Source organism: Bufo bufo, chromosome 4 (assembly GCF_905171765.1).
Source record: "Bufo bufo chromosome 4, aBufBuf1.1, whole genome shotgun sequence".
Taxonomy (NCBI): Eukaryota; Metazoa; Chordata; class Amphibia; order Anura; family Bufonidae; genus Bufo; species Bufo bufo.
The window spans coordinates 131833927-131894874 of NC_053392.1; the positions used below are offsets into that span (position 1 = coordinate 131833927).

Consider the following 60948-nt stretch of genomic DNA (forward strand, 5'->3'; position numbering starts at 1 on the left):
CCACAGTTGGCGCCCCAACGTGGGGCTCGGTAAAAGTAACGTCGCTAGCCGAAGTTTAGGGTTCCCAGAGCACGGTGGCCCACGCTTGAGGAGGAGGACTGCAGCCTCAGAGACAAGGTGAGAAAATTTTGGTTATCTCACCTGCCTCTTGCTGCTCCACTGTGCTGTGATAATCTGTTCTGCTATTGAGGTTACGAACATAGTAGCAACTTCGGTTGATGTAAAATCCTGAGTTCCTAGAATCCTTTTGAGTTTGCTCTTCTGTGGTTGTATTTTGTGTTTTGCTTCTGTGTGGTTTGTGTCAGGCACCTTCACAGTTAACGGTTAAGCAGAGCAAGATATTTCCCATGGTGTGTGTGGGCGGGACGGGACTACAGTTTATTTCTGCAGGACCTGGACTGGGGCATCTTTACAGATCTCCCCTTAGGAGGTGGCAGATGGAGTAGCCCAAGAGGACTATGGTAAATATCTGCTGGACCTGGACTGGGGCATCTTAAGTGATCTCCCCTTAGGAGGCGGCAGACCTGCAGGACCTGGACTGGGGCAACTTAAGTGATCTCCCCTTAGGAGGCAGCAGGTGGATTAGTCCCGGCTGACGGACAGACGTGGGAGCCAGAGTGTATATACTGCAGGGGTCAGCTCTGCTTGGGAGTGTGAAGTAGAAGGTGGCTGCTTCTTTCTTGGTTATGTGTGTGAAGTGAGTGAGTAAATCCATGGGAATCTTAACCCTAGGAGAACTAGTACGGTGGCACCCTGATTTAGGGAGGAAGCTCAGAGGAAGCTAGTCTGGGAAAGATTCAGAAAGACACATTGTGTGTATTTTATAAAGGATCATGGATGTGAAGAAGTTGAAGATTACAGGATGTGATTTTAAATGGAGAATTGAGTGCATGGAAGTAAGCATGTGAAGCATTGTGGAAAGTTGAGTGATGATGCAGTACAGCTGCAGCGCTGAGGAAGTATTGTGTCTTGTCTGTCTGTGTATCTGTGTGCCTCGCACCGTGCGTGTCTCTGTTGCCCGGTGAATATAGAGGGAGAGAGAGGGGGCCGTAGCTGCACGGGGGGGAGTGACGTCATGACATTGGAATGTGTGATAGCGAGTAGCGAGAACACTGTCTGTAATGCAAAGAGATAATCAAAAGGCAATGTATATGAGGTATGGAGCATGTCTGTATGTTATTTGTATGTTATCCGTTAATAAGTTCAAAGACTTGTGTGTGTAAAAGTATGAGAAAGTGTTCTATATGTCTGTTTGACATTGAATGTTATGTCTGTGTGGACCGGGAATCTGACCTTGTGTGTTGCTGTCATGGTCTTACCTTCTTGCTGTTCTCCTTCGTTTGACATGTGCTGGCGGCCATCTTGGTTTCTGGGTTTCTTGTAGCCTTCCACCCTGCGGCTCCTCCTTCCCACTGGGAGGAGCTGGATGCCTAGCTCATATATATAGGAGGTCTGTGGCTTCAGTTCCTTGCTTGGTCCTCTTGTGTTCACATGCTTCTAAGACTGCTGCTGCTTCTGGTTCCTGATCCTGGCTTCGTCTGACTACCCTGCTGGTTCCTGATCCTGGCTTCGTCTGACTACCCTGCTGGTTCCTGATCCTGGCTTCGTCTGACTACCCTTCTGGTTCCTGACCTCTGGCTTCGCAAAGACTCTGCTCGGTTTCACCATCCGTTTGGACTTTTGCTTTACAGCTTTATTTTCAATAAAGCCTTCTTATTTTCTCTTATCTCTTGTTGTACGTCTGGTTCATGGTTCCGTGACATTAGGACCAAGCCATGAATTCTGACGGTACAGGGCCATCCTCGCTACCCACACTGGTTGCCAGACTTGATCAGCAGGATCACCTGTTGGGTCGGTTCGCTGTGGCGTTGCAAACCCTGCTTGAACGCACGGCTCATTTCGCTCCCGTTGCCGATGGGTCGGTTGTCGCTCCTGGGCTCGCTCCTACTGCCGCTCCGGTTGTTGCGCCAGAGTCTACCCCGACACCTGTTGTTGCGCCTGCGGTGTTTCGGGGTATGACCGGTTCTGCCCCTCTTCCACAGCGCTTTGGGGGAGAGCCAACTCAGTGCCGAGGTTTCCTTAACCAGGTGGGCATTTATTTCGAGTTGCTGCCACATGCCTTTCCCACTGAGAGATCAAAGGTGGGCTTCTTGATCTCGCTGCTCTCGGACAAGGCCTTGGCCTGGGCCAGCCCTTTATGGGAGAACAACAATCCGGTGGTTGCCGAGTTTTCCGGTTTTGTTGCTTCTCTTCGGAAGGTATTCGATGTGCCGGCTCGTGCTGCCTCTGCTGCGAAGCTCCTTATGTCCATCAGACAGGGTTCACGATCCGTAGCTGAATACGCCATTGAGTTTCGTACCCTGGCAGCAGAGGTGGGCTGGAATAATGAGGCTCTGGTCGCTGCTTTCTCTCATGGTCTCTCGGATGCCTTGAAGGATGAGGTTGCAGCTAAGGACCTACCAGTTGAGCTCGAGTCTCTTATTTCTTTCCTGATTTTGATTGACACCAGACTCAGGGAGAGACCTTCCTTTAAGGAGAACCTGCGGAGGTCTTCTAACAGATTGGTGCCTACGTTTGCTGTCCCACCCGTGCCTCCCTCTCCTCCCACGCCTCCTGGGGATGACTTGTCTGGGGGTGAACCCATGCAGCTGGGGTTTGCTCGCCTGTCCGAGGGGGAGAGGGCACTCCGGAGACGCGAGGGCCGATGCATGTACTGTGGTCTCGGTGGGCATTTTCGGTTGGCATGTCCGAACCGTCCGGGAAAACGCTCGTACCCGAGATCCTGTCGGGGGCAGATCTTGGGTGGAGTCTCCTCGTCCCCGGTTTCCCGTGTTGACAAACCACTGATCACTGTTGTCCTCTCCTGGGTCGGGGGCTCGGTGACGACCCAGGCGTTGGTGGACTCTGGTGCTGGTGGTTTGTTCATTGATAGTGTGTTCGCTGCCGCCAATTCCATTCCTCTGCAGGCTCGAGGTTCCCCACTGGCTCTTGAGGCGATAGACGGCAGACCCCTTCTGCCGCCACACGTGACTCATGAGACCCTTCCAGTGGGGATAGCCATTGGTGCCGTTCACAGAGAGTCGGTCTGCCTCCAGGTTATTTCGTCTCCACACTACTCGGTGGTCTTGGGGTACCCCTGGCTCCAGAAGCATAATCCGACTTTCGATTGGAGATCGGTCGAGATCCTCTCGTGGTCACCGCAGTGTGGGGCTAGTTGCATCCATGGGTCTGTCAAGTTGCTGTGTACTTCCTCGGACTCTCTGTTGCCTCCTGAATACGAGGAGTACCGGGATGTATTCGATAAGGTGCGCGCGGTTGCCCTACCTCCGCACCGCCCATACGATTGTGCCATAGAGTTACAATCTGGTGCCGTTCCTCCTCGTGGCAAAGTCTATCCACTGTCGGTAGCGGAGAATGAGGCCATGGAGGAGTACGTGAGGGAGGCGCTTTCACGCGGACACATTCGCAAATCTTCGTCCCCGGCAGGGGCTGGATTTTTCTTTGTGAAAAAGAAGGGCGGTGAGTTGAGGCCTTGCATCGATTACAGGGGTCTCAATCGCATCACGATCAAGAACGCTTACCCGATACCCTTGATTTCCGAGCTGTTCGATCACCTTAAAGGGGCCACGGTCTTTACCAAACTCGACCTGAGGGCGGCATATAACCTGGTAAGGATCAAGGCGGGCGATGAGTGGAAGACCGCGTTTAACACCAGGACCGGTCATTATGAATCCTTGGTTATGCCCTTTGGGTTGTGCAATGCGCCCGCAGTCTTTCAGGAATTCATCAACGATGTTTTCCGTGACCTGTTGCAGCAGTGTGTGGTGGTCTATTTGGATGACATCTTGGTATATTCTGAATCCATGGAGGCCCACATTCTGGATGTCAGACCAGTGTTGCAACGGTTACGAGAGAACAAGCTGTTCGGTAAGCTTGAGAAATGCGAATTTCACCGATCCCAGGTAACCTTCTTAGGTTACATCATTTCCGCTGAGGGGTTCTCCATGGATCCTGAGAAGGTTTCGGCTGTCTTACAGTGGCCCCAGCCCAGTGGTCTTCGTTCCCTGCAGCGCTTTTTGGGCTTCGCCAATTATTATCGGAAGTTCATCAGGGACTTTTCCATGCTGGCCAAGCCTCTCACGGATCTGACCAGGAAGGGCAGTAATTCCCAGGTCTGGCCGCTCGAGGCCATCCGAGCTTTTGAGGCCCTAAAGTCCGCCTTTGTGTCGGCTCCGATTCTGTCGCATCCCAACCCTGGGTTGCCCTTTGTCCTCGAGGTGGACGCGTCTGAGACGGGAGTAGGCGCCCTTCTGTCTCAGCGTAGAACACCAGAGGGTCCTCTGCTTCCTTGTGGGTTTTACTCCCGGAAACTGTCTTCCGCGGAGTGCAACTATCAGATTGGTGACAGGGAGTTATTGGCCATCGTGCAGGCCCTTAAAGAATGGAGGCACTTGCTCGAGGGTTCGGTGGTTCCGGTTCTCATCCTGACGGACCACAAGAATCTGACCTACCTTTCTGAGGCCAAGAGATTGACACCACGTCAGGCCAGATGGGCTCTGTTCTTGTCACGTTTTAATTACGTGGTCTCCTACCTACCCGGTTCCAAGAACATCAGGGCGGATGCCTTATCACGGCAGTACTCCGAGCTGTCCAGGGAGGAGTCGATTCCGACTTCGGTCATACCTCCGAATCAGATCCTGGCCGCCATTCGCACCAGCCTGACCTCTCCCCTGGGTGAGCAGATTTTGGCGGCTCAATCTGGTGCTCCCTCTGGGAGACCCAACGGCAGATGTTTTGTGCCTGAGGAGTTGCGCACTCGGTTGTTGCGAACCTACCATAACTCCAAGACAGCGGGGCATCCTGGAAAGAATCAGCTGTCCTGGGCTGTTTCACGTCTGTTCTGGTGGCCTTCCCTACGTTCCGACATCGCCGCATATGTAGCGGCATGCTCCGTTTGTGCCCAGAGTAAGTCCCCTCGGCACCTTCCGTTGGGCCTTCTGCAACCCATAGCCACCGGGGAGCGCCCATGGTCACACCTGGGGATGGATTTCATTGTGGACCTCCCTGCATCCCGAGGCCATACGGTCATTCTCATGATTGTGGATCGGTTTTCCAAGATGTGCCACTGTGTTCCTCTCAAGAAGTTACCCTCTGCACAAGAGTTGGCCACGATTTTTGCCAGGGAGGTCTTCCGGTTGCACGGTTTGCCCAAGGAGATTGTGTCGGATCGGGGGAGTCAGTTTGTGTCCAGGTTCTGGCGCGCCTTTTGCTCCCAGTTGGGGATTCATCTCTCCTTCTCCTCGGCCTACCACCCTCAGTCCAATGGGGCCGCAGAACGATCCAATCAGGCCTTGGAGCAATTCCTTTGTTGCTATGTCTCCGATCACCAAGACAATTGGGTTGACCTCCTGCCTTGGGCTGAGTTTGCCAGGAACACGGCGGTGAACTCTTCCTCTGGGACGTCTCCCTTCATGGCCAATTATGGGTTCCAACCTGCCGTGTTACCGGAGGTATTCTCTCCCCAGGATATTCCGGCTGTGGAGGATCACCTTTCCGTCCTACGTGCTTCTTGGGTACAGATCCAGAAGTCCCTTGAGGTCTCTGCGCAGCGCCAGAGACTCCAGGCTGATCGCAGACGAGCGCCTGCTCCTTCCTACCAGGTCGGAGACCGTGTATGGTTGTCCACCCGCAACCTCAACCTTCGAGTGCCCACTCCCAAGCTGGCGCCTCGCTTTGTTGGTCCCTTCCGAGTGCTTCGCAGGGTAAACCCGGTAGCCTATGCCCTTGCGCTTCCTCCTGGCATGCGGATCTCCAACGTGTTTCATGTCTCCCTGTTGAAGCCACTGGTGTGTAATCGTCCGGTCCAAGTGGGCAATCGTGAGGAATATGAGGTGAGCAATATCCTGGACTCACGCCTGGTCCGCGGTCGGTTGCAGTTTTTGGTCCATTGGCGTGGTTATGGTCCAGAGGAGCGTTCCTGGGTTCCCTCCCCAGATGTCCATGCTCCTGCCTTGCTCCGAGCCTTCCACGCACGCTTCCCTCAGAAACCGTTTTGTGCTCCGCGGAGGAGGGGCCCTTGAGGGGGAGGTACTGTCATGGTCTTACCTTCTTGCTGTTCTCCTTCGTTTGACATGTGCTGGCGGCCATCTTGGTTTCTGGGTTTCTTGTAGCCTTCCACCCTGCGGCTCCTCCTTCCCACTGGGAGGAGCTGGATGCCTAGCTCATATATATAGGAGGTCTGTGGCTTCAGTTCCTTGCTTGGTCCTCTTGTGTTCACATGCTTCTAAGACTGCTGCTGCTTCTGGTTCCTGATCCTGGCTTCGTCTGACTACCCTGCTGGTTCCTGATCCTGGCTTCGTCTGACTACCCTGCTGGTTCCTGATCCTGGCTTCGTCTGACTACCCTTCTGGTTCCTGACCTCTGGCTTCGCAAAGACTCTGCTCGGTTTCACCATCCGTTTGGACTTTTGCTTTACAGCTTTATTTTCAATAAAGCCTTCTTATTTTCTCTTATCTCTTGTTGTACGTCTGGTTCATGGTTCCGTGACAGTTGCCAACTAGAAAACTGACTAGTAGAGGAAGGTCACACAGCCAAGTTTACTGTGGGCAAAATCAGCTCTACCGATGTGATGATGAGGCCAAATTAAGAGTTAAGTCGAGAATGAAAGAGATCATTACACAGGGAGGGGTGTGTGTTCTGGCTTTAGGCCAAAAAGGAGCGAAATTATTACAAAGTTTCTCACAGGAGTAAACACAGGACTTTCGGCCTTGAATTAAGAACATTCTATTCTTGATATTATAAAAAACCAATGCAAGCGTCAACATGAAAATAATTAAGTATAAGAAATTGGGCTGGGCAGAAATGTATGACGCCACTGACACTACCCTCCAAGATGGAGCTGTGAGACCCTATCACACCCCCCAGCAGCCATCTTAACTGAGGTAACTTCCTCACCAGCGGACATCTTAACTAATCCAATTTCCGGCCTGGCTGCCATCTTAACTCCTGTAACTTCTGGCCAGCCTGGCGGCCATCTTAACTGAAGGAACTTCCTGCCCGGAAGCCATCTTAGTTACTGGTATTTTTCTGGATACGGCTACAATCGTGAAACAATACACATAGATCCAAGTAGCACCACAAGGGGTACTCATTCGAGTCAGTAAGTGAAGGATACACATATACCTATAATAAGTCATGACCGGTAGTATTGTTTCATTGTTTTTTCAGATGAAATGTTTTAACTTCTATGTTTTTGTTTTTTAAGTAAAGTCAAGTGAAGCTCCCCCCTCCTGCACATTTGCTAGAACCGCAAAAGGAGGGGATTGTGATGGAGATGGTCTCAACCGTGGTAAACTGTAGCTTTAGGCCTGGACAGATTCTGTTTTTTCTGTATTTCATATGATGTTGCTGAAAAATGCTAACCTTGAGATAAGATACTGCAGAAGTAGTAAAAAATGTAGACAGGCAGTGAAAAACATCAGCAAGCTAATGAAAGGTGTAGACATGCTCCCCCTGATGGTAAACTGAGAGTAGTAGTGAGAAAAAGCATGTAGGGAGATAAAGGGTGGCTGAAAGATAACAAGCTTGCAGAACAGACATAAGTCTTCCTGCGAGAGGCAAGTGTATAGAGGAGGAGGAGGTGTAGAGAGACAGAGAAAGTCAGGTTGTGAATGTTATCATGATAATGTTAAACCACCTCCCCAACAGAGAAAGGAACCAGAAGGTCTGCCACCCTATAATGGTCCTGGGAGATAGACCTGCAGAGTCTGTGGGACCCAGAACCCAGAGGGAGAGAGTGTTGTGCTGTGTGTGGTACTCCTCGTCCACACCACACGAGAGGATTGTATTCTGTGTTGCCTGGATCACTGTCCGTCTCCACAGACACCCATGTTTTTGTCATTAGGATGAGACAGGTGAGGGGGGAAAGTTAGACCAAGATTAGGAAAAATTAGCAATCCAGTACCTCCAGTATCGGCTATGCTTTTAAACATTTAGCAGATTCAAGTCCGGCCCCAATGATATCCCTCACTCTGGGTGATGAAGAAGTTGTCCCGTTTTTGATTGCTACTGGAGCAGCCAAGACAATTGTGCTCAGCAAATATGGCCTCCCCTGACTTAATCTCCAAGAACACCAGTCCTTGGGTAGAAGTGGATGGGAAAGTAGTACACTCCTCTTTTAACAGAACCCATCTATGTTAGATTTGCCCTTACCCAAGAAGTACTTGCTCGGTTGCTGGTCAGTGATAACGCCTCCCGTTGCCTCCTGGGTGCAGACTTGTTTGCAAAAGTATGTGCCAGCATCTCATACCAGGAGGATGACACTGTGAAGCTCACAGATGCCCTCAATGTCCAGGAACTTTGTTTATTAGCCGTTAGTGATAAAACTCCCTGGTCCATCTTTTTGTCACTACTCCTGGAAGATGAGAAGGAAGCCCTGCTTGCGGGAATGTCGGGCCATCTGTGGGCTATTGGACCCACGGATGTTGGCAAGCTCCCAGTTCCTCCTGTGGAAGTGGTGATGAAATCTGGCGTCCCACTTCCCAGGAAGATGCAGTATCTCTTGCAGGGCCGTTTGAAGGAATTTGGGGGCCCCAAGCAAAATAGACATGGAGGCCCCCCCTCCACGCCATCCCCACCTTACGCACGCAAAGCCTACAGGAACCACAGTATAGCCATACAGTTTAAGTTCACCCACACTTTATATAAATAAAAAAGGAGGTTTACAGTGCAAATACTGCTGTTGCATTTAATGTGCATGAAATTTGAACAGTGCCATCCACAGATCCCCCTCCCCTAAACAGTGCCATCCACAGATCTCCCCCCTAAACAGTGCCATCCACAGATCCCCCTCTAAACAGTGCCATCCACAGATCCCCCCTTAAACAGTGCCATCCACAGATCCCCCCTAAACAGTGCCATCCACAGATCCCCCCCTAAACAGTGCCATCCACAGATCCCCCCTAAACAGTGCCATCCACAGATCCCCCCCTCCCCTAAACAGTGCCATCCACAGATCTCCCCCTTAAACAGTGCCATCCACAGATCCCCCCTAAACAGTGCCATCCACAGATCTCCCCCCTAAACAGTGCCATCCACAGATCCCCCCTAAACAGTGCCATCCACAGATCCCCCCTAAACAGTGCCATCCACAGATCCCCCCTCCAAACAGTGCCACCCACAGATCCCCCTAAACAGTGCCATCCACAGATCCCCCTAAACAGTGCCATCCACAGATCCCCCTAAACAGTGCCATCCACAGATTCCCCCTCCCCTAAACAGTGCCATGATGGCACTGTTTAGGGGAGGGGGGATCTGTGGATGGCACTGTTTAGGGGGGATCTGTGGATGGCACTGTTTAGGGGGGGATCTGTGGATGGCACTGTTTAGGGGGGATCTGTGGATGGCACTGTTTAGGGGGGAGATCTGTGGGAGGGGGGATCTGTGGATGGCACTGTAGGGGGATCTGTGGATGGCACTGTTTAGGGGAGGGGGGATCTGTGGATGGCACTGTAGGGGGATCTGTGGATGGCACTGCCATCCACAGATCCCCCTACAGTGCCATCCACAGATCTCCCTTTCCGACGCTCACAGCAGTATATTTATAAACTAATCAGTAACTACTTTAACTTTAATCATTGCTCATTGCTGAGCTCTTTACTTGGATTATAATTTATTTGGATATGGGATATCTTACTTTGTCTTAGCTCCGGTAATAGCAGGCAGTGCGGGTGGCGGCGCTCACTCACTGACGTCACGCGCCTGTGCCGCCTAGTGGGAGGAGCAGGCGCGTGACGTCAGTAAGTGAGCGCCGCCCCCCGCACTGCCTGCTATTACCGGAGCTAAGACAAAGTAAGATATCCAAATAAATTATAATCCAAGTAAAGAGCTCAGCAATGAGCAATGATTAAACTTAAAGTAGTTACTGATTAGTTTATAAATATACTGCTGTGAGCGGCGTGGCCCTGCATATTCTAACCCCCAGGCAAGCGTCCCTGTCACCATGGGAACGCCTGGGGGTTAGAATATACCATCGGATTTGAGTTTTTACGATCTCACTGAGCTCGTAAAACTCAGATCCGATGGTATATTCTAACCCCCAGGCAAGCGTCCCCGTCACCATGGGAACGCCTGGGGGTTAGAACACATCGGATCTTCTGAGTTACTCAGCCGCAAAACAAGCACCGGCTCTACTTGGCCCCGGGCCAGCTCGGGGCCGCAACCAGCTCGGGGCCCCAAGCAATTGCTTGTTTTGCCTGTCTGTTAGCGACGGGCCTGATCTCTTGAGCAGTGATGGTCAGTTTGCAGTGTTCGCCAGCGAACACATGCGGGCTGCCATCTTTAGTAAGGTAGACTCACCCGTCTGGCGATACACAGGTAAACCCTTACCTGTGCCTGTGCGGGGAACCGGTCTGAAATCAAATGCTGTCACCGGGAGCAGGCAGTTCCGAGAACAGCCGCCGGGGGCCTTCATCGGGCTGTTCTCGGAACTGCCTGCCAGACTTGACCCCGTGGCCAGAGGTGCCCCTTTCGGCATCAGAGCTGTAGCAGTTGTACAAGCCATGTGTCACAGCCAGACAGCTGAGAAGCGCTCACAGGAGCTTTTCAGATCCTCCTCCTTGAATTTCTTTGTTTTGGTTTAGTTTCTCATCTCGTTAGTCTATCTCAGCTGTCATGCAGTTGGACTGATTGCTGCCCTTTAAGTTCCTCCCCATAATGCAGTAGTGTGCGGCTGATACGGCTTCCTGGAGTGTGTGTGCATGCTGTTCCCGGTTCCCAGTTCCCAGTCCTCAGTCCTCAGTCGTCAGTCGTCTGCAAGATAAGTGCTGTTTATGTATTTATGATTTTCTCTTTTCTGGATCCAGGTGACCCTGACTCCCTCCGTGTCAGTGTAGGGAGCCGGTGGTCGTGTCCCCTCACTATTGTAGGGTCGCCAGGTAATAGATAGCCGAGGAACGTGGATATGCGCCCATCCACCTTTGGGGTGTTCGCATAGGCTGAGCAGTGAGGGAGAGTGGCAGGTCTATTGCAGGGGTCTCCCTTTGTTCCTTAGTTGTGGATCCAGAGAGACATTGTTTATATGGTATTGTCTTGTTTCCTGTACACCATCCGTGACATTATCAGCCGCCAAAACCGTCTCAAGCATGGATCAGGTTTCACTTTTGGCTGAACGCTTTCAGGGTCTTTCTTTGGAGGTAGCTGATCTCCGTAAGACTTTTTCTCAGTTTCAAGTGACCGGTTCAGCTTGCGTTCATGGAGTTTGTGCTGAGCCTAAGATCTCGCTCCCGGATACGTTCTCCGGCGGTAGTGAGAATTTTGTGCGTTTTAGAGAGGCTTGCAAACTCCATTTTCGCCTTCTTCCCCATTCTTCTGGTGATGAAGAACGGAGGGTGGGGATCATTATATCGCTGCTCAGGGGTAACGCTCAGTCCTGGGCCTTTTCGCTGCCGGAGGGGGCACGGCCCCTCCGTTCAGTGGATGAATTCTTTTTAGCCCTGGGTCAGATATATGATGATCCGGATCGTATTGCTCTGGCTGAGTCTAGACTACGTCTGTTATGCCAGGGTAAACAATCCGCAGAGATATACTGCTCAGAATTTCGGAGATGGGCAGCAGATACGGGTTGGAATGATGCGGCACTCCGAAGTCAATTTTGCTATGGTCTTTCAGAGGGATTGAAAGATGCATTTGCCTTTCATGAGAGACCTACCTCCTTGGATTCTGCTATGTCTCAGGCCGTTCGTATTGACAGGCGTCTTAGAGAGAGATGAGAGATCTCTCCTTCCTGTCATACTCAGTCCCGGGACAGTGCAGCGGTCTCATTCTGTGCACAGGGGTCTCAGTCGCTGTCAGCCCCTTCTGAGCAGGAGTCTATGCAGCTGGGGTTGATTGCCTCTGACAATAGAAGATTCAGCCCGCAGGGGAGGGTTTGTTTTTGTTGTGGAGGTATAAATCATCTGGCAAATGTTTGTCCCTCTAGGAGATTCAGGCAGTTTTCTGGGAGTAATAAAGAGACTAAAAGGAAAAAATCTTTTAAAAATGTTCCCTCTGTTACTATTGGCAGGGTTGAGGCGGTAATTGAAGGTTTTCCGTTTGCTTGTAGTTCCCGTTTTGTCCTGCCTGCTAGGGTGGCGCTAGAGAGCAAGAGCATTTTTTGTGAGATTTTTGTGGATAGTGGAGCAGCTGTCAACCTCATTGATAATCAATTTGCAATAACTCATGGTTTCCAGGTATGCACTTTGGGAAAGGATACTCCTGTTTTTGCTATTGATTCAGCTCCACTTTCTCAGAAATCATTAAAGGGCATAGTTCACAATATCCGTTTAATTGTGAGTGATGCTCATGTTGAGGATGTGTCATGTTTCGTCCTTAGCGGTTTGCCTACTCCTCTAGTGTTGGGGCTACCCTGGCTCACTAAACATAACCCCACCATTGATTGGCAAGCGAGGCAAATAAATGGTTGGAGTAACTTTTGCAGAGAGAATTGCCTCATAACATCTGTTTCTGAGGTTTCTACTAAGACTGTACCACCTTTCCTCTCTGAATTTTTGGATGTCTTCTCTGAGAGTGGAGTTCAGGGTTTACCTCCGCACAGGGAGTATGATTGCCCTATTAATCTCATCCCAGGCGCCAAGCTGCCTAAATCTCGTTTATACAATCTCTCCCAACCTGAGAGGGTCGCTATGCGTGCTTATATCTCTGAGAGTCTGAGAAAAGGACACATACGACCCTCGAAGTCACCTGTTGCCGCTGGTTTTTTCTTTGTTAAGAAAAAAGATGGTTCTTTAAGACCTTGTCTGGATTTCAGGGAGCTGAACAGTATCACTATTCGTGATCCTTATCCGCTTCCTCTGATCCCGGACCTGTTTAACCAGGTTGTTGGGGCTAATGTCTTTTCCAAATTAGACCTAAGAGGGGCATACAACCTGGTTAGGGTCAGAGAAGGAGACGAATGGAAGACGGCTTTCAATACCCCTGAGGGCCATTTTGAGAATTTGGTTATGCCTTTTGGTTTGATGAATGCCCCAGCCGTTTTTCAGCATTTCGTCAACAGCATTTTTTATCATTTAATGGGAAAATTTGTATTAGTGTATTTGGATGACATTTAGATTTTTTCTCCTGATTTCTAGACTCATAAGGAACACTTACGTCAGGTCTTGCTCATCCTGCGGGAGAATAAATTATACGCGAAACTGGAAAAATGTGTGTTTGCGGTTCCAGAAATTCAATTTCTGGGGTTTCTTGTCTCCGCTTCTGGTTTTCGCATGGACCCCGAGAAGGTCCGCGCTGTGCTTGAGTGGGAGCTTCCTGAGAATCAGAAGGCGCTGATGCGTTTTTTGGGCTTTGCCAATTATTACAGGAAATTTATTTTGAATTATTCCTCTGTTGTTAAACCACTCACTGATATGACCAGAAAGGGGGTAGATTTTTCTTCCTGGTCGGTAGAGGCACGTAAGGCCTTTTCTAATATCAAGGAGAGTTTTGCTTCCGCTCCCATCCTAGTACAACCTGATATTTCGTTACCCTTCATAGTTGAGGTTGATGCTTCTGAGGTAGGGGTGGGTGCGGTCTTGTCTCAGGGTTCCTCTCCTGCCAAATGGCAACCGTGTGCCTTTTTCTCAAAGAAACTCTCCTCCGCAGAGAGAAATTATGATGTGGGAGATAGGGAATTGTTGGCCATCAAGTTGGCTTTTGAGGAATGGCGCCATTGGCTAGAGGGAGCCAGACACCCTATTACCGTGTTTACTGACCATAAAAATCTGGCCTACTTGGAGTCAGCCAAGCGTCTGAACCCGAGACAGGCCAGATGGTCTTTGTTCTTTTCAAGGTTTAATTTTGTTGTCACGTTCCGCCCTGGGGTTAAGAATGTGAAGGCAGATGCCCTGTCACGTTGTTTTCCGGGGGGTGGGAATTTTGAAGACCCGGGTCCCATTTTGGCTGAAGGTGTGGTGGTCTCTGCTCTTTTTCCTGAATTGGAGGCAGAGGTGCAGGCAGCCCAGTCAGAAGCTCCTGATCTTTGTCCTCCTGGGAGGTTGTTTGTGCCTCTCGCTTTGAGACACAAGATTTTTAAAGAACACCACGATACGGTCCTTGCTGGGCACCCGGGGGCAAGAGCCACACTGGATCTCATCACTCGGAGATTCTGGTGGCCTGCGCTTCGTAAGTCGGTTGAGGGTTTTGTGGCAGCTTGCAAGACTTGCGCTCGTGCCAAGGTCCCTCATTCACGGCCATCAGGTCCTCTCCTTCCTTTGCCCATTCCTTCCCGTCCTTGGACACATCTGTCCATGGACTTCATAATGGACTTGCCTCGTTCCTCGGGGAAGTCTGTGATTCTGGTGGTGGTGGACCGTTTTAGCAAAATGGTGCATTTTATCCCTTTTCCTGGTTTGCCCAATGCTAAGACGCTGGCGCAGGCATTTATTGACCACATTGTCAAATTGCATGGGATTCCTTCAGACATAGTCTCTGATAGGGGCACGCAGTTTGTTTCCAGATTCTGGAAGGCTTTCTGTTCTCGCTTGGGGGTTCGGTTGTCATTCTCTTCTGCTTTCCATCCTCAGTCGAATGGCCAGACAGAGCGCGTCAATCAGAATCTGGAGACATATCTGCGCTGTTTTGTGGCGGAGAATCAGGAGGATTGGTGTTCTTTTTTGTCCCTTGCTGAGTTTGCTTTAAATAACCGTCGTCAGGAGTCCTCTGATAAGTCACCATTTTTTGGTGCATATGGGTTTCATCCGCAGTTTGGGACTTTCTCGGGAGAGGGCTCTTCTGGTTTACCTGATGAGGACAGATTCTCCTCGTCTTTGTCATCTATTTGGCAAAAGATTCAGGATAATCTAAAGAGCATGAGTGAGAGATATAAGCGTGTGGCGGATAAGAGACGTGTGCCTGGTCCGGACCTGAATGTTGGTGATCTGGTGTGGTTGTCTACCAAGAATATCAAATTGAAGGTTCCCTCCTGGAAGTTGGGTCCTAGGTTTATTGGGCCTTACAAGATCCTGTCTGTCATCAATCCTGTTGCCTACCGTCTTGATCTTCCTCAGACTTGGAAGATCCATAATGTTTTTCATAAGTCCTTATTGAAACCTTATGTTCAACCTATTGTACCCTCGCCTTTGCCTCCTCCTCCGATTATGGTTGATGGAAATCTTGAATTTCAGGTCTCTAGGATTGTGGATTCTCGTCTTGTCCACGGTTCCCTCCAGTACCTCGTTCATTGGGAGGGTTATGGTCCTGAGGAGAGGATGTGGGTCCCAGTGACGGACATTAAGGCCTCTCGTCTCATCAGGGCTTTCCATAGGTCCCATCCTGAGAAGGTGGGCTCTGAGTGTCCGGAGTCCACTCGTAGAGGGAGGGGTACTGTCACAGCCAGACAGCTGAGAAGCGCTCACAGGAGCTTTTCAGATCCTCCTCCTTGAATTTCTTTGTTTTGGTTTAGTTTCTCATCTCGTTAGTCTATCTCAGCTGTCATGCAGTTGGACTGATTGCTGCCCTTTAAGTTCCTCCCCATAATGCAGTAGTGTGCGGCTGATACGGCTTCCTGGAGTGTGTGTGCATGCTGTTCCCGGTTCCCAGTTCCCAGTCCTCAGTCGTCTGCAAGATAAGTGCTGTTTATGTATTTATGATTTTCTCTTTTCTGGATCCAGGTGACCCTGACTCCCTCCGTGTCAGTGTAGGGAGCCGGTGGTCGTGTCCCCTCACTATTGTAGGGTCTCCAGGTAATAGATAGCCGAGGAACGTGGATATGCGCCCATCCACCTTTGGGGTGTTCGCATAGGCTGAGCAGTGAGGGAGAGTGGCAGGTCTATTGCAGGGGTCTCCCTTTGTTCCTTAGTTGTGGATCCAGAGAGACATTGTTTATATGGTATTGTCTTGTTTCCTGTACACCATCCGTGACACCATGCTTGATAAAGGTTCTGAGATAGTTCTGAACCACAAAGTGACAGTGATACTACGTCTATCTTCATGAAAGTACAACCCAAGAACCTTTTTGTTGCCCGCAGAGTTAGATGTGATAACTTACAAAGTGTGTGGGTTAACTCTGCTAAATTCTTATGTGCTGGAAGAAGGCCACAGTCCGGTTAGGACTGATCCTCGGTATATCTCTGTTTGCTGATTTGAATGTTCATATTCATCCTAAGAATAAGCAAAGTGGTTCTCACGTAGTTTTATAGGGCTGAGAAAAGACATCTGCCCATCCAGCTCAGCTTAGGCCTCGTTCACATCACCGTTTCTCCTTTCCGTTCTCTGGCTCCGTTGAGGAGCAGGAGAACGGAAAGGACGGATTCTGCAGACACAGGTGTTCACTTCACAGGTGAAGTGATGCAGGAGATGATGAAGGTTTTGGGTGTAGAACAGGCCTTACATGCTTCGTACCATCCAGAAAGCAGCGGTAGAGTAGGGAAAAAAGGAACTGAATGGGACACTAAAGGTAAAGATTAAAAAAGCCACGAACAGAGTGCCTGCTGGTAGCCATCTTTTCAGTAAGGTATACCCCTAACCGTGAGGCAGGCCTTAGTCCCTATAAGGTTCTTTGTGGGTCAGGCTTTAGGACAGGATTGTATTTCCCACAGTGGCTCCAGATGCAACATGGTTGTCTGACAGATTATGTGATCAGTTTGCACAAGCATTTGACTAAAATACATTCTCAAGTTTTTGCTTCACTTCCAGATCTTCATAAAGTACCAGAAACCCATCCACATGTGTCTGGAGATTGGGTGCTGGTAAAAAGACACGTTAGAAAAGTCCTTAAAACCCTGTTTTGATGGTCCATTCTGAGTGTTGTTGACCACAAGCACATCAGTGAAGCTTGAAGGAAAGCCTAATTTGAGTCATTTCAAGAAAGTGTTGAGTCTGGAGACTTGAAAGGATGCTTCTTGTTCCCCCTTGTGTGACTGCTGATCCTGACTAAAAGAATATGGATTCTAATTGAGATAATAAAAATGGGTTTCTGGGTTGGGGAATAGTTCTTATGTTCACAATAATCAATGGCCAGGTCATGAATGCCCTAAAAGGGCTTTCTTCCTATTCCTAAATGTATCTTTAATTCTGCTTGTTCTGATGTGTCAGCCCTTGCATTAGGAGGTTTTTGTTCAAAGTCGTAGCTGAGGTTACCCCGGAGATGCTCATGGGAGACCTCCATAAGGATTGGAGACCTCCATGAGGATGGGAGACAAAGTCCACTTAGTTCTGTTGGTTCCCGCCCTGCTTACAACGCCACGTGGAGATCATCGACCATAGGGACTGACATCTGACTTCCCCATGCTAAATCCAGTGTCATGGGAGGCTATACACTAGGATAGGTAGTCATGAAAGCTGGCAAAGAGGATTCGGACCACTGGGGCAGATGTGCTAGGCCTTTATTACGGAAAGAATGAGGTCCAAGGGGGGACTGATAGAGATGTGGTCCTCATTCTTTGATTCAGCTAAGAAAGCTCCCATATACTCCAGTTCTCAGACAACACCTTATCTTCTCCAGAGCATGAAGTTCCACCCTACCAAAGAGAACACGCCTCCATGCTACGTCATATATGCTTTTTTTGCTGTTAGTGAAGACTACATTACAAGATGGCGCCTACAGTTAGATATTTACATAGTTCACATACCACAATTAGTAAAACATTGCACACTGCGCAGATGCCAAGTGTTTTCTCTTTCTTATTTTCATATTTCTATATAACCTGCTTTACTTCCTGTAATAAATGAGAATTTGCTTTGACCCCAGTGTGTGTTTCACAGTTATAATTTTTTTCCGTGCACGTAAAACCCTTGAGTTACTATTAATTTGGAGCAGTATAACAAGCGTGATTAAGGGCATCTTCCACAACAGCTCTATTGCAATACATCAGGAAACATCACCAGATCCTGTGGGAAAATAGAACTGGCCAGCATTCGGAACAAGCCTGTCTTATTTCTTCCTATCTTCTTTGTGGCAGCCAACCCGCATCCCCAAGCAATATAGTGTCCTTGTCATCAGCTGCTTCTTCTCCTGCTCTTCTCTCCCCTCTTCCTCGTCCTCTCCTCCATCTTGAAACATCCATAACAGAATGTGTGGCCATGAGACAACTATTCGTAACAATCCAAGTTACTGGTTGCGCAGTTGGTGCCATACCACATAGTTGTGGTAAGAGATGAGGTAATTTCATATTTTGAAATCCGTTCATGCTTCGTTTGGTGGTAAAAGCAGAATTGCGTTATGGACTCCGTTACCACGGACCATAACGCAATTCTATGACGGAATGCATATTCATTCCGTCATAATAGAAGTCTATGGGCTGCAAAACTGATCCGTCCTGTTTCCGTTATGCAGGGGAGTCCTCTCCTGCTTAACGGAAACGTGACAGATCCGTTATGCAGGCCATAGACTTCTATTATGACGGAATAAATAACGGAATGTCTCTAAAGGCATTCCGTTATGCATTCCGTCAGAGAATTGCATTATGGTCTGTGGTAATGAAATCCATAATGTAATTCACCTTTTACCACCAAACGAAGTGTGAACGAATTTCAAAATATGAAATTTGCTCATCTCTAGTTGTGGTAATTGTGGTGCAGTTCTGCACCTTCCCCAAAAATTAATTCATCAGGCATTGCTAGCTATGTCCAGCTGTCCATAAAAATTATCATCATGGAAATGTGGCACAGTTCCAAGCTGTCACTAAAATGTAATTTTTTTTCTATGTCATAAGCCACAGTTTTTGCCATATGCCATCAGCTGGAGCTTTTAGCCAGGGCTCAGTAGAAATTGTCTCATCATGGAAATGTGGCACAGATCCACGCCTTCACATAAATGTAATTCTGCTGTGTGATATTCGTACTTCTGGCCAGCAGTCCTTTTTTTTTATAACAGAAATTGTTAAATCATATCATTTTCTAAATGACTGTGGCCTTTTCCCAGTACATATACAGCGAGGAACAGAAGTATTTGAACACCCTGCGATTTTGCAAGTTCTCCCACTTAGAAATCATGGAGGGGTCTGAAATTCACATTGTAGGTGCATTTCCACTCTGAGAGACAGAATAAAAATAAAAAAATTCAGGAAATCACATTGTATGATTTCTAAAGAATGTATTTGTCTTGCACTGCTGAACATAAGTATTTGAACACCTGAGAAAATCAGTGTTAATATTTGGTACAGAAGCCTTTGTTTGCAATTACAGAGGTCAAACGTTTCCTGTAGTTCTTGACCAGGTTTGCACACACTGCAACAGGGATTTTGGCCCACTCCTCCACACAGATCTCCTCTAGATTTGTCAGGTTTCGGGGCTGTCACTGAGCAACACGGAGTTTCAGCTCCCTCCAAAGATGTTCTTCTTTGAAACTGTGGTCCCAGCTTTCTTCATGTCATTGACCAGCTCCTCCCTTGTAGTTCTGGGCTGATTCCTCACCTTTCTTATCATCAATGATACCCCACGAGGAGAGATCTTGCATGGAGCCCCAGTCCGAGGGAGACTGACAGTCGTCTTTAGCTGCTTCCATTTTCTAACAATTGCTGATCTATTTTCACCAAGCTGCTTGGCAATTGCCCTGTAGTCCTTTCCAGCCTTGTGGAGCTCAGACAGGTGCTACTAAGTTAGATTAATGAGTGGAGTAGAGGTGGACTTTTTAAAGGCACAGTAACAGGTCTTTGAGAGCCAGAATTCTTGCTGTTTATCAGGTGTTTAAATACTTATTTTCAGCAGTGCAAGACAAATAAAATCTTTCAAAATCATACAATGTGATTTCCTGTTTTTTATTTTTTTTATTCTGTCTCTCAGAGTGGGAATGCACCTACAATGTGAATTTCAGACCCCTCCATGATTTCTAAGTGGGAGAACTTGCAAAATCACAGGGTGTTCAAATTCTTCTGTTCCTCACTGTATCACTGAAAACGTAAATTAAAACTTAACTTTTATTAGGTACGAGACTAAAAATGGCCACCACATGACCGTAAAAGCATAAATATAGGGCCCAAAAACAAAGCCACAAAAGAAAAACAAACACAACCAGACAGATAAAAAGATGTATGGCAGGCAAAACTCATAGATAGGGCGGGGGGAGAATCCTACCCTAGTTAGACTCTAACTACCCCTGAACACAGAGTGACATCCTGATGGTGGATACACACCACACTCAATCAGTTGAGAAGACATCTCGGGAAGTGATAAAAGGTCCAACCCTTGAAATGTTTACAAACAGCTTACGTGAGCAGTCCGGGAAAAACGGTCCATGTGATGGGCAGATTTCCTGGACCAACTGCAGCTTGGCTGACCCAAACTCACCACATCACAATGATGTATGATGCTGTGAGTTCCAGCCTGACTGCAGATTTGTTGTACTCAAATGTCACTGTGAGTACAGGGCAATGGACTCGCAGCCAGTCTGGAACTCATAGCATCAGAGAGCCCCTGGTCAGGGCAGGATTTGAATCTATAATATGCAAATCCTGCCGTGACCATGGGCAAGCTCTGTGGCCACCTTTGGCTCTGTTCACACTAATGTCATGGCTTCCGTTATTAACAATCATAACAAATCCATTTTCAGAAGGATCCCAATAAATTTCATGGTGTCCTAATAATATCCATTTGGTTTTCTTTGGCTGTCCTGTGTTTGTATATTCGAAAATAGTGCCACAAAATAGTTATTTCTTTTGCATTATGTAATAAAGAAAAAACTATTTTCTGGATCTTGCATGTATTCCAATACATAGCTCATCTCCCTCTCTTTCCTGGGTGACCATTTGCTATATTGTTTAAATCTAGTTAATTTGATCAGAATTAAATAATTGGTCACTCAGGAGAATAGTGAGAGGGGTTGGGGATAAGCTACGTATTGGAATACAGGCAAGATACATTACAACATTTTTAATTTAAAAAATTTATATTTTTTTTATTACCTGATTGAGGCAAAATTGCCAGGAATGAGCATGCCCATTTCCTATTTTTTAATTTATACTTTAAATTGTGACCTAAAGATCTCTACAGGTTCCCCAATAATAGGAGACATATGTACTATATTGTGTAATAGACCAGGCCTGGGGGATAATAAAACCATCACAATAAGTTTCTACAGGAAGTACTCTGCTGATTTCCCTGTTTCCTCTATTTTCTTTTAGAAAATAAAACCTGTAATTTAGCCAGCACTGGACTGCTTGTGATCATTGTTCTACTTCCTGCTTTTATGCTCCAAAATAAATATTGAAAATAAAGATAGGGTGTTCCTTTATGTTGTGCCTTGTTCCATTTACTACATGGAAGACATGAATTCAGGGTATGCCGTAGCCTTAGGCCCCTTGCAGACGAGCATGTGTCACGCTGCTCCCGGCCTGGACTCCCAGCACTGACGGGGGTCACTTAGCATTATATTGATATATGAAGTTATGTAACTCTCACAGTCCTGGAATGTATTAGATCACACTAACAGCATTATGTCAGTGTTATCCAATACATTCCAGAACTGTTAGGCCCCGTTCAGACGAGCGAGTTTTCCGTGCGGGTGCAATGCGTGACATGAACGCATAGCACCCGCACTGAATCCTAACCCATTCATTTCAATGGGGCTGTGTACATGAGCGTTGTTTTTCACGCATCACTTGTGCGTTGCGTGAAAATCGCAGCATGTTCTACATTCTGCGTTTTTCACGCAGCCCTGGCCCCATAGAAATGAATAGGGCGTGAAAAACACATTGCATCCGCAAGCAAGCTGATGGTTTCTAAGAGATGTTTTGTAAACCTTCAGTTTTTTATCACGCGCTGGAAAAACGCATCAATGCGCATATCACCGGCACGAAAAAACTGAACAACTGAACACAATCGCAGGCAAAATTTACTGAACTTGCGTGCAAAATGGTGCGAGTTTTCCTGAACGCATCCGGACCTAATCCGTATCGTTCGTGTTCAAGAGGCCTAAGGGTTACATAGCATCATAAATCAATATAATGCTGTGTGACCCCCGTCAGTGCCGGGAGGTCAGGCCGGGAGCTGCGTGACAAACGCTCGGACTCGCAGCGTGACAAACGCTCGTCTGGAAGGGGCCTTAAAGGGAATCTGTCATCAATTGTATGCTGTCCTCCCCCTTGGCAGCATAAAGTTATGACAGACATGTTGATTTCAGTGGTCTGTCATTTGTGAGTTAAAAGTAAGTGACTGCCAAGAACCAGCTTTATTATTATTATCACAAACCAAGCCTGGAAAATAGTCACAAATGCCTGAGAAGATTCCTGGTTAACCTCCAGATGACTGAAAGTTATCTCTTTTAGTTTTCTCTCTAGAAGAGAACCAGCAATCATCAGTAGGTGGACGGAGAGAAGAAGCTCATGAACAACCAGGACCCTATCAGACACCTCTGACTCTTTTCCAGGCTCTGGCTGCGTTGGTTATGATGCTGGTTTTGAGCAACCACTAAAAAGGGTTGTCCCACAACAAATATTAAGCAGTTTTCAAACCAGCACCTGCACCTGAATACTTTTGTAATTGCATGTAATAAAAAATTTAGCATAGCCACTGAGGTATACAATAAATTGTATCTGTATGGCGCCACCTGCTGTTTTTTTTTGTTATATTTCTTTGACCTATTCACTGAGATGGCCGCACATGCTCAGTTTCATCCTTCAACTGACTCCTGAGCTGTGATAGGGAGAGCTGAGACACGCCTCCTGAGCTGCAGAAGAATAGACACTCCCCTTGAGCTGCCAGCTGGATATAAATCTAGAGCAATGAATGGGAAGATCTCTGGATCCATGTGAGGTACAGGGCTGGTTAGAAAGTGAAGTACAGGGCTAGTTCTAGTACAGGGCTAGTTAGAAAGTGAAGTACAGGGCTAGTTAGAAAGAGACTATCATAGACTATATGATGTCTGTTTACACTGCATGATGTTACAGCCGATTTTGGGGAAGGAAGCTTTCCTTCCCGACAGTCGGCTGCTCGCTCAATGAAGGAGACCGCTGCATTTACATACAGCAATCACCTCCACAGTATGAGAAGAGGAGATCACTATTGCGATCCCTCTTCCCCATACAGAATCATTGTTTCTGAGAATCAGATCTCTGTTAAGACCATACAATCTGCTGGCCAGAAAAGATGATTGATGAGCCTGCACGCGTTTCACTCGTTCATCAGGTGATCAGCGGCACATTTAGATGGGCAGATTTTGGGAATGGGTGTTCGCAGGTCACAGTCGCAACCGATAATCTGCCCAAAAAAAAATAAAAAAATCGGGCAGTCTAAATCTACCTTTAGCCCTCACTCACATTTCCGTTTTTATTTACAGACTATCCGCATTGTCCACCGAAAGCACATGTACCCATTGATTTTGTTTGTTCACACATCAGAGGTTTTCCATTGACCATGGGTCAGTAGAAAAATCTCAGACATGCACTACTTTTGTACATTATGCGGATCAAACATACCCAATGAAGTCCATGGGTCCGTTGTAAACCACCAACACTACACGGATGGCATCTGTGTTCTTTCAGTGTTTCACAGACCACTGATAGCAGATGCTCTGGAAATACATTTTCAGCTGTGCAGTGTCCGTGGAATATGGATGACATGCAGACCAAACGCAGATTCTTCGCCGACATCCTCACGGATGAATTTTCCACGGACGCCAAACAGACACGAAAATGTGGACAAGGGCTTACTTTTACACATTGCTGAAATCATGTCTATCACTATTTTATGCTGCCCTCAGTGAGGGTTACAAAGTTGATGACTGGTTCCCTTTAATATTCTCTATACAGTAAGTTTTCATGTCCACGCTGTTAGTTGTTGCTTCCTTGTACCTATATGGAGCAGGTCAGTAAGTCCTCTATTGTTTCTCAAATTATTTCCTTCTCTGCATTGTAGTTCTGAGTTTATCATTAAAAGCTATAAAAGTAATGCAATATATTAAAGGGGCTTTTCCCATATCAAAATGAATTCATATCGCTAGGGTAGGACATCCGTTTATGATCGGACCTCCGAGATCCTCAGAATGAAAGGGAACTGGGTGCTGGTGTAGCTCTGTGTCATCTTATATTACTTCTATAGCGCTAACATATTCCACAGCGCTTTAAAGACATTATCATCCCTCACTGTCCCCAGTGGAGGGCATAATCTAGATTCCCTATCAGAATATCTTTGGAGTGTGGGAGGAAACCTACTCAAACAAGGGGAGAACATACAAACTCCAGATGTAGATGTTTTCTTTGGTGGGATTGGAACCCATGACCCCAGAGCTGCAAGGCACCAGTGCCAACCGCTGAGCCATGGTGGCCCGTCATGTCCCTTTTCAATTCTGTACAACCGTCAGCCAGGGCTCTGCAGGGCAGCCCCATTTATATGCAGTTTTCTACTTGGCCAAAAACCTGGAGGCTTGTGCAGGGGTGAAGGAGACACAGCACCACTGTAGCCTACATCCCCTTCATTCTCAGGGTCAGTGAGGGTCCCAGAGGTCAGATCTTAGGATGGATATCATAGCTCTATGCATTTACATTATGTGTAGGGAAAACCACCGTTAAAAACATTGAATTACTTATTAATCCACCATACACATGCATGCTCAGCTGAAAGTGCATCCAAATTTCTACGAGGAGAAGGGAGATAACTGCTGACAGACACCTCTAGTGACATTCTGCATAAAGAAAAAAAAAACATGGCCAATCCTTCCTTCCCCAGTTACCCTGTTGAGGTACAGTAGATTGTCAATTGAACTCCTCACTCCTGATTCCCATTCTGGTCTCCGACAGATTGCAGGGTGTGATTATGGGGCAGGAAATGAATTGACACCTGTAATATCAGGAGACTGAGGATGCAAGTATACAAAATCATAGAACACCACGCTTTTGTACCCTGCAGAGTTATTTTTATTTTTTACTGTGTAACTATGGTGAACGGATGCCACAGTAGGGCATCAGTCTGAGGTATCCGTTAACATATATGTTAAACGGAGGGGAAAAAATGTGACGTGAACAAACCCTAAAGGCCGAGTCACACGGTCGTTGCAGGAAAAGGTGCAGGTGCGTTGTGGGAACATGCACAATTTTTCCGCGTGAGTGCAAGACATTGTAATGATTTTGCACGCGCGTGAGAAAAATCGGCATGTTTGGTACCCAAACCCGAACTTCTTCACAGAAGTTCAGGCTTGGGATCGGTGTTCTGTAGATTGTATTATTTTCCCTTATAACATGGTTATAAGGGAAAATAATAGCATTCCGAATACAGAATGCATAGTAAAATAGCGCTGGAGGGGTTAAAGAAAAAAAATTAATAATCTTTTTGATCTTTTACCATGGTGATGGATCATGTGATGACCGGAGTGACGTCACCACAGGTCCTTTTCCTGCACACAGCAAAGGAGACAGTAGAGATGCCGGCTGCGCGAGCAAGTGGATTAAGGGGAGTTAAAAAAAAATAATAATTAACCCCTCCAGCCCTATTTTACTATGCATTCTGTAATGCTATTATTTTCCCTTATAACCATGTTATAAGGGAAAATAATAATGATCGGGTCTCCATCCCGATCGTCTCCTAGCAACAGTGTGTGAAAAATCGCACCGCATCCGCACTTGTTTGCGATTTTCACACAGCCCCATTCACTTCTATGGGGCCTGCGTTGCGTGGAAAACGCACAATATAGAGCATGCTGCGATTTTCACGCAACGCATAAGTGATGCGTGAAAATCACAGCTCATGTGCACAGCCCCATAGAAATGAATGGGTCCAGATTCAGTGCGGGTGCAATGAGTTTACCTCCCGCATCGCATCCGCGCGGAATACTCGCCCGTGTGAACTCAGCCTAATAGACAACACTTTTTATTCTGCAGAACAATTATAACCTGAATCCTTAAATAACATCCAACTCTAAAACAAGGGTGTGATCCATATGAGGTTACATGTTGAAGTCTCACATGCACACTATTGTCTAGAGGCTCTTTGCTGGCCAACAGGCTAACATTACCTCTGTATGAGAGCCGCCAATCCATGACTCATATTTAGCAGAATCACAAAGTCAGAGACCTAAGCAGATCCACTGCTAGCTTTATTAGTAAAACATATTTATTATATTCTTATATTAATATAAAATGTGTACATAGCAGTAGCCAGCAGGGCTGTAGCTGGAAAGCTTCTTCCAAGTGCAACTTGATTCACAGGGGTCAGAAATGGAGTATCCCTGGCAAAGTAACCCAGCTATACAATAAATGATGATTACCAGCTGAAGTACCAGGCTCGCCGGCATCGGACCGGTCCTCCATGGAGACGTGGTAGCTGCATATAACAACCTATCAGATTAAAAGTCCCGGCACAGTAGACTACACACAATATGTGCCTGTGTTTCCTGTACGGTTTACTGTCATTGCATGTGAATTTAAAGAGAACCGGTCACCTCTCCCGACAGGTCCGTTTTAGTAAATACTTGCATTTCCCCGTGTAATAACAATTCTGGAGCATCTATTCTTATGACTCTCTTATCTGCCATTCCTGTATTATTCCTACTAGAAGTTATGACTGAATTGCCAGCAGTTTGCAATGGAGGTCTAGCTGGGTGTTACCAGTTTAGGGTGTGTCCCTGCCCAGTCTGACACTATCATATCAGTGCTGCCAGTGTCAGACTGTGAAGGACATCCCCCCCACTGATAACACCCAGCTAGACCTCCATTGCAAACTGCTGGCAATTCAGTCATAACTTACAGAAGGAATAACAAAGGAACGGCACAAGAGTCCTATAAATAGAACCACAATTGTTATTATTACATGGGGAATGCAAGTAGTTACTAAAACAGCCATGCGAGGAGAGGGGACGGGTCCTCTTCCAATAAAACATCCATAGAGGTTCCCAGCTTAGAGATTTCCTTTTACACATTGTCCGCAGCAAGTTATTTACAATACATCTTATAGATCTCTTCCATAGCCTCCATTACAATGGATCATAAGGTTTCCATTCCACTGAAGATCAGAATATTTAATAGTCCCTTCCCTCATCACGTATTGTCTAAAGCTACAGGATTTCGACTTGGATCTTAATCTGACATGGTCAACAGACAGGATCTCTACAGATCCCACAGTTCACACGCCGCAGATTTGTTTCAGAACTTTCTGCAGCTGAAAATAAGTTGCATTCATCTGAATGGGGACGTTTCTGCAGCATGCGCATGGATTACTGCAAATAGATGGGGCGGTAGAAGAAATTTCTGTATCAAATCTGCTGCGTGAGAGAATTCACCCCCTAGAAGGAATGTTACAGATCAGTGGAATGCAAGTCTATAGGGGTTCGGCTTCAAGGAATTGCCTTCATTTTAGTTTCTCTCGCTTTTCTAGCCATGTAGAAGTGATTTACTGTTGATCAACAAGCATTCTATTTGTAGCATGTAAGAACCCTTAAATTATTTCAAACCTATTATATACTGTAGATTTAGATACAGTAGTTTTATAACCTATGGCACATCAGAAACAGGCACGTTTCAGTATGTACAGGAGCAAATGCTGCTAGAAGTCAGGCCAAAGTCAAGAACCTGTTTTAGCAACTATTAGGGTATATTCACATGTAGCGGTTGAGGTGCAGTTAAAACTATATTAAAAGATGGCATAATTGTCATGGTTTTTAATGTGGTGGTGGATTTTTACAGGCGATACATTTACCAAGTTTGACCCATAAAAACTGAAACCGCATTGAAAACCACATAAGAAGTTGTGCATACTTTTCCCCAGTGAGGTTTTGATGCAGCTTTAATGGCACCTCAACCACCACATGTGAATATACCCTTTGGAGGGACAATAGTCGCTGCATTAGCAGTTCTAACAAGCACAGGGACCGGATTTGCAGCCATGAAAACCCAACAGGCCCTAGAGCCTTAAGCTCCATTTTGTCAGGGTGTCTGAATGCCATGGTTAGATGTTAGTACTACAAGCAGAAACTCCTTAATTAAATGCCGATTTCAGTTCTTTGAAGGCAGCTCTACGGTTTTTCTTCTCTTCCTCCTGTCGCTTCCTCTCGTCCTGTTCTGCACGAATTTCTGACTCAAACTTACTTGATGAGGAGAGAGCCTGAACCTAAGAACAGAAGAAATGGAGATACAATTTCAGCAAAGTGTACAGGAACAAGTACTTTATCAGTCTCACGTAATGAAATAAGGGTCACTGGGTAATGAAAGGGAGTCCGTTAGCAGTTATAACCATGATAAACTGCTGACCGCACTAGGCATGTGCTGAGAAGAGCAGGACAAACATACCTTTGGTGGAGCTTTTATCATCAGGAGTAGTGTGAATATGAAGTTTTATTATTTCAGATTCTGTTCTTACAAGTGCCCAGGAGGTGGAGATTCACGGTCATGTGCTCTTTGCATTGTGCTGCTTCACAGCCCCTTTAAAGGAGCAGAGTGTAGCAAAATAAAGCTTCTTATTCACACTATGCCTGGTGATTAAAAGGTGTATGCTTTTCATAATCTCCCCTGCTCCTACTTAGTACTTTCAGCAGGCTAGCACAGTCAAAACTGCTGACAGATTCCCTGTGCTGCACTGCTATCTACACCACTAAGGAGGCAGCACTGCGCTTTCAGCATACATTTGGCAAATGTTAATTGTATACTTGTTCCATGCACATGTCCATAGGTCCCCCAGGACAGGCAAAAAGAGCGTCCCTTTGGACTCCATTGGGCCAGTGTATGCTGGTATACGTTTTTTTTTTTTATTATGCAATTTTTTTCTGCAGTAGACAAATTTTTATTTTTTTAAAAAGTACGCCATAAGGTAATAACCACTACCACAAAAAAAAAAAAAGCAGCATCTCAAAGTAAAATCAACATAATCACATACAGCTCTAACGTCTGATTTACTACCATTTTACGTGGAGAATCTGCAGCTGTCTTGTGTGCCAGTCCCTACAGTCAGCACTGGAGACGCCTGTCACGCAAAAGCAATCTATCACTGATCAGTTCAATCAGGACAGGTGTGTGGCAATCTGGAACAGTACCATGAATCTGGGATTACAGTATCTCCCCAAATCCTCAGGAGACAGGAAAGAGGCCCACAAACCATATTGTGGCTACCCTAATAAAATAAGACTGGTGGTGCGGAACTAGTAATTGATTATCAAAGGCCACCTTGTCTACAATTATAGGACGCTGTTGTTTAACTGCTGCTACACAAGTGAGACAGAGTTGCTGCAGTTCCTTCACACAGACTGTAGGTGGAGCCGAGTGATTATTGGCGCATTTCTGCACATACAGAGGCCAGAAATGATCAGTAAACCAATGCTATGGACACTGGTGGCATCAGCTGTCTGTCACATTTCTCTATGTACAGATCATTGCTAATATTTATCTAATGCATGGAAAATACAGACTCCTTATCAGAGGTGCAGGGACCATCCGAAGCCCCATACGCAGTAGGGTTACTGAACTGTTGTATTAGACACACGTTTGGTAGTCCCCTGGTTCCTTTTGCTGGTGAGCTGCTCCACTGTAGCATGTCGGTTGACCCACTTGCACATTCGTACCCGACGTTCACCTCTCCCCTCAGTGGCACATGGTTCTCCACAGTTTGCATGTCGCTTATTCACAATGGTGTCATTTGTCCCCTCATGGTCCACTTTCACTACAGCAGCGCACGAACAGTTCACAAACTGCACAGTTTCAGAAATGCGTCCACCCTTGGCCCAAAAGCCAATAATCATCCCTTTTTGCAGCTTTGATAAAATCGCCCCCTTTACCCATGACAGCATTAAGGGATATGGGCGCAGACAGTCTATCATACAACTTATATACCCACCGAGCCAGCTCACCACACGGAAATTCCTTCGGAAACCACTTGCTGCTGACGTCAAAAGTAGGAAGTGGTCATAATGTGACTTGACTGTGTATATACATGTAGACACACACATCCATAAACCCCCAAATCAACCAAAAAATATCATTCACAATGACAACTGACCTTGGCCTCAAAGAAGCTCTTGGCTCCCTTAACGCCCTCTGTTGATACATCGATTTCAGAGAGTTTGGCTAGAGACATCAGTCCGCTGTCCTCCTCCAGCTCTCCCGCTGCGGCCTTCCGGAAGATCAGCAAGAACTAGGAAACACAGGAAGAAAATGAATTGGTTCTTATATATATATATATATATATATATATATATATATATATATATCTGCACCATTTGATACTGTAGATTTATAGCACTGGTTAAAAGGTTCTCATGGAGACAACAGGGTGGCAATGGCAAGAGTGGTCATGTACAGTTAGGTATTTCTTCCAAAGAGCAGAAAAGACAGTAAGGGCTCTTTCACACGAGCAGATCCCGTGCGGGTAATCTGCTGTGTGACAGAGAGCCAAGCCCCGATCCGGACAGCAGAGAAACACAGAACAGTAACATGATTGATAATGCTCCGTGCCTCTCTGTGATCTTTTTGCTACAAAATCACAGTGACTATGGCATTCAGTCAGCCCAAGAACAAAAGAATCTGGTAGATAATTATCTGATGTGTATGGCCTGGTTAAAGGGGGTTATCCAGGGGTCCTGCAAATTTTTCCTCTGGATAGATCATCAGCATCTGATCGGCAGGTTTCTGACACCCCGGACCCCTACTTATCAGCCGTTTGAGAAAGCAGCGGCGCTCCAGCAGCACCGCAGCCTTCTTGCTGTTTACCGCAGGCCCAGTGACGTTACGACTAGTATCACTGGCCTGGGCGGGGCTAAACTCTGTTCACTTGAATAGAGCTTAACCCCGCCCAGGCCATTGAAACTAGTCGTGACGTCACTGGGCCTGCGGTAAACCGTGAGAAGGCCGCGGCACTACTGCCAGCGGCACTGCCTTCTCAAACAGCTGATCGGCAGGGGTCCTGGGTGTCAAAACTCCGCCATCAGTTTAAAAAAACCATAATAATAATAATAATAATAATAATAATAATAATAATAATAATAATAATAAATAATACACAACTCCCTACCAATTTTGGCCCCTGCCAGACCGGAATTGACAGCGCTCCACTGCCATTAACTAGCCACACGTGCAAGAATGTAATGATCCCATGTCATTCATGTGCATTTCACTGCTGAGGCCAATGATTGGTTGCAGCAGTCAAATTACCAAGGAGTCTCGGGACTGCTGGGACAGCGTGACTTTCAAAACGTTTTTTTTTTCTTCCTTGTACTGATTCCTGTCTGTCATTAGTTTTCTCTAAGGTCGCTGGCACACAGTGCTGTTATGATGCAGTTGAAAACTACTTTTAGTTACTGCATCAACAAACATGCTTTCACAACACAGTTCTAGAATTTAGCTAGTTTAGCACCTACTGTATTTTTCACCCTACAAGAAGCTCTCCTGTCCCCCTGCCCCCCCCACAAAAGTGTGCGCGGGGGATGTCAGTGCGTCTTATAGGGCGAATACTAATGAGCTCTTCTATTATGGAAGTGCTCATTAGTACAGTAGCTCTCTGTGTTGGCTCTGTACTCGCCTTTCCCTGTAGCACAGTGTGTGGACATTGGCACGCTCTGTGACCTCCCACTGTGTGACGTCGGGTCACAGCACAGCATGGCAGGAAAAGCGCTGGATCTCAGGAATGGCGGCGGCATCCGGAGCAGGAGAGGGAAGTGGATTTATTTTAATTTTTTTTAATCTGCGGTCCGATTAACATTAGAGGTCTGATCGGAGGTCTCAGCTGGGGTCTAATGAAAATTTTTTTTTTTTCTTATAAGGGTATCTTTTAGGGTGAAAAATACTTGTTTCATGCATAGCAGAAATTATCTGAATGATTTAATTCACTGCAGCTGGCCGCAGACAAAAACTGTGCTGTGAATGATTGTTTCGTGACGCAGTAACTGCGTCACAACTGCACGGTGTGCCAGCACCCTTAGGCTAGAATCATGCACGCTGCATGTGTTTCTAGCTTACAGCTGGATCAATAGCTCAGCCTGCTTTGATAACCAGGACACTCAGTATTGCACAAGGAGATGAGATGATAGAAAACAAGTCTTTACGATTATGAAATCAAGGATAGCGCGCCGTCAATGACATCATTGCAGGAAAGGTCTGTGAATAGGAGATCTATGCACACTTAAAATAAGACAGTATCTAGACACACACTATGCTGTATATTTTTATTTAAATAGGAGGTCAATAGGAATAGAATCTAACTGTACAGGCATCCTGCTGCAGCACTATACATTTTCTTGCAGTAAACCTCTCCTAAGGATAGATTCCCCAACGACTACCTCCGATGCAGGTCTGTATGTTATAGCACGGCAGACATGTCCTGCACGACAAATACCAGCCCAGTAGATGTGTAATGTATGGACACAGAGCAGAGCATCATGCCCCTCCTTATCAGGGCAATGCTGGCATTTAGACTCTAGTGTGACTGGCAGGCAGACAACTGTGGGCGCCCGCTACTAAGGGTCCATTGTGCCAGAAGGACTTCCCACACTCCTCACCTTTCCTGATCACATACCCATCTGCATCAGTAAAGAGACACAGAACAGGCGGCCATTCTCTTGAGTCTAGGCAGAGGGGTCACCCCCGGCTGCCAGGCACATTCCAGAGCGGGATAGTGAAATAAAGACAGCTACAACCAAGTCTCCATTGTAACAGCGTCATACTTAGGCCTCACTTACAGAACGGACAGCACTCAGACTGACCGCCGACGCATTATAGTTAATGGGCCAATCCAATAACCATCCAGTTCTGATTTTTCCAAAAGAATAGGTCTGCAAGAAAAAACGGTCAGAAAACGGGCACCATCTGTGTGCAGGCAATAAAAAAAAAAACTGATGTTTACTGGCTGGAAAGCGGATAAGCTTTCGTTCACTCAAGGGTATGGATGGTGTAAAAGGCGCTACATTTAAAGGGGTCGCCCCATGAAAAAGATACTGCCGTTTTCAAACCATCATATGGATCTGAATACTTGCAGGTCATTAAAAATGTATTATAGCCACTGAGTTATTCAATAAAATGTATCTGTGTAGCGCCGTCTGTTTTTTACCTTATATCTCTGTCCACCTCACTGAGGTGGTCGCACATGCTCCGTTCAATTATTCAACTGCCTACTGAGCTGTGACAGGGAGAGAGCTGCAGAAGAAAGGATGCCTCAACCCTTGAACTGCAGCAGAAAGGTCATGCCCCGTGAACTTCAATTGGAGCAATGAACGGGGAGATCTCTGGATCCATGTGAGGTACAGGGCTGGTTCTAGCTTTGTTCGAGACGGATTGTTGTGTACTATATGATGTCTGATTTTAATTTTTTTTATATTAATAATGGGATGACCTCTTTAAGTAGCACTCCGGAACCAGAGTACGTGAAGACCTCTGTTAGCATACATGTACACGTTCATACAGCAGCTATATAAGATAGTATAAGAACTGGCACTGCACAAACATCAGCGAGTCTGTCCTATACGTTCATCGGCTGTAACAGTATCATAACCAAGGCAAGTGCAGATCTGGCTATACAGTGGCATACATCTGCAGTATACATCGGGACGTATAACCTAAACGGGGCATAGACATTAGTAATAAACACATGAGTCTCACGAGGTCTCCGGCTCCGGGATGGTCTGACTTGCTCTTTTGCCCTGCCATTAATCGCTCCAGTAAATATTCAATTAAAATTGGCGTGGATTAACAGGAAGTTGTAGTCATCTAGACTTGGGCTACGTACATCTAAAACATGAACCTTGGCCAAGACTGTAGTGAGCCAGCGCAGGAAATGACAGTGTTAATAAAAGAGCCTCCAGCAATCTCCACAGCACACGGTCACACCTTGTTAAAATGAGGTCTACAGACTCGTCCACCGGCTATAACATTTTTAAGGGGGCGCAGGGGTGTAATAAGCCCCTCTATGTGCAGCAGATTATGTCCCATTGGAACAAGATTGGGAATGCTGAAATCCATGCCTTTATGGGGTGAGTAAGGGACCCCTCCTACACACATTACAAACCCTCTGTAGTTTGGGTAAAATGTTATAACCTACAGTGACCACCCCGGTATGCCCAAACCAGCCTCGTTACACTATGTATAACATACATGCACATAATGTCACATTCCCACCCAATAGTCTATTTTCCACTGTAGATATAGTGGAACCTCACTACTAAGATGTAAAGATTATAGCACCACACCATTGACTCCAGCAATAACCTGCATGCAGTCTGGAAGAAAGCTCAGTTTTCATATTTGAACTTCTCTAAATTGAACAGGGCTCCTCTGGTTCTATTAAATATTATTTAATGATGACCAGTCAGCAGTCCTGACATCTCTGCTTTAGTACATACGAATCCGCTCAAAAATCCATCTGGACAATCCTCAGGATAGCAGTTAGGATAGTAGAGGACCTCTTGGCGCAAGGAACCAGAAAAGGGCACAAAAATGCAATTGATAACCTGAAAACACGTTGTTAAACACTGCTGAAATAAAAAAAACAAGGAGATCCACTTCATTTTCGCACCCTCTTCTGGTTCCTTGCGCCAAGAGGTCCTCTACTACTGCATGTACCCAGCAAGGGAGCTTGTCGGTGAGGGTACAGAGTGTCAGACCCAGGGTGGATAAAGACCAATGATTTATTTATTTTTTAAAAAAAAAAAAAAAAAAAAAAAAAGCCTAAAAGAGTGGACAGCCCCTTTAAAGTGCGTCTGTCAGCAGGTTTGTACCTATGAAACTGGCTGACCTGTTGATGTGCACTTGGCAGCTGAAGGCATTTGTGTTGGTCCCATGTTCATATGTGCCCGCATTACTGAGAAAAATGGTGTTTCAATATATTTACGTTACAGTTACACCTAGAGGCTCTGCTCTCCCTGCAACTGTTGCGCCCTCTGCACTGTGTATAACAGAGCCAGGCAATGAAAACGTGATCACGCCTGGCCCTGAATTATCCTAAAGTGCAGGGGGCACAGCAGTTGGAGAGAGCAGAGCCTCTAGGTGTAATGGCAACGCCCCCGTTCCTCCTAGAGGCTCATTTGATTATATTAAAACTTCATTTTTACTCAGCAACATATGAACATGGTACCAACACAAATGCCTTCAGCTGCCAAGTGCACATATAACAGGTCAGCCAGTGTCATAGGTACAAATCTGAGGACAGATGCGCTTTAACTCCTTAAGGACCTAGGCAGAGAATGCTCGTCCTAAATTGCTCGTACTTGGCGAACCAGAACGAGCATTCGCGCCCTGCGGTCCGTCCTATGCTGCTCACACAGTGTCTTCATCAGTAACAGCCGGGTCCCTGCTACATCCACGAGCATCGCCGATGCCAGTGGATTAACCCCTCGTATGCCACTGTCAGCGCTGACCACGGCATACGGGAGGTTTGAACTCCCTCTCCTGATCCATCGGGATGGGGATAGGATTGTTGCCATGGCAGTCCCAAGCCTTTCAAAGGCCTTGGGGCCTGGCAGCTACTGAGACCTATGAGGCCCCCATGCTGGGTCTCATAGGCAAACTATCAGTGTATTTCACCGAGTATAGTGACTAGTTGTAAAAAATAGAAGGGGGGAAAAAATAAATAAAACAACTTCCAAAAGAAGCCATTTTTTGTCACCTTACATCACAAAAAGCATAATACCAAGTGATCGAAAAGTTGTATGTACCCCAAGAAGATAGACAAATTAGGTATCGCCGCTCCTGTAACAAACTGCTCTATAAAAATCACATGATCTACCTCCCAAGGTGAATGCTGTAAAAGAAAAAAAAAAAAAGTGCCAAAACAACCACTTTTTGGTTACGTTGTCTCACAAAAAGCGTAACAGAGCAATCAAAAAACATATGTACCCCAAAATAGTACCAATAAAACAGTCACCTTATCCCGTAATTTCCAAAATGGGGGTCACTTTTTGGGAGTTTCTACACTATGTATTAAGTACAACTGGGATAGCCGCGCCGCCTCACTAAGAGATAAATTAGGGGTGAGGTCTAACACCTCCTCCCACTGCTCATCTGTAATTCCACCCACATCTCTCTCCCAATGTGGTCTACTTTTAAGGGGATATCCTTTAAGAAATTCCTCCAACAAGGTTTGATATATCATGGAGATCGCCCCCTTTACAGGTCCTGCATTAACCGCTGTGCTTAACATCTGATTGGACATGAACGTCACCATGGTTGTTTTGGACTGAGCTTCTAATGCATGTCTAAGCTGCAAGTACTTGTAGAACTGTGAAGAGGGCAGCCCAAATTCAGAACACAACAGCTGGTATTGTTTTAAAATCCCATTAGAATAGATATGGCCTAAGTGCCATATTCCTTTATTTTCCCACTGTGAGTATCCATTCAGGCCAACTAATTCATGGAGCACTGAATTGCTCCATTAAAAGGTGAAATATTCATTAACCCCGGTATTCCTAAGATATTTTTTGCCTTAGCCCACACTTTCCTCATAAGTTGTAGAGTTGAAATGCGCCCCACTTCCCCTTTTAACTCTCCTTCTATAGCTGCTAGTGGGGGAGACCTATTCGATGCCCATCTCATCAGCCGACCACTTTTCCCTCCCAAGTCACCTAGCGCTCCCCACCCCTTGAAGTGCTGTAGTTGGGCTGACAAAAAGTAAAGCATAGGATTGGGCAGAGCCAAACCACCTGCATTTTTATTTCTCTGTAAAGTTTCATATTTGATCCTGCCTCTATTATTTTTCCAGATAAGTTTTGGGAGTTTCTACTCTATGGGGTGCATCAGGGGATCTTTAAATGTCACATGGCAACTTAAAATTATCCCAGCGACATCTGTCCTCCAAAATCCATATGTTGCTCCTGTCCTTCTGAGCAGTGATGGTCAATTACAAGTCCGGCGATGCACAGGTAAGCCCTTACCTGTGCCTGCGCCGCGAGCCGGTCTGAAACAAATGCGGTCACCGGGAGCAGGCAGTTCAGAGAACAGCCGCCGGGGGCCTTCATCGAGCTGACCTCGGAACTGCCTGCTCCCGGTGACCGCATTTGTTTCAGACCGGCTCGCGGCACAGGCACAGGTAAGGACTTACCTGTGCCTCACTGGACTTGTGATTTAAGATGGCAGCCCGCATGTGTTCACGGGCGAACTGGCCATCACTGCTTCTGAGCCCTGCTGTGTGCCCATACAGCAGTTTATGACCACATTTGGGGTGTTTCTGTAAGCTGCACAATCAGGGTAATAAACATTTAGTTTTATTTGGCTGTTGACCCTTGATGTGTTACAGGAAAAAAAAATTCAACAACATTAAATAAAGTGGAAAATCTGCCCAAAAAATTAAAATTTAAACATTTCAGCTCCTTACTTCTTGTGGAACACCTAAAGGGTTAACAAAGTTTGTAAAATCAGTTTTAAATAACTTGAGGGGTGTAGCTTCTAAAATGCAGTCATTTATAGGTGGTTTCCACTATGTAAGCCCCACAAAATCACTTCATAACTGAATTGGTCCTTAAAAAAGTGGGTTTAGGAAATTTTCTTAACGGAAAAATTTGCTTCTAAAATTTTAAGCCTTGTAAACATCCTAAAAAAATAAAATTACATTTACAAAATGATGCAAACAAAAAAGTGGCTATATGGGAAATGTAAAGTAATAACTCTTTTATGATGCATCACTATCTGCCTTAGGGCACAGTCACACGACCGTAGTGATCCGCAAAACACAGATCCCATCAGTGTGCGTTCAGTAATTTGTGGACGGAACATGGCCACAACTATAATAGAAAATGCCTATTCTTGTCCGTGACTGCAGACAAGAATAGTACATGCTCTATCTTTTTTTTTGCGGGGCCGCGGAACGGAACCACAGATTGAAATTAATGGGACCGCACCCGGTCCGCAAAACTGAACTGAAACTTTTGAAATAAAAAGGTGAATTATACTGACTCAAATTTTCATTATGAAGTACAATGTTTCGCGAGAAAATAATCTAAGAATTGGTTGGGAAATCCCACTGACTGCAGTTAGTGACACTTACTGGGATTTCCCTAAGTTGGAGCCACGGAGTTTGGACCATATTTCATGGGGGAACCTGGGTGTGTCCTGGCTATGTGAGATGAGTACTGAACCTTCTTTGCTGAACCGGCCATAGATGATTGCACTATATTCTATAGTATAAGCACTTTATTATGTGTTATTCACCGATGTGCATATATCCTCTGTAAATGTATAATAGGCCCATCATATTTGTGTGGGGTGGGGGGGGGGAAAGAGGGTGATTCTTGCTCTATAGCTCTTACCCGCTGATTTTAGATTGTATACTTTCTGTTCAATATTTAGTTGATATGATTATGTGTAATAAAGATATTTTTCTATACTACATGTGTGGTTCTATTTAGTGGGTTTAGTCAGTTGGATGCCAATGTCTGTAAAGCGCTGCGGAATACAGTAGCGCTATGTAAGTGCATTAAATAAAATAATACAGACACTAAGGAGGTCATTTATGAGTGTAGATTTAAGAGCTGGTGTAGATTTAAGGCTGTTAGGTGCCGGTGGTGGATACGCCTACGTTATGTAAAAGCCGACGCCTCTACATAACTTACGCACATCAACAGCCAGCACAAGGGGATTAAGACCGGTGTCTAAAACGCCGGTCTTAATAAAAGACCCCATAAATGTATTCTGTGCCTTACTGCATATTGCCCCAGACCCATACAGACTATGCAGAGGGATTCGGGAGGTAGGCATTCTAGGATATGTGGCCTAGAAGACAGCACTGGCAATAATGCTGTCTAAACTACAGTCCCTCCTAGTCCCAGGGCCAAAGATTTATGAAATGGGGTGTATATAGAATTACCTGAATGCATATTTCTAGCAGCCGCAACTCCCTTTATCATCACTCATCTCAAGATAATCATAACATTTAGCTACTCCTTCTGACCACCATACAGGTACACGCTTTACTCTGCCGAGCATGCATGTTTTCTGAAAGGGAAGAGGGGGAATAAGCTCCTACCAGACACCTCAGCCATTGTCTTATCTCATGTGAGAACAAGTCAGCAGGTTTGGCCGATATTCATCGGGTGAGTATGGGCATTTATAGAACAGTTCATTTCTGAATACCATTACTGAACTCCGAAAATGGCACAACCATAACTACACTGGCATCTACTCTCCAGGTTCCAGACTGGTCTTCAAGGAAAAAGCCATGGGGAATTTGAGTTTCCCCTAATACCTCCGAGTAGATTTAGGCCACAATGCAGCTAAAGGTAGTGAGTAAAATAACAGCAATAACACATATACATACACTCACCTAAAGAATTATTAGGAACACCATACTAATACGGTGTTGGACCCCCTTTTGCCTTCAGAACTGCCTTAATTCTACGTGGCATTGATTCAACAAGGTGCTGATAGTATTCTTTAGAAATGTTGGCCCATATTGATAGGATAGCATCTTGCAGTTGATGGAGATTTGAGGGATGCACATCCAGGGCACGAAGCTCCCGTTCCACCACATCCCAAAGATCCTCTATTGGGTTGAGATCTGGTGACTGTGGGGGCCATTTTAGTACAGTGAACTCATTGTCATGTTCAAGAAACCAATTTGAAATGATTCGAGCTTTGTTACATGGTGCATTATCCTGCTGGAAGTAGCCATCAGAGGATGGATACATGTTCTCATTCTGTTTACGCCAAATTCGGACTCTACCATTTGAATGTCTCAACAGAAATCGAGACTCATCAGACCAGGCAACATTTTTCCAGTCTTCAACAGTCCAATTTTGGTGAGCTCGTGCAAATTGTAGCTTCTTTTTCCTATTTGTAGTGGAGATGAGTGGGACCCGGTGGGGTCTTCTGCTGTTGTAGCCCATCCGCCTCAAGGTTGTGCGTGTTGTGGCTTCACAAATGCTTTGCTGAATACCTCGGTTGTAACGAGTGGTTATTTCAGTCAACGTTGCTCTTCTATCAGCTTGAATCAGTCGGCCCATTCTCCTCTGACCTCTAGCATCCACAAGACATTTTTGCCCACAGGACTGCCGCATACTGGATGTTTTTCCCTTTTCACACCATTCTTTGTAAACCCTAGAAATGGTTGTGCGTGAAAATCCCAGTAACTGAGCAGATTGTGAAATACACAGACCGGCCCGTCTGGCACCAACAACCATGCCACGCTCAAAATTGCTTAAATCACCTTTCTTTCCCATTCTGACATTCAGTTTGGAGTTCAGGAGATTGTCTTGACCAGGACCACCCCCCTAAATGCATTGAAGCAACTGCCATGTGATTGGTTGACTAGATAATTGCATTAATGAGAAATAGAACAGGTGTTCCTAATAATTCTTTAGGTGAGTGTATAAACCATTCCCTAAAGTTTTCATACCAGTAAATCAGACAAAATGTGAAAACTGGTCTGGTGACATTCGCATGGCTAAGCACTTCATCTGCTGCCGTACAGGTCTCGTCACATGCCTAAAGCCTCAAGGTGACTAACATGTTGATTGGGCCTCATGCACATGACCAGATTTTAACTCTGCCTGCTATCTGTGTTTTCTGCCGATAGGACATTGGCTGTGAAATCTGTATGTCCGTTCCACAAATTATCGAATATGTCCTATTTTCATATTGTGGACAAGAACAGCCCTTTCTACTGATGGGAGTGAGAAAAATATGGAGTGCACACGGAAGGTATTCCTGCTTTGCAGATCCGTTGTTTGCGGACCAAAATACAGACAGGGCCGCATGCATGGTGCCTAATATTTGGCAAAAATAAAAACACACCATTTCCTCATCAGTTATGGGAGTCAAAACGTGGATCTATATTTCTGTCATTTACAGGTGATCAAGCACACACCTCTCGGAAGTTCAGCTTTCCATCGATATCTTCATCCACTTCTTTTATCATGTTCTTTAACCCAAGGTGAGTCTGAGGGGCACCCAACTTCTCCATCATGAGCTTCAGCTCCATCAGGTCTATGAAATTGTCCCGTCCAGTGTCATACCTAGAGAGGAGAAGCAGAACCACAATGTACAATGATCTGATACAGATACAACAATTCTACAATAAATGTTATGGAGTCTTAGGCTACGTTCACACAAGTTTACAAATCCGTCAGCCTGCCGGAGTTCACCGGATCCGGCCTAGCCAGATAATGGTGTGCACCGCCGGACCCCACTGCCTATAATGGGATCTGGACTAGCGATGATAGATTCAGATTCGTCCAGTTTTGGACTACTCTGCATCTTTTTGTCTTTACACCAAGCATAATGGGTTCCAGATTGCGGTATTGACGATGTAATGCATTTCCCCCCGCGCAGCCAAATAAGCAAGGCCGCTAGCAACACAAAACTATGAAAGTCTCGCGCATACGCAGTTACTGTAAGTAGTGGCACATGCCAAACTGTATTAACGAACAAATCTAAACTTGGATTCATTATAGACTGCGCCACAATCATCGAATCTGGAATTGGATTTTAACAGTTACAGTAAGAGCGCATGCATGAGACTTCCAAAGTCTTGCGTTACTTGCGGCCTTGCTCATTCAGCCGCAACAAAGGAAATACATTACATCAATACGGTGATCGGGAACTCATATTTAAAAAAAAATATAAAAATTCTGATTCGTCCAAAACAGGATGAATCTGAATCTACAGTCGCTAATCCAGCCGATTTCTGGAGCGCATGCCAGCATTTTACCGGAAAAAGGAAAGATTCCCGCTGAATCCCATTAGTCAAAAGGGGATACGGCTGTGCACAGCATTATCTGGCTAGGCCGGATCCGGTGAACTTCAACATATTTAAACGCATATGTGAGCATACAGTATACTAATGGGTATATTTGTAAGGGTATTATCTTCACATAGGTTGGCACGTGGCATGCAGGGAAGGTGTGTGGGTCGCTTGTAGGACAACAAGCCATGGAAACATCTAAGGCTACTATCACACTAGCTTTTAAGTTTTCAGTTATTGAGATCCGTCATAGGGGCTCAATACTGCAAAAAAAAAAAACGCTTCAGTTTTGTCCCCATTCATTGTCAATGGGGACAAAACGTAACGGTTTTCTTTCAGTCATGGGATGTGGAGCAAAATGGATCAGTCATGACCCACAATGCAAGTCAATAGGGACGGTCCGTTTTCTCTGACAAAAGAAAACTGATCCGTCCCCCATTGACTTTCAATGGAGTTCATGACGGATCAGTCTTGGCCATGTTAAAGATTATACAACCGGATCCGTCCATAACGGATGCAGATGGTTGTATCACCAGTAACGGAAGCGTTTTTGCTGAGCCGTGCCGGATGCAGCAAAAATGCTAGCGTGAAAGTAGCCTAAAAGAAACACAGGTGGACCGCCCAGAATCACAAAGATAAAACCAAATCCATACTAAACCCTTATCTTCACCATGCGGGTAGGCCCTCATACATTTGTGGTGCTGGACTGTCCATCTGAATTACCTTTGGATGTTTTTTAAATCTACTTAATGCTTCAAATTCTCACTTCTCTCTTCATGCCATCAGTGATGGAACCAATCTGAGGATGAAAACTAGTGCAAAGTAAGTTCATTACTGAATCAGAGTGGGGAATCCTATGTTCTAACCATCCAGGTCTACAGGGTTGTAATTGGACACAAGGAAGATTAACCAGTGTGCCCCTACTGCATCCGCCGCCTAGTAATACATATTACAGTATATATTAACCGAGTGCATAAAGCTGGCAGTCAGCAGAGGGAGGAGGAGGAATTAGGGGCCCATGTAAGACAACATGGCATTGAGTCCACATGAAGACTTCACTGTAGGTGAGATCTATTTAGTAGGGAAAGATTAACCCCTCATGCACCATTTCAGCTGCTTTTCTGTAAGTGTGGATTTAGGCACTGATGTCAGGAAATCTGGGACAACTAAAAATAGGAATGCATTCCAGCATGGAAGTCACACAGCTCCTGTTCTCATGGATTTTGGATGGCTTGCAGCTTTAAAGAAAACGGGGGAAAAAATAAATAAAAAAAAGTGGAAGTTTTAAGAAGGGAAGTCGCTGTGATTGGAGCAGAGAACACGTCCCCGAAACACGTCAGCCCATTAATGGACAAGTGGTCCTGTGTATGTATAGAGCGGTCTGTACAGTATACCGCACACCTCAATACACATAGGATAACACTAGGACACGTACATCATCCTGGGCTCCAGAAGCCCACTGCCAACCATAACTATGTGTAAGAACTGTACAACATATAAGGCAGATCTATATCTGTAGCTTTCAGGCTGAGCCACAAAAAAATAAAAATAAAAATAAAAATACTGTGGAAACAACCAAAGCTAAAGCTACATGTTCTCTCCATCTCCTCTGCTCTATTTTTCAGTTTGGTCAGGAATGCTACAATCCACCTCATTCCACGCCGATATGGGGAGCAGTGGTCTGGTGAAGGCCATGCCTTGGAAGGCTCTTCCTGCAGGGTTCCCCAAAGGCCTTATTCCCAACGGCTGCTTCTAAAAAACACCTGGAAAACCTAAAGGGATCGAGCAGAGACTGACAAAGCATAAACTGCTAGAGATGCTTTGTGAATGGTCACAATGATCACCCATTATTTTGGGTTCTGTTGCAGGGTGTATGTTGAGGCAGGGTCATATTCATACTGGGTGGCATCTCCCTCTTGCTGCCACTCTGACATGGTGATGGCCATACAGATGCTGGATCTCCTCCTGTTGTGTCCTTCCAAGCTCTTTCAACTTAGACCCCATCCTGTCCTAGGCATTCTTGATGGGGGGAGAGATCTGGTGATTGAGCAGGCCAGGGGAGCTGCTGGATACCCAGAAGAGCACATTGTGTAGTGCCGGCAAGATGTGGGAATGCATTATCTTGTTGGAACACCAGGTCTTCTGGGTCAAAAAAAATGGCAGTAGGACTGGTTCCATTAAGTCCTGGACATACTGAAGGCTGATCAACGTTCTCGCCACAAATGGGAACAAGCATGATACCTAATTGTTTGATGCCTCCAATGGGCTCTCTCACTGGACATCAGTGGCAAACTAGTGGAGTGCATGAACGCAGTCCGGCTTCAAGTAGACAATTTCTTATGTGTGATGCTGTCTTCCTACATGGCAATATTGAAACGCATCTGTCTGTAGTGACAGTCCATGACCCTCTCTCTGTGTGCCCTCCACTGACCACTGTCAACACCATTGATGCACTACAGAAACTTCTTGGCCAACTCTTTGACGGATGGCCTTTTTCAAAATACGTTAATTGCACAAATGGTGCACTCCCTAGTCTAGCAGGCACAGTGAAGACTACACCACCCAATTAACAGTCCTGTAAGGGTACTTTCACACTTCAGTTCATCCACTCCGTCATAGCCGGAGCACCGCCAGACCCCATTGGTTATAATGGGACCGTGCCCATTTCCAGCATTAGTGCCAGGAATCAAATCACAGCATTAGGCTACATGCACACGAACGTTGTTTGTTTCTGTGTCCATTCCGTTTTTTTTTTGCGGATAGGACGCGGACCCATTCATTTCAATGGGTCCGCAAAAAGTGCGGACAGCACACTGTGTGCTATTTGCATCTATATGTCCGTTCTGTAGCCCCGCAAAAAAAAAAAAAAAAAAAAAAAAAAAAAAAAATAGAACAGGTCCTAATCTTGCCTGCTTTAGGCATTGTTACAATGGATCCGCAAAAAAAAACTAAACGGATGCAATAATTTTTTTTGGGCGGACCACAAAACACATACAGTCGTGTGCATATAGCCTTAAAGGGACTCTGTCACCACTTTCTAACCCCCCCTTTTCAAAGTATTGTTATCTGCATGGCGCCCCTGTGATTATAAATGTGTTGTTAGAAGTTAAATTCGCCGTCTCCTTTTGATAAAAAGAGCTTTTATCTAACCTGTCAATCTTCTTGATAAGGTGCCCAGGGCGTTTCTTTTCGTCTCAATCTGCCGCCCGCCGCCGCCACCGTTGGTGCCCAGCTCCTCCCCTCATGCTTTCAGCGCCGCCTGAATGTAATCAAATACGCCTCCGGCTCTCTCTGTGCCCCCTCCTCCTTTTCAAAGATCCCGCGCGTGCGCACAGGGCTGTGCCTGATGCGCCCGTGCGGACATTTACAATCAGCCTCATTGAGCGAAGTGCGCATGCGCGCACTTCGCTCAACCTCCTCATCAGACGAGCACTGCAGCCTGCTGCAGTGCTCGTCTGATGAGGAGGTTGAGCGAAGTGCGCGCATGCGCACTTCGCTCAATGAGGCTGATTGTAAATGTCCGCACGGGCGCATCAGGCACAGCCCTGTGCGCACGCGCGGGATCTTTGAAAAGGAGGAGGGGGCACAGAGAGAGCCGGAGGCGTATTTGATTACATTCAGGCGGCGCTGAAAGCATGAGGGGAGGAGCTGGGCACCAACGGTGGCGGCGGCGGGCGGCAGATTGAGACGAAAAGAAACGCCCTGGGCACCTTATCAAGAAGATTGACAGGTTAGATAAAAGCTCTTTTTATCAAAAGGAGACGGCGAATTTAACTTCTAACAACACATTTATAATCACAGGGGCGCCATGCAGATAACAATACTTTGAAAAGGGGGGGTTAGAAAGTGGTGACAGAGTCCCTTTAATGCCGGAAATGGGCTGGATCCCATCATAGTCAATGGGCTCCAGCGGTGCAGGCAATATCCAGCTATGCCACATTTTAATGCTAGTGTGAAACTAGTCTAAGAGAAAAGGCAAAAGAAAAACAAACAGCTCTGCCAGACAAAAGAAAAGTGTGGATGTAATGATCTTGAGACTTGATTACACCGTCACACGCCCTAGCACCGCCGTGTTGTAAGGCTACTTTCATAGCTCTGTTGTAAATTACGGCCAGCTGTTCCGGCAAAGAACAGCCTGCCAGAATCCTCCGGATCTGGTGCTGCTGCATACAAACGGTATGCCAGCCGGCAGAATTAAGCATAATGGGATCCGTACGCAGTTCTGGCAGACAAGCGGAGAGTCGGCCGGACACAAACCGCTGCATGCTACCACAGAACAGCATGCTGAAGTTTTAGACCACAGGTGTGAAACTAGCCTAAAATAGGCTTTTTATCTTAAACTCCTTCTAGCTGTTCTTTTTCCATTTTCTGGTAGTGTTATGATGAGGACTCCATACTGAATGTGTAAGAACGTAATCTTGCAGTGCACATAAAAGGTTATGTGCTGGCAATCTTTGTACTACCTGGATCAGTTTCTTCAGAGTGGTGGTTTAGAAAAGTGGAATAACTTTTCACGTTTCGAATTCCAGAGAACAAAGGTAAAATCAGAGAAGGGTACTAATGGAGACCTTTCTCCCCAGCAGCACTGGAGGCAGTAGATTTCTGCTCAGCCACACAGTGCAATCTACATGAGAGCGAGCTAATGGTTAATAGTTACATGGTGACAGTGACGGCATAATGGTAAATGGTTTGCAGGATTGCAATGAATGTTTACGTGACTAAAGCTGGCCGTAGACATTAGACAGAAGTTGGTTAATGGTTGAACAGCAGTTGAAAATCTGGTGAACGTTTCGCAGACACGAACATACACATATTTGTGGTAGAGGCTAAAGGTAACTGACGAGGAGGAGCGCCCAAACCACTGCCCTATGCTGGCTGAGTTGTGCCGGGAGCCAGGAGCGTGGGTAAGCCTAGAAGTGGGCATACCCTGAAGGGGACTGAAGAGAGAAAAGAAAAAAGGTGGGGGGTGATCTGGAAGCGCCCAGAGGAGGCGGGAGCCGGCGCTTATGAGGGGTCAGACGCCGCTCCCACAAATTCAGGCTGACATATCAGCCTTCCAACTAGTCCATATTGGCCGATGAATGAAAGTTCTTTCATCCAACGGACTATCATTTTGATCAACTTTAGACTAATGTGTATGGCCACCTTAAAGGCTATGGACACCTTTGTGCACTAAAAATCAATAACCCATATCTTCCCGTAATGCAGCACTTAATAAAATTGCACTTGTTTGTTTACTGGTATCAGCTTTGCTTCACATGCTCTCAGAAATGCTCTGATATGAGTTTTGTTAAAGGGTTTCTACCACCAGATTTTCACCTATTTAGTCTGATACTAGCGATCTGCTAGTGTCTGCTCTACCTAACCATGTTCATGTATCACTTTTGTCTGCTGCGGTTAACCTTAAAAGCTTACTTTTATTGATATGCAAATGAGCCTCTAGGTGCTATGGGGGAGTCTTTTCAGCACCCCTAGAGGCTCCGTCTACTCACCATGTCTGCCGCCCATCTCGTCCCTCCAGCCCGCCCCTCCCGTCTAGATTGACAGCCAACCTCGCTCCATCTCGGCCGAATTCTCGCGCCTGCACTTCTGTATTCGGCGCAGGAGCAGTGACTGTCGGACCTCTCCCTGCACCTTCGGCGCAGGGAGAGGTCCGACAGTCACTGCGCCTGCGCTGAATACAGAAGCTAACGGCGCAGGCGCGGTAAGACAAACTGTCTATAAATGGAGAAAGTTCAGTACTGCTACTACTCTCCCTAGGAGTGGCTGTCCTGTAAAGATGACTGCAAGAGCACAGCGCAGACTGCACAATGAGGTGAAGAAGAATCCTAGAGTGTCAGTTAAAGACTTACAAAAGTCTCTGGCATATGCTAACATCCCTGTTAGCGAATCTACGATACGTAAAACACTAAACAAGAATGGATTTCATGGGAGGATACTACAGAGGAAGCCACTGCTGTCCAAAAAAAAATAACACATTGCAGCAGTACTGGCAAAATATTCTGTGGACAGATGAAACCAAAGTTGAGTTGTTTGAAGAAACACACAACACTATGTGTGGAGAAAAAGAGGCACAGCAAACCTCATCCCAACTGTGAAGTATGGTGGTGGGGGCATCATGGTTTGGGGCTGCTTTGCTACGTCAGGGCCTGGACTGATTGCCATCATCAAAGGAAAAATGAATTCCTAAGCAGTGATGGCCAGTTCGCCCGTGAACACATGCGAGCTGCCATCTTAACTGACAAGTCCGGCGATGCACAGGCAAGTCCTTACCTGTGCCTGTTCGCAAGCCGGTCTGAAATGAAATGCGGTCTCCGGGTGCAGGCAGTTCCGAGAACAGCCCGATGAAGGCCCCCGGCGGCTGTTCTCGGAACTGCCTGCTCCCGGTGACCGCATTTCATTTCAGACCGGCTCGCGCACAGGCACAGGTAAGGACTTACCTGTGCATCGCCGGACTTGTCAGTTAAGATGGCAGCTCGCATGTGTTTGCAGGCGAACATGGCGAACTGGCCATCACTGTTCCCAAGTTTATCAAGACATTTTGCAAGAGAACTTAAGGCCATCTGTCCACCAGCTGAAGCTCAACAGAAGATGGGTGTTGCAACAGGACAACAACCCAAAGCATAGAAGTAAATCAACAGAATGGCTTAAACAGAAGAAAATACTCCTTCTGGAGTGGCCCAGTCAGAGTCCTGACCTCAACCCGATTGAGATGCTGTGGCATGACCTCAAGAAAGCGATTCACACTAGACATCCCAAGAATATTGCTGAACTGAAACAGTTCTGTAAAGAGGAATGGTCAAGAATTACTCCTGACCGTTGTGCACGTCTGATCTGCAACTACAGGAAACGTTTGGTAGAAGTTTTTGCTGCCAAAGGAGGTTCAACCAGTTATTAAATCCAAGGGTTCACATACTTTTTCCACCTGCATTGTGAATGTTTACATGGTGTGTTCAATAAAAACATGGGAACATTGAATGCTTTGTGTGTTATTAGTTTAACCCCTTAACGACCCAGGACGAGAATGCTCGTCCTCAATCGCCGGCACTTAGCGCTCGAGGACAAGCGTTCTCGTCCTGCAGTCCTTACTCCCTCCCCCCGCGTGCGGTCCCCCCGATCAGCAGCAGATATCCGGCGGCTACTGACAGCCAGATGCAGCAGAGATCCGGTGGATTAACCCCTCATATGCCGCGGTCAGCGCTGACCGCGGCATATGGGAGGTTTGCGCTCCCTCACCTCATGCATCGGGTCCCCGCGCTGCCGTGGCGGGGACTCGATGGTTGCCATGGCAGCCCCAAGCCATTCCAAGGCTTGGGGCCTGTCATGTACGGAAGCCTAAAAGGCCCAGCCCCCAGGCTTACAGTGTAAGACACTAACAGTTCAATACAGCACAATACAAATGTATTGTGCTGTATTGAAACAAGGATCAGACCCCGTCCTTTTCCAAAAATAAAGTAAAAAATAAATAAATATATATAGGGAAAAGACAGACATTAGGTATCGTCGCGTCCGTATCGACCGGCTCTATAAACCTATCACATGACCTAACCCCTCAGATTAACACCGTAAAAAATAAAAACTTTGCTAAATAAACAATTTTGGCACCTTACATCACAAAAATACGCCCACCAAAATAGTACCAATCTAACCATCACCTCATCCCGCAAAAAATGAGCCCCTGCCTGAGACAATCGCCCAAAAAATAAACTATGGCTCAGAATATGGAGACACTAACATTTTTTTTTGTAAAACTTACATAAATAAAAAAAATTAAAAAAAAGTATACATATTCGGTATAGCCGCGTCGGTATCGACCGGCTCTATAAAAATGTCACATGACCTAACCCCTCAGGTGAACACCGTAAAAAAATAAAAAATGGTGTAAAAAAGCCATATGCACCCAAAATAGTGGCAATAGTCATCTCATCCCACAAAAAATGAGACCCTACCTAAGATAATCGCCCAAAAACTGAAAAAACTATGGCTCTCAGACTATGGAGAGACACTAAAACATGATTTTTTTTGTTTCAAAAATGAAATCATTGTGCAAGACTTGCATAAATAAAATAAAAAATATTATATATATTTATGGGGTCACTTTTATTGAGTTTCTACTCTAGGGGTGCATCAGGGGGACTTCAAATGGGACATGGTGTCCAAAAAAACAGTCTAGCAAAATCTGCCTTCCAAAAACCGTATGGCATTCCTTTCCTTCTGCGCCCTGCCGTGTGCCCGTACAGCAGTTTACGACCACATATGGGGTGTTTCTGTAAACTACAGAATCAGGGCCATAAATAATGAGTTTTGTTTGGCTGTTAACCCTTGCTTTGTAACTGGAAAAAAATATTAAAATGGAAAATCTGCCAAAAAAAGTGAAATTTTGAAATTGCATCTCTATTTTCCATTAATTCTTGTTGAACACCTAAAGGGTTAACAACGTTTGTAAAATCAGTTTTGAATACCTTGAGGGGTGTAGTTTCTAGAATGGGGTCTTTTTTGGGTGGTTTCTATCATGTAAGCTTCACAAAGTGACTCGAGACCTGAACTGGTCCTTAAAAAGTTGGTTTTTGAAAATTTCTGAGAAATTTCAAGATTTATTTCTAAACTTCTAAGCCTTGTAACGTCCCCCAAAAAATAAAATGTCATTCCCAAAATGATCCTAACATGAAGAAGACATATGGGAAATGTAAAGTAATAACTATTTTTATAGGTATTAATATGTATTATAGAAGTAAAGAAATTGAAACTTGGAAATTTGCTAATTTTTACACATTTTTGGCAAATTTGGTATTTCTTTATAAATAAAAATGATTTTTTTTTAATTCTATTTTACCAGTGTCATGAAGTACAATATGTGACGAAAAAACTATTTCAGAATGGCATGGATAAGTGAAAGCGTTTTAAAGTTATCACCACATAAAGTGACACTGGTCAGATTTGCAAAAAATGGCCTGGTCCTCAAGGTGAAAATGAGCCCGGTCCTTAAGGGGTTAAGCAGACTGTGATTGTCTATTATTGTGACTTAGATGAAGATCAGATCACATTTTATGACCAATTTGTGCAGAAATCCATATCATTCCAAAGGGTTCACATACTTTTTCTTGCAACTGTATATTTTCCTGGATTTGTAGCCGAATCCATTGGCCTGATGTGCCTACAAATATCAGGACATCATATCAGCCCTTTTCTTTCAGACCCCCATCGGACTAAAAAAAAAAAAAAAAAAAAGAAAAAAAAAGAAAAAAAAGAAAATATCTTACCTCTCCTGTGCCGCGGCTCCGCTTCGGCGGTCTCTTTAGAAGTACCGTTTCCCTGTCTTCTCCGGCCCAGGCTGCAGTGCCACCTGACTGCGGGCAGCGCCGGCCCCAGCAAGAAGACCAGGGAGGGAGAGTGTCTGAAGCGCTCGCGCTTCTTCCCTGCTCCCAGCACCTAATGCATACTAGTGAGCGCTTCCATAATGGAAGCGCTCACTAGTATTAGCTTTATAAAGGCCTCTTTTACACGAGCGTGACGGATTAGGTCCGGATGCATTCAGTGAAACTCGCACTATTTTGAAAGCAAGTTCAGTCAGTTTTGTCTGCGATTGCGTTCAGTTTTTTCCGCGCGGGTGCAATGGTTTTTCACGCGCGTGATAAAAAAAAACTGAAGGTTTACAAACAACATCTCTCAGCAACCATCAGTGAAAAACACATCGCACCCGCACTTGCTTCCGGATGCAATGCGTTTTTCACGCAGCCCCATTCACTTCTATGGGGCCAGGGCTGCGTGAAAAACGCAGAATATAGAACATGCTGCGATTTTTACGCAATGCAGAACTGATGCACGAAAAACAACGCTCATGTACACAGACCCATTGAAATGAATGGGTCAGGATTCAGTGCGGGTGCAATGCGTTCACGTGACGCATTGCATACGCGCAAAAAACTCGCTAGTGTAAAAGGGGCCTAAGAAGCACAGCCATTTCCCCCCTACTTTGGGGGAGGGGGGGGCGCATCTTATAAAGCAAAAAATACGGTATACAATTACTCTTTTAATGAGGCAAGTTAACCCCAAAAAAAAATGGCTGTTCTGGCACAGTTTTTGTTTTTTACAATGTTCTCCTGACAGAGTAGATAATGTGATATTTTTATAGAGCAGGCTGTAACGACTCTGCGATACCCAATATGTCAAATTTTTTATTTATTTTAGATTTACACTATAAAAAAATAAAAAAAGTGAAAAAAAAATATCATGTTTTTGAGTTTCCATTTTCTGAAAGCCATATTTTTTTTCTTTTTTGGGCGATTGTCTTAGGTAGGATCCCATTTTCTGCTGGAAGAGATGATCGTTTGATTGGTACTATTACGGATGCAGCAATACCTAATATGTCTTTTTTTATATATATAATATATTTTGGTTTTAGACAACAAGGCCTCATGCACACGACTCCATGAATAATGGCCGTGTGACAGCCATTTTTAGCATCAGTGAAAGTCTATGGGGCTATTCACATTGCCGTTCTTTTAACAGCCAGCGAATAGCGTCCGTCCAAAAATAGGACATGTCCTATTTTTGGCCATTTTCACGGGCGGACGGACCCCATTGAAATCAATGGGACCGTTTTTAACAGCCGATTGACAGGAGTGCATCCGTCTAACGGCCGTTAAAAATGGGTACACAGGCAATTAGGATAGAGGAATTACATACAAGTCTACGGGGGGGGTTGTGAAGACTGCGGCCGCGTCGCGCAGGATAATCGCGCGGTTTGGCTTCATTCGAGCTGCTGCTTCCCTGCTTATAACAGATGGCGGAGTAGGGGTTAAAAATTTTTTTTAAAACTCACCTCATCCACTTGCTCCACAGGTCCTGCTCAATGAAGAGAGAAGAGACTGAGCAAGTGGATGAGGGGATTTATTTATTTTTTTTAAAACCCCTATATCAGGGCTCAATTTGCCGCTTGAAAATAGGCCCAGCACACCAGCAGCCGGGCGCAACCACTGGAGGGTTAAGACCGCGAGGCTAACAGTGTGACAGGCGGTGCACATGACGGGTTAAGCCGAGTGAAATCACTCCCTCTCCCCGCTGGCTGTCAGTGTCAGCTGGCCGCGGAGTGACACATGACATGTACGTGGCAGCGCTCACCTGCACGCTAGGCGCTCTCCACCGCACGCCTCATGTCCGGGAGCAGCGCAGGTGACTACGGCGGGGTTTCAGTTTTCCTGTACGAAGACTCCAGCGTTTCCCGGAGAGGAGCCGTCTCATCAGCGCAAGCCTTATGCACACATCCATGGAACACGGACCGTGTGATACCGGCCTGGAGGAGCGCACGGCGTCATTGGTTGCTATGACGCCGTGCGCTTCCTGCTGCTGCCGTACAGTAATACACTGGTTTTCATCTGTCCACAGAAAGAAAAAAAAAAAAAAAAAAAAAAAGCTCCTAACTTTTTTTAGCTGGCTCCTACATTCCAAGGAAATTTGTCAAGTCCTGCCCTAAATGGCCCGTGTACCCGTTTAACGGCCGTTTGATGGGTGCACTCCTGTTAAATCGGTCGTTGAAAACGGTCCCATTGTTTTCAATGGGGTCCGGCCGGCCGTGACATGTCCTATTTTTGGACGGACGCTATTCACTGGCCGTGTGAATAGCCTCAGACTTTCACTGGTGCTAAAAATGGCCTTGTGACGGCCGTTACTTTAAAAAAAAAAATAAAAAAATACACATTTTTACACGGATTTATTTATTTTGCAGAGCAGGCTGTAGAACAAAAACAAAAAATAGAACCGATTGGAGAAATGATTTCCTCCACAAAAATATTTTTTTTTGTTATTTACAAAGGTGTCCATATCCGTTTTGGCCGTATCCGTTTTGCGATCTGAAAATCACAGACCTGCAAAACAAGGATACCGGTCACGTGCATTTATTCTTTTTTACTCCTGTAGGACATGTGCTACCTTTTTTGAGGGGCCACGGAACAGACATGAGGATGCAGTCAGTACATGGTGTACTGTTCGCATCTCCTTTGCATCTCTATTGAAATGAGCGGGTCCACATCCGATCCTCAAAAAATGCAGACCAGATGTGGACTGAACACTGACTTAAGACTTAAGTTTAGAGAGTCCATATTTGTTCAATGGATCCCTTTTGAAAATTTAAATACAGGAATTGAGTCAGTTTCTTTCATCTTCTTAAAGGGAACCTGTCACCTGGATTTTGTGCATAGAGCTGAGGACATGGGCTGCTAGATCGCCGCTAGCACATCCACAATACCCAGTCCCCATAGCTCTGTGTGCTTTTATTGTGTAAAAAAAAAATATAAAAAATTGATACATATGCAAATTAAAATGAGATGAGTCCTGTCCCTGACTCACCTCACGTACAGGACTCATCTCAGGTTAATTTGCATATGTATCAAATCGTTTTTTTTTTTACACAATAAAAGCACACAGAGCTATGGGGACTGGGTATTGCGGTTGTGCTAGCAGCCATCTAGCAACCCATGTCCTCAGCTCTATACACAAAATCCAGGTGACAGGTTCCCTTTAAAGTGGTTGTCCAATTTCAGGGGAAAGCAGACATGTGGGATCCTTCTGCAAAACATAGCTGACGGTTATTTACCCGACAGATCCCACATCAATAACACTTGACCACTGAAGCCAATCACTGACCTCTTCCGTGCACACAAAGAGAAGAGGAACAGAAGATCTGAGCACCAGATCAGTTCCTCTTCTCTGACTATTTTCTCATCACATTGGTGTTGGATCTGGAATTACTGGCATCGATAGGGTGTTCTGGGGAGATTTAGTAAAATCTGGCGAGAACAGCATGTCTAATTCCTGGCTATGAAGCACTCTGCAGCGAATGGATAGCTCCACATGAAGTGACAGGTCTCCTCCTCCTGGTAGCTATACAGGTCATTTACATATTAGGCGTCAAGTCAGAGGTGGGCAATGCAGCCGAACAAAGGGGCTGATTAAAAAAATTAATACTTTTTTCTTGTTGTCTGTCCAGATTTAAGTTAAAAAAAAAAAAAAAGTTACAGGTCTTCACAATTTGATGTAAAAACAAAACATGAAATAATGTGATAAACTTTACAGATCAACTTATAAAAGTATAATAAACCCCACCCTCTAAAAGGTAAGATCAGACACACGCTAAGAGCACAATCATGAGATTGTAATTATATATGAGACATAAAGGAATGCATCACCGCTCTGGAAGGAACTGCCCTCCCCCAGTTTGTGTCACTGCTGTAACTTGTCAAGAAATTTCTACCAAAGATAACAAGATTACAGAAGAAGGTCATTCCTTACATGTATCCTCCGAGAAAGAAGCCTGGACACACCTCGCTCATCAGTCAGATTTAGGAAAAATACAGCATAGTTTCCTCGGCAAAACAATGAAATGCCCTTTTTTTTGTTTAAGCATTTTTTACTGTTTTTGGCCTTTGTTAAATGCAGCAAGTCACCAACAAGGGTATGTGAAGGAAGCCTTAAAGTAGGGCTGGCCAACATGCGGCTCTCCAGCTGTTGCAAAGCTACAACTCCCAGCGTGCCCAGTCTGCCTACAGCAGGGCATGGTGGAAGTTTGCAAAGCTACAACTCCCAGCGTGCCCAGTCTGCCTACAGCGGGGCATGGTGGGAGTTAACAACTCCCACCATGCCCTGTTGTAGGCAGACTGGGCACGCTGGGAGTTGTAGCTTTGCAACAGCTGGAGAGCCACAGGTTGGCCAGCCCTGGCTTAAAGAGTTCATCCCAAGATTTACACACACTACCTATACCTGGGGTCTACAGAGTCTGATCAGTGGGGTTCGTCCAACCGTTGGGGAACCCCCACCAAGCACAAGAACAGGGGTCCTGCATCCCCGTGTAGGAATGGTGCAGCACTTAAGCATGCGCACTGCAACTCCATTCGTCTCTATGGGACAGATCGGGCCAACTGCGTGATGTACTTGGCTTCTCTTCCACAATCCTATAAAGATGAATGGAGCATCAGTACCCACGCTCGACCTCCACTCCACTTTCTGAAGGGGGGGCACAGGTCCTCGTTCTTGTATTCGGTAGGGTCCTAGTGGTCAGACACATCCCCTATAATGTGGATAGGTGAGAAGTTTAAATCTTGATACAACCTCTTTAAGAAGGCTAAACATGCAAAATACGGTAGGTTCCAATAAATATAAGTCCCCGAAACATGCTAGAGTCATTAAAATTAATTCTTTGTATGAATTATGTCTGTTTCAGGGAAAGCTTGGTGACAGACATGGTCACCATTACAGCTCCCACAGGAGTCCTCACCCAGCTGAAGGGTATATTTGCTGAGCTATGCAGTCATATAGGAGTAGGGGATATACCCCTGCGAAATTCAGCCTTTGAGGATCTTCAGTACAATAGATTAGGACAAACCCGTTGGACCTGTAAAAGGTGGCCAAGTTGGATGCAAGTCAACTGTCCAAGAAGGGGTGCCTCACCAGATAGTCTCTTTAATCTATAGATGCAGAGTCTTTTTTACATGCAGTACTGAAATGTGGTTTTCCATGAAGCAGTTCTACAAATGTCTCCTGTATGAACATAAGGTTTGCGGTGGTTTTTCCTCTGAGGTCTTGAGGCACCACACAACGTAAAGTCTGAACCAAGCCTTAGCTATACATGGAGGAGCCCTGGAATAGCTCTCCACTGGTGACATCTGAGAAGATGAGCATACTCCGCTTTATCTACGGGCATTGTACAAGGCTTTTTTTGGTAATTTCCTCCACGACGTCGGGGGGGGAGTAGCAGCAGACAACTGTTCCCAGGACCTCGGTGAGGGCACTTCAGCTGTACAAAGCCATGATTGTCAGTGACACTTGCACAGCTGTAGGACAGGCATTAGGAGGCTGGAAAAGCACTGTCTGGGTGATCGTCAGCAGCACCACAGGGCGAGGTTACATAGCTCGGGTCACATACAGGAACATTAAAGTGCCAGGCGCCACCACTGCACGTAATGGCCTCAGGGCCAGGCATATCTGCTCAAGGGGGACGTCTGGCACACCCTCCACCCAAACACAAGGGGCTGCTCCAAACTTGCACTCATTAACCATTTCAGGGCTAAAGGCAACCAGACATCACTAACCTTCCTGTACTACATGAGAACATTCACATACAGTGGATTTATACATTCTTGGTGCCAGATTAAAAAAAAAAATATATATATATATATATATATATATATATATATATATATATATATATATATATATATATATATATATATATATATAGTTTTTAAGACAAGGCATACATAGGTATGGTAGAGACTTCATGCACTGCTATGGCAGCCGTATTAAAAGGAGTTTACACAGTCCCCCAAAAATTGTGGTGAAGGGCTGCAATATTAAAAATGAAAAATGTAGCTTTATTTATCTGCTTAATCCACTGCTGTCCCAGCGCTGCCCACTGTGAGATCACTGCCGCCATCAACGTGAAGGAGTCGGGTACCTAATTACTCTAGCAAGACCGGCGCTGCAATGAGGATGTGGCCAATTATCCCTGGTGACCGCTGAGGCCATTGACTGGCTGCAGTGGTCACATGTAGTAGTCAGGAACGTCATGGCTGCAGGGATAGAAATAGAGACTGTCAGGAGCACTACAGCGGCAGCGCTGGAAAGGGGTGGTATCAGCAGGTGAGTAAGCCTTCTTTAGCAAAATTTATTGGGGTCTCGTAATGCCCTTTAGAGTACATCCATGCAGCCAGTCCACAAATTATAGAACATGTCCTATTCTTGTCCGTTTTGCAGACAAGTATAGGCATTTGAATAACCGCGCCTGCGGAAAGTGCGGGATGCAGACATCCGGTATCTGTATTTTGCAAATCCGCAGTTTGCCAATTGCAAAACAGATACGGTCCTGTGAACATAGCCTCACACCGAGGGTCTAGTGCAGTAATGGTGAACCTTTTAGAGACAGAGTGCCCAAACTGCAACCCAAAACCCACTTATTTATCGCAAAGTGCCAACACGGCAATTTAACCTAAACACCAATATCATATATCTTCCATGTACTTTATCATTTAGCTATAATAACATTCAATGTGCTGCCTGTGCTGTTTATAGGATGTCCTGCACTGATGAATGGCAGGAAAAGTCTAAGGCATATTGGTACACCATAGACTTTCTCCAGGGTGTGGGTGCCCACAGAGAGGGCTCTGAGTGCCGCCTCTGGCACCCGTGCCATAGGTTCGCCATCACTGGTCTAGTGGCTGCATGTGCCTCCACTGATCATGAGAAGGGCGGCCCTGTACTCCCCTAAAAAGAATGGAGCGGTCGGTTGCTCCATTCATTTCTGTAGGAGTTTTGGAGGTAGCCAAGTACAGCCATCACCTGTCTCCAGAACTCTCATAGAAATGAATGGAGCGGCCGCGCGCATGTGCGACCGGCCGCTCCGTTCTTTTCAGGTGAGCTGCAGGGGATACGGAGTCCTTGTTCTCGTGATCGTGAGGGTCCCAGTAGTAGAGCCCCCCACCAATCTGATAGTTATCCTCTGTCCTGTGGATAAGGGATAACTTTAACCAACCGGAATACCCCTTTAAGCGCGGCCAATCCGCAGTGTGTATAGCACCGGACAGGTAGATGAGATTTTCAGTCTCGTGTACACGCTGGGGAAATTTTCCATGTGGAAACTGACCTGCAGCGCAGATTTCGTAATCCACAGCATGTCAAACAGATCTCAATGCTGGAGAGGCCTCATGCACACGACCATATGTATTTTGCGGTCCACAAAAAATACGGTTGACGTCCGTGTGCATTCTGTATTTTGCCGAACGGAACAGCTGGCCCCTAATAGAACAGGACTATCCTTGTCCGTAATGCGGACAATAATAGGACATGTTCTTTTTTTTTTGTGGAATGGACATACGGAAACGGAATGCACACGAACGGACACTGAAATAAAATACGTTCTCAGGGTAAAATTCCCTACAACATCTGCATCTGTAAGGCCTCCTGCACACGACTGTACAAGTTCTGCCGTCCGCAAATCGCTGATCGGCAAAATACGGATGTGGTCAGTGAGCATCTCAGAATTTCTGCGGGACCTACTGCAATAAAAGCTTATCCTTGTCCGCAAAACGAACAAAAATAGGACAGGTTCTATCATTTGCATATGAACATGGGACCAACACAGATGTCTTCAGCTGCCAAGCGCACATGTAACAGGTCAGTGTCATAAGTACAAAACTGCTGACAGATGCTTTAACAGTACAGTGTGGATGGAACCTGCTGAACGTCATCCACCTTGCTGCTATGCTGAGGATTTTCCGCAGCGTATCTGCGACGTGTGTACCTGCCCTAAAGCTGGTCATACACATGCCCGCTGAAGGGGTCCTGCAGCAGCTTATTCTCCTTTCTCCACTGAATAACGTGCACGTGGTGGAGACGGGAGAAATGGCGGTCAGCCAGGGTTATGGGGGTCAGCCGCACACATCCAGGGCGACGGCAGTATACTGACAGCATAGGGTTAGACGGGAAGACAAGTCTGCTGACTACAACTCTCAGAATCCTAAACCCCAAGTACGGCATGAGCAGAAGGGAAGTGTAAAGAACAGCAAAGACTGAATCATAAGGAGAAGTGATCAGGATGGGGGGAAGGGGGGGACAGGAACTATGATTCAGCCGCAGGGGACTGTGGTGAAACAGACTCACCCCGGATAGAGGAGGAGGGGAGAGAACCAAGAGCTGGGACGATCCCAGTGTGAGGACACCTCCTGATGAGGGCACAGATCAGGTGGGCTTCACATCTACACTGGGGGACCCGCAGACAGGGAGCGACCTGATGACTACCTCTATAGAACCAGCACTAATACACAGAAAACTGCATAAATAGCAATCAGCTGATATAATTCTATTACCGAAACAGCTCCAGCCACAAGCAGGTGAGGCGACAGGCGCCAATGGGGCGCTCACACCTTGCACTTTAGGCTGGGGCTACATGGCGACAGTAAGTCTCAGGTAGTCGCAGTCACACACGTCTTGCATCAAGGTCTATGAGCACAAAGTGATGTGCACCCAAATCAATAGTATTGCGGTATGTTACGTGTGACACCACTGACGCAATGTCGCCATATAGCCCCATCTGCAGCCGGCCTACTAATGAACGGAAGATGGGGGCAAAATTGGCATATTAACATTTGGTGCGGGTACACAGGGTGACGTAGGACTGCCAAAGCGCTCAGGGAATGCCACTTCTTGTCTGAAACTCTGCAAGTTAGCGGCTACTGCTATAGAACGCCAGATGCCACGTTACAGGTGTGCCCTAGTGCTGGCAGCATACGTGCCTGCCCTGCAGCGTGCCCATAGACTTGGCATTGCACCCATCTATCACTAGGTGTGACATGTGCCCATCACTATACTGTCTAGGACGACAATGTGCACCCATCATGAAGCGGTCATGGACTGCACTGTGCCCATACCACCACATCCAGGTCACCCAAACCTGTTGACAACTCGCTGGAGTGGGAAGTGCCAATGCCAAGTGTGGAGGGCACTACTGCTGTGCCACTGCATGCAGCCCCCTCTACACCCCGTGCCCCCCATGATGCCCACTCACTGGCGGAACATGCGCTCCATGTCCTTGATCTGCTTTCGGGAGAACTCCTTGAATTCGGTGTACGGGCTCAAGACCTGGCCCCGGTTGGGTGGCACGGCGTTGCCCTCGTTAATGTCATTCCTCCGGTTCAGCTTGGCACTCAGCTCGGAGTCGGCACTGGCAGTGGCCGGCTTCTCTTGCCCGTTGGGCACGGGCTCGTCCGGCTCCTGGCTCTCTGCGGGGGCATCGTCCAGCACCAAGCGGCGCTGCAGTTTCGCGGCCAGCTCGTTCTCGGCCATGGGAACCGGGAAGAAGACAGGACGGCGGGAGGGGCGCACACAAGTGCTCGCAAACTTCCAGCAGCCGGGGATAAGGCGGCGGGGCGGAGCTGGAGGGAGGAGAGCCGCTGCAGCCAGGCTCCACCACCAGCAACTCCTTCATTCCTCCGCCCCAGCCGAGGGGCAACAGGTGCAGCCCCGAGGGGAGACCCGCCGCACACCGCCGGGACACCTGCACCCCTATATACTTACTGTGTATGAGAGTTATCCGGGCCGACCAATCAGAGTGCAGCTCTTCTCTTCCAGCTGCAGGTTACACCTTGAAAGCTGTTATCTGATTGGTTGCTAGGTGGAACTGGGCCAGGTGCTTTTCTCTGCTTTTGCGTTAGAGCAATGGTCACCCGTGCGACTTAAAGGGGTTGTCTGCATTATAACAAAACTACTTTCATGCCCACACATGTAATAAAATAACACATATCCGTTTCCAGCTCCTGGTCCTCATGTCTTGGCACAGCAATATATGACGCTTGACCCTACATACTGACCTCAGCGGTGTATGGCATCCGTTATTTCCTGGATGTAGAGAGGGACCAGGAG

The 60948-nt window shown here is 46.2% G+C and overlaps 1 protein-coding gene across 1 annotated transcript; it reads right to left on the reverse strand.

Moving 5' to 3' along the window:
- Positions 1–27658: 27658 nt before the first annotated feature.
- EFHD1 (EF-hand domain family member D1) lies at positions 27659–60510 on the reverse strand. The gene is made up of 4 exons (XM_040427910.1): positions 60095–60510; positions 40666–40813; positions 29884–30018; positions 27659–28005 (listed from the first exon to the last, which is right to left on the reverse strand). The coding sequence occupies exons 1-4, from the start codon at positions 60370–60372 to the stop codon at positions 27874–27876; spliced, it is 693 nt and encodes a 230-aa protein (XP_040283844.1). The 5' UTR covers positions 60373–60510; the 3' UTR covers positions 27659–27873.
- Between the last annotated feature and the right edge of the window lie 438 nt (positions 60511–60948).

Excerpts from the sequence above, each read along its gene's own strand:
- EFHD1 (XM_040427910.1), bottom strand. The coding sequence starts at position 60,372 with ATGGCCGAGAACGAGCTGGCCGCGAAACTGCAGCGCCGCTTGGTGCTG. Across the intron at positions 40,814-60,094 it reads ATGGAGCGCATGTTCCGCCA|GTATGACACTGGACGGGACA; the intron begins GTGAGTGGGCAT and ends TCTCCTCTCTAG. Across the intron at positions 28,006-29,883 it reads AGAGCTTCTTTGAGGCCAAG|GTTCAGGCTCTCTCCTCATC; the intron begins GTCAGTTGTCAT and ends TTCTGTTCTTAG.